This window comes from Hyla sarda, chromosome 4 (assembly GCF_029499605.1).
Source record: "Hyla sarda isolate aHylSar1 chromosome 4, aHylSar1.hap1, whole genome shotgun sequence".
Taxonomy (NCBI): domain Eukaryota; kingdom Metazoa; phylum Chordata; class Amphibia; order Anura; family Hylidae; genus Hyla; species Hyla sarda.
Window position 1 is genome coordinate 5,685,703 of NC_079192.1, and position 72,089 is coordinate 5,757,791.

General features: G+C 43.3%; 1 protein-coding gene across 1 annotated transcript; it reads left to right on the forward strand.

The window, feature by feature from the left end:
* Nucleotides 1-39,544: 39,544 nt before the first annotated feature.
* Nucleotides 39,545-45,497, forward strand: LOC130367156 (olfactory receptor 5G3-like). Its single transcript, XM_056569560.1, has 2 exons — nt 39,545-39,592; nt 44,574-45,497. Exons 1-2 carry the CDS (start codon nt 39,545-39,547, stop codon nt 45,495-45,497), a joined length of 972 nt encoding a protein of 323 aa, XP_056425535.1.
* Nucleotides 45,498-72,089: the final 26,592 nt, after the last annotated feature.

Below are 72,089 nucleotides of genomic sequence, written 5' to 3' on the forward strand. Positions count from 1 at the left end.
TAACACATAATAAAGGGTAAAACACTACATATACACCCCCTTACACTGTCCCCCCCCCCAATAAAAATGTAAAACGTATCGTACGGCAGTGTTTCCAAAACGGAGCCTGCAGCTGTTGCAAATCACCAACTCCCAGTATTTCTGGACAGCCACTGACTGTCCAGGCATGCTGGGAGTTTAGCAACAGCTGGTGGCACCCTGTTTGGGAATCACTGGCGTAGAATACACCTATGTCCACCCCTATGCAATCCCTATGAAGTCCTCAAATGCGCATGGCGCTCTCTCACTTCAGAGCCCTGTCGTATTTCAAGGAAACAGTTTAGAGCGACATATGGGGTATCTCCGTACTCGGGAGCAATTGCACTACAAATTTGGGGGGATTTTTTTCCTTTTACCCCTTATGAAAAGGAAAAATTGGGGTCTACACCAGCCTGTTAGTGTAACTTTTTTTTTTTTTAAACTAACATGCTGGTGTTGTCCCATACTTTATTTTCACAAGCGGTAAAAGCAAAAAAAGACCCCCAAAATTTGTAACACAATTTCTCCTGAGTACAGAAATACCCCATATGTGGGCGTAAAATGTTATGCGGACGCACAACAAGGCTCAGGAGTGAGAGCGCACTATGTACATTTGAGGCCTAAATTGGTGATTTGCACAGGGGTGGCTGATTTTACAGCGGTTCTGACATAAACCCAAAAAACAAATACCCACATGTGACCCCATTTTGGAAACTACACCCCTCACGGAACATAACAAGGGGTATAGTGCGCCTTAACACAGGTGTTTGACAAAATAGTTGGATGGGAAAATGAGAACATTTTTTTTTTCGATAAAATGCTGGTGTTACCCTAAATTTTTCATTTTCACAAGGGAAAATAGGAAAAAAGTCCCCCAAAATTTGTAACCCCATTTCTTCTGAGTAAGAACAAACCCCATATGTGGATGTAAAGTGCTCTGCGGGTGCACTTTAATGCTCAGAAGAGAAGGCGCGCCATTGGGATTTTGAAGAGAAAATTTGTCCGAAATTGAAGGCCACGTGTGTTTACAAAGCCCCCATAGTGCCAGAACAATGGACCCCCCACATGTGACCCCATTTTGGAAAATACACCCCTCACGTAATGTAATAAGGGGTACAGTCAGCATTTACGCCCCACAGGTGTCTGACAGATTTTTGGAACAGTGATTCGTAAACGCACATGGCCCCTGACTACCATTCCAACAAATTCTCTTTCAAAAAGCTCAATGGCGCTCCTCCTCTTCTGAGCATTGTAGTGCGCCAGCAGAGCGCATGGGGTATTTCCATACTCAGAAGAAAGGGAGTTACAAATTTTGGTGGTCATTTTCTCCTATTACCCCTTGTAAAAATGTAAAATTTGGGGAAAACACAGCATTTTTGTGAAAAAATAATTTTTTTTCATTTACACATCCAACTTTCACAAAAAGTCGTGAAATACCTGTGAGGTGTTAAGGCTCACCGTACCCTTGTTACGTTCCTTAAGGGGTGTAGTTTTCAAAATAGTATGTCATGGTTTTTTTTTTTTGCTGTTCTGGCACCCTAGGTGCTTCCTAAATGTGACATGCCCCCCAAACACCATTTCAGCAAAATTTGCTTTCCAAAAGCTAAATGTGACTCCTTCTCTTCTAAGCATTGTAGTTTGCTCGCAGAGCATTTTACGTCCTAACATGGGGTATTTATATACTCAGAAGAGATGGGGTTACAAATTTTGGGGGGCATTTCCTCCCATTACCCTTTGTAAAAATGATAAATTTAGGGAAAAAACTGCACTTTAGTGAAAAAATTTTTTTTTTCATTTACACATCCGACTTTAAGGAAAGGATCTCACCAACTGAGGGTTGTGTGGGCTGGATCCATCATGGAAAGTTCATCTAAGATGGCTTCCTCCTTCATCAGACTGGTCTGGCTCCGCCTCCTTCCTCTTTGCTTGGCTTACTTCAATGGTCTTGCTTCATCCTTGGTGCTTCCTTAATGATGATGCCTTAATGATGCCCTCCTCGTTCTTCATGAATGAGTGAGGTCTCCTTTAATACCATACTTATGGGTGTGTTCTTTACATATGTGGGCGTGATTATACTACGCCTTATATCCATAAATATACTTGTCTCTATATATCTCCTCCTAGTGGGTTGGTTTGAGTACATCTTTAACTTAAGGGTGTATACATTATGTCATGCCTAACTTACATACTGATTGGACATTACTACCTTCACATATATGGTACTGCGGTACTGTTTCAACCTTCACTATTCTTTGAATAGTATAGTGTGTTATGCATACCTCAGCAATTCTATCTAAAGTGTTCAGCTAGTTGCGGCTATAGCTCAACTTTCCTAAAGGTCATGGCATCCATTTTAGGTTTTGCTCTTGTCAGCCATCTTGTATACCCTTGCATAAGTTATATTGTATATTAAACATTTTAAGAATGTGATATGCTTGTTGCCTGACATGGTGATACCACCGCCCCCTGTTCCTCCTGCTTCCTCTGCATGCCAAAATGCCATGCTTTTTACATATTTTTGCGCTTTCACCGTTCACGCAAACCGAATTAGTAAAAGTTCTTAAGTTTGGCAAGCAACACTAACCCTGAAATTCAGGTCATATCCGGGTTTACTGCGATCGGCTCACTCAACACTAGTGATCATGTGTATAGTAATAAGTAACTTTTTGTTAGCAAATAATAAAAGTTACTGATTTCTCCTTAATTCTCCTTCAGTCTTGATCAATTGTCCTGTGTATTTGGTCGCTGATCAACAGAAGGTTTATTTTTATGTTTTATTAGATTCATTTATTTCCCACATGAGACTAGAGAAGAGAAATCTCTACAGACTTGTCTCCTCTTCGGGCCTTGTCTTCTCTTTATATATATGAAGCCGCTCAATGTCTTTTCCTCAATGCTCTCAATGTATAATGTGCCCAAGTGTTCTCTACTTTTATCCTTTTTCATTCTCTACATTCTTCTACTGATCCTCTTTTTGTGAGATGAAAGTTATTTCCATCACTAGGACAATGAACATATCTGAGGTAAGTGTAATGAGAAGCCAGGCCGGTCTGGAGAATCTGCTCCGAAATTCTACAACAATCTACAATATTCAAAGATATAGTAAAAAAAAAAAAAAAGCCACAATGGATTCTGGACATGCTGGAAAATCCATTCATTGTAAATTTTTGTCACAATATGCAGGTTCCATGAGCTAATGACTATAGAGGAGAATCTGATGTCACCGAATAGACAATTCATTAGATCTTCTTATGTGTAATGTGTGTAATATAAGTAATTGTGTGTAATATTAGTTATTGTATGTAATGTGTCTAATACAAGTTATTGTATGTGATGTGTGTAATATCAGTTATTGTATGTAATGTGTAATATAAGTTATTGTATGTAATGTGTGTAATATAAGTAATTGTATGTAATGTGTAATATAAGTTTTTGTATGTAATGTGTGTAATATAAGTTATTGTATGTAATGTGTAATATAAGTTATTGTATGTAATGTGTATAATATGTTATTGTATGTAATGTGTAATATAAGTTATTGTATGTAATGTGTAATATAAGTTATTGTATGTAATGTGTAATATAAGTTATTGTATGTTATGTGTATAATATAAGTTATTGAATGTATTGTGTGTAATATACGTTATTGTATGGAATGTGTAATATAAGTTATTGTCTGTAATGTGTATAATATAAGTTATTGTATGTAATGTGTAATATAAGTTATTGTATGTTATTTGTAATATAAATTATTGTATGTAATGTGTAATATAAGTTATTGTATGTAATGTGTGTAATATAAGTTATTGCGTGTAATCTGTAATATAAGTTATTGTACGTAATGTGTAATATAAGTTATTGTATCTAATGTGTGTAATATAAGTTATTGTATGTAATGTGTAATATAAATTATTGTATATAATGTGTGTAATATAAGTTATTGTATGTAATGTGTATAATATAAGTTATTGTATGTAATGTGTATAATATAAGTTATTGTATGTAATGTGTAATATAAGTTATTTCATGTAATGTGTAATATAAGTTATTGTATGTAATGTGTGTAATATAAGTTATTGTATGTAATGTGTAATATATATTATTGTATGCAATGTATATAATATAAGTTATTGTATGTAATGTGTAATATAAGTTATTGTATGTAATGTGTATTATATAAGTTATTGTATGTAATGTGTAATATAAGCTATTGTATGTAATGTGTAATATAAGTTATCGTATGTAATGTGTAATATAAGTTATTGTATATAATGTGTGTAATATAAGTTATTGTATGTAATGTGTATAATATAAGTTATTGTATGTAATGTGTATAATATAAGTTATTGTATGTAATGTGTAATAAATATTATTGTATGTAATGTATATAATATAAGTTATTGTATGTAATGTGTAATATAAGTTATTGTATGTAATGTGTGTAATATAAGTTATTGTATTGTAATGTGTAATATATATTATTGTATGCAATGTATATAATATAAGTTATTGTATGTAATGTGTAATATAAGTTATTGTATGTAATGTGTGTAATATCAGTTATTGAATGTAATGTGTGTAATATAAGTTATTGTATGTAATGTGTGTAATATAAGCTATTGTATGTAATGTGTAATATAAGTTATCGTATGTAATGGGTAATATAAGTTATTGTATGTAATTTGTGCAATATAAGTTATTGTATGTAATGTGTGTAATATAAGTTATTGTATGTAATGTGTGTAATATAAGTTATTGTATGTAATGTGTGTAATATAAGTTATTGTATGTAATGTGTGTAATATAAGCTATTGTATGTAATGTGTAATATAAGTTATCGTATGTAATGTGTGTAATATAAGTTATTGTATGTAATGTGTGTAATATAAGTTATTGTATGTAATGTGTAATATAAGTTATTGTATGTAATGTGTGTAATATAAGTTATTGTATGTAATGTGTAATATAAGTTATTGTATGTAATGTGTATAATATAAGTTATTGTACGGATCATCTCACATCTCAACTATTACCATCACAGGACAGGAAATAGTCATCAGGAAATTTCATATATGGACAATTTCTTATCAGAGAAAAGAAGCAGTCGATACTTATTTATTTTTACCATCAATAATTAGAGAACTGGATTATCCTGCACATTGTGTCATTGTTGATAGAGATGAATGTACAATCACTAAGGCTAAACTATATTTTATTGGTTAATATTTTTCTTTCTTTGTTATATATTAATTAAAATGTATCATGTTCTACAATTTATCAACTCTTTTTTTTCACTGACATAGTTTTCTTTTTCATAGACAAATTGTGTAGGGGAAAGATTCTGCCTGAAATAATTATGATTAACAATTTTTTTTCCATTTTGACCATTATTTATTTTATTTATTTTACTAGACAACTTGTATAGGGGACTTATTTTGCATTAAATCATAAAAAAAAAAAAAAAATATAAAAAAAAAAATAAAAAACATAATTGATTTTGGGGATTTAGTATATACAGTGTATACATTTAGCGACAAAGTGTCAATCTTTTGTGTGTGTGTGTGTGTGTGAAAAGCTAGTCATCTCAGATCATATAGCTCAGAATATATTTCAAGGTTACTAACCTACAAGAGATTGACAATACAGAATAGAAAGTAAACCATCTTTATTGAATATTGCACAAGACAAAAACAGCCCTCCCATTAACAGTCCTTACCTAGCTGGGACATGTTGAGAGGTTCCTGATGCACCCCACCACCACCTCTACCAGCTAGGTAAGGATTTCTATTTTCCCTATGACATTCACACATAGAGATATTGCACTATTATGCTGTGGTGACTTGTAAATAGGTCATTGATTCCCTGATGTTCCCCATCTGTCTTTTTCTAGGGGTTTGTGTGTTTTATAGGGTGGAATATTTTAATGGGAGGGCTGGCCTTGTCTTGTGCAAAATTCAGTAAAGGTGGTTTACTTTGTATTTTGTAGTGTCAATCATTTGTAGGTTAGTAGTTGAATTTTGATCGACATTTTGGACAGATTTTAGGTTTTTATAACTTTATTTTGTGCATCTTTATGATTATGTTGAAGACAAATTGAAACAGTTTTATTCATTTATTTTTTTTTAACCTTTGCCTAAAAAAGTGCAAAGAGTCAAACAACTTTAATTTTTTCTATGATGCTGCTTTATGTGGCCTTGCTTTTTGGTGATAGTCCTCATTAGTGCTATTTTAGGGATGAACAAAATACAGCATAGATGCGTTTTATTTGAGTTTTTATGTCGTTTTGTTTATCTGGAATGTGTTTAATAAAGCGTTGTATATATATATATATATATATATATATATATTTCCTGATCGTCCTACGGCGGCACACCATGGGTTAACTCTCCTTCTAACCCCAGAACAGAAGAGTTAGTAAGCAGTATGCTAATACAGAAACAAGGTAATTAGGCATAATTAGTAATTTAGACAACTCCTAGCTAGGGTACAAAAGACCCCACAAAACAGGGAACATTCGTATTTAATTTTCTTCTGAAAGAAGACAGAAGAGCCTACAGAACCAAGGCCCCAAACCCTCAGGCTTCTGGGGTCCCTGGGGTGAATTAAGGTTGTGCACTAGGGGCTCCCCTAGTTCTCCGACTACCTCCCCCCCTCCTCCGGTACCTGCCTCCTTGGTTGTGACGAATCGGGCCAGCGCTAGACTTTCCAGGACCGTTGCCCGCCGGTGGGGGTGAGTCTGTGGTCTCCGGTCACCCGGTGATTCACAAGTAAGTGCCGCCATTCTCATCTGTTGAGAGATTCATGCTGGCATCGCGCAGCGCGTCCCACGTGTCTTCCCTGCTAGTCTTCTATGTGGGACGTGCGCGTGCAGGGGGAACTTCCTGTTGCCGAGATGCTGTCAGTGCGCAGCTCACGGCGGTGGTGTGCACTGCGCATGCGCGGTCTCTACAGCGCAAAAAAGAGTAATCCTGCCACTGAGAAGCTGCGCTTAACCTAAGCAGCAGACTTCTCAGTTGGCAGAGGTAAGGAGACTTCAAAGCTTTACCCAAAAGCTCCCTGAGTGCCCCATACAGTGTTCTTAAGTCTAATAAAAGTATTCCCTCCCTTAGATGTCCCAATCTAGGAAGAAAAGGTCCAGAAAATCCTGCCATAGAGAATGTACAAAGTGCAAACAGCCCTTACCTGATGAGTGGCAGGATGACATCTGTTCATTATGCGCTACACCCCCGCACACTTCAGCCCCAGTGGATCCTAAAGCCTTTCTGGGGTAGTTTAGAACGGAGTTGTTCTCCACCTTTTCGGAAGTTAAGGCGTCTATGGGTGTAAAAAAGCACAAAGCATCTTATAAGGAGCAATCTCCCTCCTCATCCTCATTATCTGACTCCAATGATTCAAGCAGCTCTGAGCCGATAGAAGTCAAGGAGGTTGAGATTCCAGAAGACCTTTACCTGTTGGACAAGGATAAGGTGCACACACTGATAGCGGCGACCAAAGAGGTCCTTGAAAGCAGTGAGGATGTCTCTCAAAAATTACAGAGAGACCAGCTATATTTTTTTCCTCTGTCTAATGATAGGTTGCTACCATCACACCCCGTTATTAAAGACTGGTTTCGGAAACACTGGTCAAAACCAGAAAAATATACTGATCCTGGTTCAAGACTACGCACCACTTATAGACTCTCTCTAGCGGCTTATGAAGAATGGGAAAATCCACCCAAAGTGGACCTAGCGGCAGCCCGCTTGACAAAGAAAGCCATCTTTCCATCCGAGGAATCGACCTTACTGTCGGATCCAATGGAGAGAAAGGCAGACCTCCTATGCAAGAAGTCATATGGATCAGCAGCCACAGCAGCTAAGGTAGCAGCGTCATCACTACCAGTCACTAGAGCCCTACGAATCTGGGTGTCAGATCTGGCCCGGGATATTAAGGATGGGGTGTCCCGAAAAGACCTCCTGAAAAGCTTCCCACTGATTAAGTCTGCGACGGAGTTTCTATGTGACGCCCTGCTGGACGTCATGAAGTTCTCTTCTAGGACCTTAGCATTGTCCAATGCGACAAGAAGAGCCCTGTGGATCAAGAACTGGGGGGGAGATATATCTTACAAAAACAGCTTCATGAAGCTCCCTTTTCACCCTTCCTCCTTATTTGGTCCTCAATTAAAGGGCATATTAAAGTCCCTAAGAAAAGACAAGGGAGAATATTTTCCATATGAAGATAAAAGATCTGGTAAATATGGTAATCCAAGTAGAAGGAGTCGGTACTCAAGTCCATTCAGAAAAAGGGGGAATTTTCGTCAGACTGGTGCAAGACGTCAGTACCCCAAGAAGCACGAGTCCGCAGCTTCAAAGAAGAAGCCTTTTCTGCGGAAAGACAAGGACCAATGACTTCAAGCCTTTGCGAATACCTGGTCCCAAACCTCCTCAGATGCCTGGGTGTCAGATACAGTGGAAAACGGATATAACCTAGAACTTCGGTCAATCCCTCCAGACAAGTTTATGGTGAATCGAGCTTCTCCAATAGTCTCGGATTTAATCCATCAATTTCTTCTCAAAAGAGCATTAGAAAAAGTTCCAGTAGCAGAGCACGGAAAGGGGTTCTACTCCCCCATCTTTCCGGTACCCAAGTCCAGCGGCGACTGGAGATTAGTCATAGACTTGTCAGATCTCAACAAATTCTTTGTGTAGAAGCGGTTAAAAATGGAATCGATAAAGTCGGCGGTCCTAGATATCCAAAAAGGGGACTACCGTATATACTCGAGTATAAGCCGACCCGAGTATAAGCCGAGACCCCTAATTTCAACCCAAAATCCCAGGAAAAGTTATTGACTCGAGTATAAGCCTAGGGTGGGAAATACCTCATCCCCCCCTGTCATCATCCAGACCCGTCATTAACATCCTCATCATCCCCTTGTCATCATCCCACACATCCCCCCTTCATCATCCCCTTGTCATCATCCCACACATCCCCTTATCATCCCACACATCCCCCCTTCATCATCCCCTTGTCATCATCCCACACATCCCCTTATCATCCCACACATCCCCCCTTCATCATCCCCTTGTCATCATCCCACACATCCCCCCTTCATCATCCCCTTGTCATCATCCCACACATCCCCTTATCCCACACATCCCCCCTTCATCATCCCCTTGTCATCATCCCACACATCCCCCCTTCATCATCCCCTTGTCATCATCCCACACATCCCCTTATCATCCCACACATCCCCCCTTCATCATCCCCTTGTCATCATCCCACACATCCCCTTATCATCCCACACATCCCCCCTTCATCATCCCCTTGTAATCATCCCCCCCCCCCCCCCTTCATCATCCCCACCCCCCTTCATCATCCCCACACCCCCCCCTTCATCATCCTCTTCTCATCATTCGCCCTCAGTGGTCTTCAACCTGCGGACCTCCAGAGGTTTCAAAACTACAACTCCCAGCAAGCCCGGGCAGCCATCGGCTGTCCGGGCTTGCTGGGAGTTGTAGTTTTGAAACCTCCGGAGGTCCGCAGGTTGAAGACCACTGCGGCCTTCAACATGCGGACCTCCAGAGGTTTCAAAACTACAACTCCCAGCAAGCCCGGGCAGCCATCGGCTGTCCGGGCTTGCTGGGAGTTGTAGTTTTGAAACCTCCGGAGGTCCGCAGGTTGAAGACCACTGCGGCCTTCAACATCATCCAGCCCCCTCTCACCCCCTTTAGTTCTGAGTACTCACCTCCGCTCGGCGCTGGTCCGGTCCTGCAGGGCTGTCCGGTAAGGAGGTGGTCCGGTGAGGAGGTGGTCCGGGCTGCTATCTTCACCGGGGGCGCCTCTTCTCCGCGCTTCCGGCCCGGAATAGAGCCGTTGCCTTGACAACGACGCATCTGCGTCGTTGTCAAGGCAACGTGACTATTCTGAGGCCGGGCCCGAAGCGCTTAGAAGAGGCCCCCCCCGGTGAAGATAGCAGCCCGGACCACCTCCTCACCGGACCACCTCCTTACCGGACAGCCCTGCAGGACCGGACCAGCGCCGAGCGGAGGTGAGTACTCAGAACTAAAGGGGGTGAGAGGGGGCTGGATGATGTTGAAGGCCGCAGTGGTCTTCAACCTGCGGACCTCCGGAGGTTTCAAAACTACAACTCCCAGCAAGCCCGGACAGCCGATGGCTGCCCTGGCTTGCTGGGAGTTGTAGTTTTGAAACCTCTGGAAGTCCGCAGGTTGAAGACCACTGCGGGTGGGGGAGTTCACTCGAGTATAAGCCGAGGGGGGTGTTTTCAGCACGAAAAATCGTGCTGAAAAACTCGGCTTATACTCGAGTATATACGGTATATGGCATCACTGGACCTCCAGGATGCATACCTGCATATTCCAGTCCGACCATCTCACCGCAGGTTTCTTCGCATAGCAGTGAAGAGTCAAGGTCACATCAGGCACCTTCAATTTACCTGTACTCCCTTCGGGATAACGTCAGCACCCAGAGTCTTCATGAAAGTTGTTGTGGTCCTGGTAGCCCATTCTAAGGCTATTGGGCATTCATGTGACACCGTACCTGGACGACTGGCTTATCAAAGCCGGTCGAAACAACTCCTCATCAGCCATCTCCAAGTAGTGATAGAAGTCCTGAACAACCATGGGTTTCTCGTAAACTAAAACAAGTCACACTTAATACCCACTCAGAGAATTACCTTTCTGGGATTTATAGTGGACTCCAGCCGGATGAGGTTGTTTTTATCGGAAGAGAGGTCGACCAACATCTTCCAGAATCTCCAAGCTCTGTTAAGTCTCCAGACATGCACAATTCGTCATGCCATGAAGATACTGGGACTCTTAACATCATCAATAGAGCCTGTCTTGTGGGCGAAGTCACACATCAGGAGTCTCCAGTCACACATCCTGTCCAGGTGGGACAAGTCTCAATCGTCCCTGGATTCTACTATTCATGTTCCGAGGTGACTTAAGAAAGATCTTCTGTGGTGGCTGAATCCTCTCCGTTTCCTCCAGGGCAGAAGTCTGATATGTCCCCAACCGATAGTCCTCACTACGGATGCCTCCGCCTACGGTTGGGGTGCCCATGTCAGAAGCCTGTGGGTGCAAAAAGTCTGGAGAAGGGAAGAAGCAGCGAAATCCTCCAATTTCAAGGAGATGAAAGCAGTCTTCCTGGCACTGAAACACTTCAGAGACACCTTGAAGAACCACCATGTACAAGTTCAGTCAGACAATCTTCCAGCTCTTTTCTATATAAACAAGCAAGGTGGCACCAGGAGCAGAGAACTTCAGAAGTTATGTGCACGAATGATGAGCTGGACAGAAAAGAATCTGTTCTCCATCTCAGCGGTCCACATAAGAGGTGTACAGAACTCCAGGGCCGATTGGCTGAGCAGGAAGAAGATCTTGCCGGGAGAATGGGGTCTCAACCTGAAAGTTTTCCGAATGCTGGTGAAGAAATGGGGACTACCAATGATGGATGTCTTCGCCTCTCAAGAGAACAGGAAACTGCCGCAGTTCTGCTTTCTCTCTCCAGCGGGTCAGCCCTTCGCAGTAGACGGCCTGTCGATAACTTGGAGGGGGATGTTCATCTATGCCTTCCCTCCCCTTCCGTTAATTCCTCGGGTGCTCAGGAAAATCCTCGACGAGCAAGTCCATGCAATAGTGATCATGCCCTTCTGGCCACGACAGGCATGGTTTCAACTGGCCTGGGAAACATCGAAAGGAGACTTCCTCAAGCTCCCTCCAATAGAAGATCTCCTCCTGCAAGGAGGCCTCCTTCACCCAGACCCAGGCAGCCTAGACCTGACGGCATGGAATTTGAACGGCTTGGGTTAGAAGAACAAGGCTTTGCCTCCAGTGTGATCGATACATTGATGGCTTTCAGAAAACCGTCTACGGTTAAAATGTATGCAAGAATATGGCACCTCTATTCAGGTTGGTGTTGTAGGAAACAGCTGAATCCTTCCGAAACGACCACTCTTTTACTCTTCCTTCAAGAAGGATTTGAAAAAGGCCTGAAGCCCAACACCCTAAAGGTGCAGGTTACAGCGATCAATGCGCATCTGAATGGTCTCTTCTCAAGCTCCAGCATCGTCTTCAGATTCTTCAGGGCTCTGAGGAAATTACGACCACCGTATTGTTACCCATTACCATCTTGGGATTTACCGTTGGTCCTAAAAAGACTGTGTAAAGATCCGTTTGAACCTCTACATTCCACATACATGAAATGGCTTTCCCTGAAAACACTTTTTTTTGATTGCAATCACCTCAGCCAGGCGGATTGGAGAACTACAAGCCTTATCATGTTGAGAGCCATACTTGAGAGTCTTACCCAACGTGGTAATCCTCAGAACAATACCAGGGTTTCTTCCCAAAGTTCCATCAGTCCAAAACCTGAACCAGGAGTTGGTCCTACCAGTATTGTTGGAGAAGGATGGTGAAGATCTACACCTCCTAGATGTGAGAAGAGCGGTTCTGATGTACCTAGAGAGGACCTCATCATTTAGATCATCCGAAGCCTTCTTCGTCCTATATCAAGGTGAGAAGAAAGGAAGGAAAGCTAGCAAAGCCTCCTTGGCCAGATGGGTCAGAGACACGATTCGGTGTTGCTACGAGTTTGAAAGGTCAACGTCACCTGTTTGTCTAAGAGCTCACTCAACACGCTCAACGGCAACCTCCTGGGCTGAGAAGTTCCACGTTCCCTTAGACCAAATTTGCCGGGCGGCAACCTGGGCGTCACCGACGACCTTCATGAAGCACTGTCGGCTGGACATCTCTGCCTCTGGGGATCAGCTTTTGGTGCAAGTGTGAATCAAGGAGCTGGTAGTATTTAGTTCCCCCCCTGTTATCTTTAGGTTACCTGGACTGCTTTACAAGTCCCATGGTGTGCCGCCGTAGGACGATCAGGAAGTAGGAAATTTGTTCCTTACCTGAAATTTCCTTTTCCTGGAGTCCATAGGAGGCACAACTTTATCCCTCCCTAAATAAATTTCTTTATTGCTGCATTCTATGGGAGTGTTCCCTGTTTTGTGGGGTCTTTTGTACCCTAGCTAGGAGTTGTCTAAATTACTAATTATGCCTAATTACCTTGTTTCTATATTAGCATACTGCTTACTAACTCTTCTGGGGTTAGAAGGAGAGTTAACCCATGGTGTGCCGCCTATGGACTCCAGGAAAAGGAAATTTCAGGTAAGGAACAAATTTCCTACAAATATATATATATATATATATATATATATATATGTATATATATATATATATATATATATATATATATATATATATATATTGTAAAGACATTAACACTTCTGTTATTCAATTTTTTTTCATCTGTGCCTAAAAGAACACATTTTGGATTAAAATGTTTCATTATTATTTTTATTAAAAATGCAAATATATATATATATATATATATATATATATATATATATATATATATATGTATATATATTTTTTTTTTATCAACTGGTGCCAGAAAGGTAATCAGATTTATCAATTACTTCTATAAAAGAAATCTTACTCTTTCCAATACTTATCAGCTGCTGTATGCTCCACAGGTTCTTCTTTTCTTTTGAATTTATTTTCTGTCTGACCACAGTGCTCTCTGCTGACACCTCTGTCTGTGTCAGGAACTATCCAGAGCAGGAGCAAATCCCCATAAACCTATCCTTCTCTGGACAGTTCCTGACATGGACAGAGGTGTCAGCAGAGATCACTGTGGTCAGATAGAAAAGAAATTGAAAAAGAATAGAACTTCCTCTTTAGTATACAGTACAGCAGCTGATAAGTACTGGATGGATTAAGATTTGAAAATAGAAGTAATTTACACATCTGTTTAACTGTTGATTAATTTTTTTTTCCCATTGGAGTACCTCTTTAAGTCTTACTAGGTACTTTGAGTCCCTTACATAATATCCTTTCAATGTTACAGTAACTTGCAGCCTAATAGACCCTGCTAGAGCATAAGAGGTATGCAGCCATGGAAGACTTGGGGACCTGTGTAAGGCTCCTTTGTAGTGGGCATTAAAGGGGTGACAGAGGGAGTCTCCTTTTTCTGCTTTAACACTTTACTGCAGGATCTAATGGGTTTTATGCCTGTTCAATGAGTTATCTTAGACACAGTCATTGCAGGAAGATGTCAGCTACAATGTAAAGATAAAACAAGCTGCAGCAGCGTCCTTATATTCTCAGGACAGGTGTGGTTAAAGAAAAATAAACATATATCAAAGCAATATGGAACCACTTTATATAATGTGTTTAAACACTTTACTCACCTAACAGATCCTCTAACAATAAAGATTGTCTTAGATCTACAATAAGATTTCCCTATTCTCTGCCAGCAGATGATAGTGCTATACATGTCTATATCTGGTCTCTGCATGTCTATATATGGTCTCTACATGTTTATATCTGGTCTATACATGCTATATCTGGTCTATACGTATCTGTATCTGGTCTATATGTGTCTATATCTGGTCTATACGTGTCTGTATCTGGTCTATACATGTCTGCATCTGGTCTATACGTGTCTATATCTGGTCTATACGTGTCTATATCTGGTCTATACATGCTATATCTGGTCTATACGTGTCTATATCTGGTCTATATGTGTCTATATCTGGTCTATACATGCTATATCTGGTCTATACGTGTCTATATCTGGTCTATATGTGTCTATATCTGGTCTATATGTGTCTATTTCTGTCTTTTAGTGGTTGTGATCTGAACTACAGTCTGTAGAGCATTTTGATTAGATTTCACAAAAATCTATTGAAATAGTTTTGTAGGAAATTCTGTGTCCTTCATGAAAATTTTATTTCGGTAAATGTTAAAGGGGTACTTCGCCTCTAGACATGCCACGCCCCCTCAATGCAAGTCTATGGGAGGGGCAACGTCACACCCCCTCCCATAGACTTGCATTGAGGGGGCGAGGTGTGACATCACGATGGGCGTGGTAGTGATGTCACAAAATGTTCCGAACGCTGGGGTAGGGGAGTACCCTTTTAAATCAATTACTTTATCTCAAATATTCCATATCTTCTACTGTATGATATTGTAAGAATCACTGATAATTGTTTGTAGCTAAAGAAGGTGAATTCTTATCACAATTTTATTCTCCTTGTTTGCTATTTCTACAGGAGAACAATGTGACTGTGGACACCGGGTTTTTCCTTTTAGGATTTCAAAGCAGCCGAACTTCAAATACTTTCCTGTTCTGTCTTCTTCTGGTGATATATTGTGGGACAATATGTGGGAATCTCCTGATCATCACCCTGGTGTCCACCAGCAAGAACCTCCACACACCAATGTACTTCTTCATCTCACAACTGTCCATCAGTGACATCTTGTTGACCTCAGATATTTCCCCCAATATGTTCCGTATTTTACTGTATAATGGGGGGTCAATTACTTTCATATGTTGTATAACTCAGTTTTACATTTTTGCTGCCTCAGAAATATCAGAGTGTTTTCTCCTCGCTGTGATGTCTTATGACAGATATGTGGCCATCTGTAATCCTCTCCGTTACTCCTCTATCATGACAAGTGCCCATTGTATGACATTGGCCGCCATATGTTGGGTCTTTGGTATTTTCTTTGCATTGCCTGAACCCATAACAATATTGATGATGACATTTTGTAGATCAAATATCATTGACCACTTTTTCTGTGATCTTGTCCCATTATTAGAACTTGCCTGCTCCAGTACTTACACTGTTGAGATAGAAATCTATATAATTTGTTTCTTAGCACTGTTCATCCCCATAATAATTATTATCATATCTTATGGTAGTATTATTGTTACCATCTTACGGTTCCAATCCAATATCAGTAGACAGAAAGCTTTCTCCACCTGTAGCTCCCACCTCATTGTAGTATCCATATTCTACTTTACTATATTAAGTGTTTATCTTTTCTCAAAAGGAGGACCAACCGTGAGCCTTGGTAAACTCCTCTCCCTGCTATATACTGTGTTTACTCCACTGATCAACCCCATTATATACAGTCTGAGGAATAAAGACATAAAAAAATGTCTACAGGAAATAATCAATAAATGTGTAATTTTAAAACAATAACTGATAAATGATGTGTATTAAAGGTTCCTCTGCAATCATTGACTTCTGAGGTCTTATATTTGACAGAGTCACAGCTTTTATGGTAAAGAATAGTGTTGAGCGAGCCAAGCCCGGCGAACACGGTTTCGACCCAAACTTTGGGTTTTTCTCAGCTCGACGAACTTTAACATTTCGACTGGGTCAGTTTGTGCAAACTGCAAAAACATGGCATTTTGGTGCCCAGAGGAAGCAGGAGGAGCAGGTGGCATGCCCTCAGGGGGACAAGCATATCACATGATAACTCAGTTATTATATGATTTTCTGGTTTAACTATCAATCAGCTAAAAGGCCAATAGAAAACAGCAATGGGAAGGGAATTTTACACTATAGCCATAACAAGCCACTTGGAGCGTTCAGTATGAGCAGCACAGAGAGAGAGAGAGAGAGAACGAGCAGGTCACGTTACACAGACAGGGAAAAAAAAAGAAAGAGAGAGAAATAGAGATAGGAGGATACTCACTGCATAGCACAGAATAGCGCCTACACTCACATATACAGGGACTAATCTCAGAAAGAGAAGATCTACAGTTTGTAAAAAAGTAGCGGGCTAAAAAGTGTGTGCATGTAAAACATATCAGCCTGAAAAAGACACTGGACGTTTAGTTTCCTGGTTCAATGAAACTTGCATTATATCTTCCAAGTTGTTAATAGGCAAAGTAAAAAGTTTGTGCAAGTGACTCGGATCTATCCTGTAAATAGAGTGTTCGTGAACATCATTGGTTTCATCAAACAAAATCTTTAACAATACCCCAAAAATATGTCTGGTCAAGAAAATGTTGGTCCTAGTTGCTCTGTTTCTACATCTGTCTTTGCAACCCCCCTCCCCCCCACCCTGCTATGCAGATGGATAGCACGAGCCATGAGGAGGAGTTGTGTCATGGTCAGCTTTTGGACCGTGTTGCTGAGGTGGTGGAGGGGGAAGCAGTGGCCGAGCATAGCACTAGGCGGACTGGTGGTGGTAGACATGGTGGGGATACTGAAAGGCATCATGGTGGATGTGCTGAGGGGGAATAAGGAGGCTAAGATCACACATCAGAAGTTCTTACTGAGGGGACATGGCCTGGCTGCCTTATTGAATGGTCACAAGCGCTAACAGAGCTCCTGCTTTCCACAGCTCTATAAAGCGGCTAAAAAGCTTGCACAGACACCTGCTTGCTATCTGTGGTGGTGGAACGGCTCAGTGACCATGAGGGCAAAAAAGGAAAAGTCTGCCGGTCCTGGACCGCTCAGTAAATTATATTTTTTCAGAGCACCGGCCACCTTTCAAGATGGCACCGACGGCTCCTGTGACTCGGAGCCCGCGCTTCACATCTGATCCAGCGATCCATGATTCGGCTCCACAGCAGCTACATGCGAATCGGGACCCGTCTTCTCCACCTGTTGCCACAGGGACTTCTGCCTGCCAGCAGAACCATGAGTTCACATCTACCCCCTGTTACCCCCACTCCTCTAGTCTGCCTCCATCTCCCTCGGGCAGCTCACAGAAGCAGTGGCCTAGATACTCCTCTCCTACTAAGGGCAGCAGTGCTCCTGACTGGGGACTTGATGCCACCTTGCCATTAGATGCTTCTGGGATCCCTGCCGGTGTATGATAAATCCCTTACGGACACTGCGTAAGAGATATGCTGCTGGTCCTGCAATGATTTTTTAGGAGGGACATCCATGCTATAGTCTCTCCTGTATCCACAGCCGTGGAAGAGCTAGGGGGCAGGGTACACCACATTGAGGAGAAGTTCGGTGAATTTGCAGACTCTCACAATACACTTATAGACCTGCAAACTGCAGCGAAGGATGATATAGCGGGACTAAAGGCGAAAGTTGCAGACCTAGAGGACTGCAGCTGCAGGAACAATGTTAAGATCAGAGGTGTCCCTGAATCGGTCCCACCGGCCGACATAATGGACTATGTCCACACACTCCTTCGTACTGTCTTGCCTACCTGCTCCTCCACTGAGTTGGAGGTGGACCGGGACCAGCGGGTTCCCAAGCCCCTACATCTAGACGACTCAGTGCTCCAAAACATCTTAGCTCGCATCCATTTCTTTTCCACGAAGGAACACTTAATGGAACTTTCACAAAAACAATGGCTTGCCTGTGCCATACCACAACCTGTCTCTATACGCTGACCTCTCAGCTACTACACTGCAATTGCGCAGAAATCTCCAGCCGATCACCAGCTCCCTCCGCAAGGTGAAAATGCAATATAAATGGGGGTTCCCTGTACGTCTCCTCGTCTGCAGGGACAACCAGATTTCCATCATCCAGACCCTAGAAGAGGGGAAAGATCTTCCCCACAGATGGAATATTCAGCTGGATCCGTCACAGGGGCCTTCTCAACCCACAGCCCTACTTGGGATACTACCAGGTGAATCTTGTGCTAACATATATGTAGCGCTCATGTCCTTCCAGGTCTGATGCTTCAGCATTATCACTCGCCCTACCTGTGTTCCCTGGCCCGACCACGGTTTATTTTCTTTATTTTTACCTGTAATATTTGTTGTTTACTTTATGTTGAAAGTTTTGCTTATTTGTTTTGGCGGTGGACATGTCTATATGTGTCATCCAAGTGTTGTCGCACTTCCTCTGACCCGAGCTTGCTGGCTGAGAGGCGCTCTGGGTCTTCACTTCCCCTGATATCTAGTCATTTAACTCAATGTTTATTCTACCATCATGGTTATCAAGTTCACTAGTCTTAATGTTAACGGCCTAAACAGCCCTCATATGAGGTCCTTCTGGTAGGCGGGCCTTGTCTCTAGGGGGAGACATTGTGTGCACTCAAGAGATGCATCTAGTAGCAGATGATGCGTTCTGCCTCAAACATCGTGCATATCCGCACATTTTCCACTCACAATTTACCTCTAAAGCTAGGGGAGTCCTCATAGTGATTAAAAATACAGTAGCCTTCGCGGCTTCCAATTCTATTATCGACCCAGGAGGACGCTTTATTCTCCTTACATGCACCATTAATTCCTCTCCATATACCCTCCTGTCTTTATATGCGCCCAATCGGGGCCAGACATGCTTTTTGGGCCATGTCCTTTAACTGGTCTCTAAACATAGATCAGGCCCTGTAATAATGTGCGGGGACTTTAACTTAGTTTCGAACCCGGCTCTTGAAACTACTAACTCCCACCGCATACAGCCTACCTCCCTCGCATCCCCAATGGGACCGCCCAACCTTTACGATGCCTGGAGAATCACACAATCAAATGAGAGAGACTACACTCACCATTTATCTACACACAATACTTACTCGAGGCTGGACATGTTCTGGGTGGATCGGGTCTGTGCACTGAGACCTCCATAGAGACCATCTCCTGGTCGGACCATGCAGCGATCACACTTTCCCTCAGGGAATCGTTCCCCCCTCCTCTCCTGCTTATCTGTGGAGAGCCAGTCATTTTTTGTTATTGCACATGGAGCATACCCAGTCTCTCTGTGAGGAACTTGTTTTTTTCCAACTAAATCACTCTGCAGAGGTGGATCCCACCATGCTCTGGAATTGCCATAAGGCATATATCAGAGGATATTTCATAAAAAATGGAGCTCTCTGTAAACGACAGAGGGAAAATCAGCTCACAGACACCCTACACACCCTGCGGTCCTTGGAAGCGCTCAATAAAACTGCCCCCTCCCCTTCCATTTCAGCCCAGTTACTGAAGGTACGCCAAGACCTTAATAATGTAATGCTTTTCACCTACAAAAAAAATCTTAGCCGGGTTAAAGCCCGATATTATTCTCAAAATGACAAAGCTGGGGCCCTCCTAGCTAACCAGCTAAAAACTATCCATGCCCGGACTCGCATTGCCCAACTCGCCCACCCGGATACGGGTCACACTCTTTACACCCCTAAGGATATTGCCAATGGTTTTCAAGCTTTCTTCTCTTCTCTCTACAACTTATCCCTCTCCACACCTGCTCCCCCTAATCTCCAATCTTCTATCTCATCTTTTCTCTCTGCTCTTCACCTGCCTAGCCTTTCTGACACCCAATGTACTGCCCTAAATGCTCCCATCACGGCTGAGGAAATTAAAAAAGTGATCCTGTCTATCCCCTCTCAAAAGGCTCCAGGCCCAGACAGGTTTATTAATCTTTATTACAAGAAATTCTTAGATGTCCTCTTACCTCATCAACTTGCTTTTTATAACTCTGCCCTCTCTCTAGGGACCTTCCCCAACAATAATCTTCAGGCTCTGATAATCACCCTGCCCAAACCAGGGAAACCAGCAATGGTTCCTCAGAACTACCGTCCAATTTCACTCCTCAACCAGGACCTGAAGATCTTCGCAAAATTGATAGCCACGAGAATCTCTAAGATCCTCCCCAGTTTAACACACCCCGATCAAGCTGGCTCTGTCCCGGGCCGCCAGGCCTCGGACAACACTATGCGACTCTTACATATTTAAGTACATCGGACCCCCGCCTTGGTCCTGGCCCTTGATGCAAAGAAGGTGCTCTGCCACCTTGATTTTGGGGGTGCCATCTTCAATGCCATCACCTCCCTTTACTTTTAACCCTCAGCTAGGGTCTTCACTAATGGCACCCTTTCAGAAGGGTTCTCCATCAGTAATGGCACAAGACAGGGGTGCCCCCTTTCCCTCTGGATTTTTATCCTCTGTTTGGAACCGCTGGCGCAGGCGCTTAGGCTTGGGAATGACATTACTGGTGATCCCATTGCTGGAAAACAACACCTTATTTCTCTGTACGCTGACAACATCATTTTATCCCTTACTAATCCCTCAGCCTCGGTGCTTGCGGTCATGGATTCCATTCATCATATTGGTTCCTTATCCTATTATCATCTTAATGACACTTAAACCCAAGCATTGCCCATGAATCTACCCCCTGCCCTTACCTCATCCCTTCAATCCTCTTACCGCTTACTTTGATTGGCAAACTTCTAACATCACGTATCTAGGCATAAAATTTACATGCCCCCATAAACTTCTCTACCCCTCCAATTACAAACCCTTCTTACAGTCAATTAGCCAGGAAGCGAATAGGTTGTCGCCCATAGACATTTTGTGGACGGGCAGCGTAGCGGCTTTTAAAATGCTTCTCCTCCCCCGCTTTTTGTACCTTTTTCATACCCTTCCGATTTCTCTTCCCTTTTCTTTTTTCTCTAGAGCTCAATCCATCCTATATAAATTCATATGGTCCGGTAATAAGCCCAGATTAGCTGCCCCTCTATTGACTAAGCCCAGGGAACTAGGCGGTTTAGGAGCTCCTGACTTGAAATGCTATTACATCTCTACACTGGTAGGCATGCTGCGGGGGTTGGCACAAGGGAGATCTTACCTCTCCCTGGGTCCACATAGAACATTCTCTAGTATCTCCATTCCTGATTCGGGATGTCCTCCTCCTGCCATACTGGTCCCTTAACCCCCCCCCCCCTTTCTCTAATCCCATAATATCGGCATCCTATAGGGTATAGGGTGTGGTAGACATACCTCTCCATGGTCAACTCCTCTGCCCCTACAGACAGGACTCTTATATCTCTCTCACCAGTCCAGAGTTTGATCCCCTGAGTTTCCCTTGGGAGCTGGATTGCTAAAGGTATCACCCACCTACACCATCTCTACGTCTCCAATACACTTCTCCCCTTCTCTGACCTTCACCCATCTTTCTCCATTCCCAATTCCGACTTTTATAAATATTTACAACTTCGAAACTTCTTACTTCACACTCCACTGTCTAATGTCCCCATTCACAAACCTTCTCTAACATTTTTATCTAGCAACCTGAAATGCCTACGCCCTCTGTACTCTTGTACTTCCCAGGCCACTACCTTCCGTAATTCACATCCCTTCCGTTCCTGGGAGGGTGAGTTGGGCACTGCTATTTCTGAGACTCAATGGACCACGGCCTTTAAACATACCCGGAAGGCCTTCCAGTGTGTCTCCCATATTGAATCGGCCATGAAATCCACCTTACGTTGGTATTACACCGCTGTCCGCTTATCCCGCATTTACCCAAATGCCTCTTTACTCTGCTGGAGGAAATGTGGCCATATGGACACTCTACTGCATGTCCTGTGGGAATGCCCACTAATTATCCAATACTGGGAAAACTGCAAATCTTTGCTGAATGAGGTGTTACGCTCCCAGCGGATGTGGTCCCCACAACAAATATTATTGTTTATTGAGCTGTCCAACATCCCTAGAGCGACCAGAGACCTGGTGTGCATCATTCTAATTGTAGCGAAAACCTCTCACACGAGCTAATGGAAATCACCTGATGTACCAATACTTGAAGAAGTAATTCTTAAAATTAACACGACTTACACATATGAACGCACCATAGCTCTTGGGAATGGCTCCTACTCTAGGTTTCAGAACAGATGGAATCTATGGTTGTCGACTAAATATTTTATTTGTAATGTGCCTTAACTGTTGCCCATCAGTTCCCTCAACCTCCCCCCACCCTCCCACACCCCCTTCCCTCCCCCTCACCCCCCCCCCCTCCTTACCTGTTTCTGACCATAGACCCAGGCTCATCCTCATCTCTCGTCGGCTGTTGACTTGTTAACCCTAATTCTACATATTCTATGCTTGTTAACATCTTCCTTCCAGGGACAACACTCTGTTTCACTGCTGCCGCTCCTGACCATACACTTACGGTCATTTTATCTGCTCGTCATTGGTTCTTATGGTCATTGTATCTGCTCCACGGTTTACTGGTTCTATTGTTTTCTTATCTTTGTTCTTTATTTTCATTTGTATACATACTATTTTTTACCTTGCTAGGGATAATGTTTTCTCTTAATTTTGTGACAATCTTTAACGAGTGATGGGGATGATGAAGAGGAGTTTAGACAGGAGGATGTCAGCATGCCTGTTAGTCTGAGCAGCTCAGGAAAAGGTGACGGTGACACCGGTCCTGGATCTAAAGGCTTGAGGAAAAAATATTTAATAACAGGGGCACAGTCGGGTGGTGATGTACCTAGCTTTTTACAGTATCCTCATGTGTGGAAATTCTCCACTATCATACCAGATGCAGGAAAAAAGGCACAGCACTGTTTCTGCAGAGAGAAAGTAAGGCAAAGACAGGGTCCGAATTTATGAATTATGGCTCTACATCAGCACATGGAAAGGCATCACAAAGCCTGGCCAGAGGTATACCTGGTCCACCAATGCCTGCTGTCTGGTGTTCACAGTTAACACTAACTCACTACCACCTGCTGTCCACCGACTAGTGGCTACAGTTACCAGGAGTCCCCGCTGTTTACAATTATGTGGTGTTGAGGGTTGGCCACTCCATGCAGTTCTCGATGTGCAGCACAATCCATGCTGTGCAGAAGTTGACCACTTCCAGCCAGGCCTGGGCCACCTGGCTGGAAATTTCAATCAATCAAAGCAAGCTTTGAACCTCGTGATATCTGCAGGCTACTACACCTCTTACCAGTCTGCCTCTGGCTGCTGTATACTGGATACTACCAGTCCCACTAGTCCACCATCACCCTTATTGCTGCTGTTACTCCCAGCTAGAGCTGGGCTGCCTGACCAAAAAAAAAAATGTTTAAACCTCTTACTGTCTGCAGACTACTACACCTCTTACCAGTCCGCCTCTTCCTGCTGTACTCTGCTGGATTCTACTAGTCTGCCATCGCCATTGCTGCTGTTACCTCCAGCCAGGCCGGGGCAGCCTGGCAAAATTTTAAAAAAATATATAAATTCTCTGCCTCCTACTGTCTGCAGGCTGCTAAAGCTTTTACCAGTCCATCTCATTCTGCTGTACTCTGGATACTACCAGTTTCACTAGTCGTCCTTCACCCTTGCTGCTTCCACCACTTCCAGCTAGGCCTGGGCCGCCTGGCTAAATTTAACCCCTTAAGGACAAAGGACATACTGAGATGCCCTTGTGTCCCTCTGTCAGGGATGGCTCGAGGTGAGGCTTTCAAATGTGATTGACTGTGCTGCTATACACTGCTAAGTGTCGACATAAGAAAATATACACCAGACAGGTTGCTGGTATGAACTTTCTCTTAGCAAGAAACTCAGCTGTTCCCCAAAAGATTTCAGTTTAATCCAGGAAGTACATTTAGTTTTTACATTGGACAAAGAAGGAGGTTTTGTTATGACGTCAAAATTAGCATGTTACATTTTGATTGGTTGTTTGATTATTGTGTCCGTATATATTAGCATATCTAGCATCCATTAATTTCTTGGCAGAAGTTCCTCTACATGGAAATTCCAGAGTTCTCTGTCAGATATTTTGTCTTTTACTCTTTATCTCGGTTGTATCAGCGTCATGGCAAGGCCTTCATTGTAGTCACGAGCATATTAAAAGCTAATATATATGGGTTAAGGGGTAGGCAACAGATATATTTTTCAAACAGCAATGGCATATTAGTATTAATATATTGATCAGTCATTTGAAACATAAGGGTAATCCCTATCAATTCCCCCCTAAAAGATATTTGTTACTGTACACAACATCTTTCCCTAGAATATATTGCGCCTAATAGTCTCAGGTTCAGGTGGGAAAAAGAAAAAAAACGGGTATGGGATGCTTCCCTGGCTTGAGACGAGAGGTTCGTTGTGAACCCCCCCCCCCCCCTTTGTACCCAGACTGATCCTTCACCTGAGACTCCTATATTAGCCCTACTCTGTTAGGTTTGCACTTGCACCTTTGGCATACAAGATGGTTGTTCTCATGGGAGAATTCTCTCGGTCATGCTTGGGTCTGATGTATCAATTAGGTTCAGATAAGCTGAAATAGTAGGTTCAATATTCATAAACATTGTCCCTGTTTGAAATGTGGCCTCTACAGTGGATATTATTGCTTTCTTTACACAGGGGACTATGTAACATCCAGTTATTATTCTCTGTAGTAGAGATTTGCCGGTATTGTCTTTTCTTCTATTGGCACTCTGTGGTCTATAGTCCCAGTCAGTCCCTGTGTTCCATCCCACTGGTCTCCAATAGTCACATTTGTTCCCCCAGTAGTCATCCGTCACACATATGTACATTGAATTGTCATCCCCGTATATAAGACATTGTTTTGGCACCTCGGGCCAATTCACTATGTCACAGTAGTCAAATTTAAAGGTAGTCACTTGGGCACTGGAAGAGTTATCACATGTGGGATACAACTCTTGGGTCATTGTCAAGTCGGCTCAGTAGTGTGGTGGAGTCGGATTAGGTTGCTGGGTTTGCACTCCACTTATATGAAAAAGGATGTGTATCAGGAGCATGGTGTAGGAACCCTCTTGCGTATCCTTCCAGTATCTCCTTCCAGTTTCACCAAAGTGAAAGTTGTCAGTAAAACCTGATAAGGACCTTCAAATCTAGGTTCCAGCTGCCCCTTCATGTGTCTTTTCATGAGGACAAACTCTGCAGATTGTGATCTCCTGGTTCAGTGTCTGGATCTGGAATGGAAGAATAAAACTGCAACATGCGTTACTTTCAGCTCATTACACAGTGTGATAACAAACTTTACCAAACTATCATTTCCTGCACTGAGGGTACTGAGGGTAGTAACATCCTAGCTTAGGGACCCCCCCCCCCAAGAGTGTCTCATATGGGGTTAGACCTGTTGGCTGTCAGGGTGTGTTTTTAACTGAATACAAAGCTATGTGCAGAACTTCTGGCCATGGAAGGGACAGTTCTTTCCTGGCTTTTAGGATTTTATTCTTGTCCTTTTCTCCATACTGATTCACTGAGTTCAGCTCCCATTTTCTCCCATATACTCTTTCCCTTGTCCAAGGCTTGAATCTGGAACTGTTTCAGTGTCCTGAGTCAGGGGTTTTCCTTTTCATCTTCTGCTTCTTCTGATCCTTTCTTCTGTCTTCTTGTCACCAGGTATACCCCTGATTCCTCTAGAGCAAGGGGCAGTATTGCAGCTTCTTTAGTTGCCTGGTCTGCCAAGAAATTTCCTTTGGCTTCCTCAGAGTTCAATCTTCCATGCACTTTGACTTTGATGATTGCCACTTGTTCAGGCAATTTTAAGGCTTCAATCAGGGTCCTGGCAGCTTCAAAGTTCTTTATAGGGGATCCACTGGCAGTCATGTACCCCCTCAAGGCCCATTTTAATCTGAAGTCCAGCATCATGCCATGCCCATAGGCAGAGTCCGTGTAGATGTCAGCAGTTTGTCCTTCCAAAATGCGGCATGCTTCAGCTAAGGCAATGAGTTCCGCCTCTTGTGCTGAAACACGGGGAGGGAGTAATCTTGCTCACAGAACTTCGAATTGGCTAACCACTGAGTATCCTGTGTGGAAGTTGCCACTTTCATCAGCATATCTTGATGAGTCAGGGTAGAGAGTAAAGGTTGCACTGTCCAATGGTGCTTTTTGGACCGTTGGTAGATGTGATGTCTCTCTTTCCATAACCTCTAAACAATTGTGCTTAGGACCACCGAAGTCTTTATCATTTTGTTGAGTTTCTTTTTCTTCATCCTCCCCCCCCCCCAAGAGAGTAACCAAGGTAGATGGATTCAGGATTGTGCATCATTGAAGAGTAACATTATCTGGGAGTAATAGAGAGCTTTGAAGCCTCACTTGTCTTTGTAGAGAAAGTGGATTTCTTTGGCATTGAATAAACATAGCTTTCAGATCATGTGAAGCGAGGATGAAGATAGAAGGTCCAACAATGATGTCCAAAGTCTTGCCCAAAAGGTCTTTAGCAGCTATCACATTTCAAAGTTAGGTGGGTGCAGTTTGTGCAACAGGATCTAGTCTGCATGAATAGGTTCCCAAAGGTCTCAATTTGTCACCATGTTTTTGTGCAAGGACTCCAGAGGCATGGCCCTTTGTTTCAGAGAGAAACAGATAAAATGGTAGTTCATAGTTCCGCCAAGTGCTGGAGCGGATATGATACGTTCTTTTAGGCGGTTCAAACACCGTATAGCTTCCCATGAAAGTGGTTGCTTCTGAGATATAGTTGGAATGGCATTATTCAGAGGTTGCATCAGTGTTGAGGCATCCGGAATCCATTGTCGGCACTATGTGATCATACCAAGAAAAGCCAGTAGTTGCTTGACAGTTGTGGGTATAGGAATCTCTTGCATGGCTTGCCATGATGGCTTGCTTCCTCTCTTCTGTCAGGTGTTTAACACCTTGAGAGATACAATGTCCTAGGAAGACTACTTTTTGTTGTGCCCATTGAACTTTTTTTAAGGGACACCGTGCAGTTGATTGAGGCAAGGGAAGATAGTAGATCAACTAAAGTGGTGGCACACTCATCTTGCGATGTGGAACAGAGTAGAAGTTCATCCACGTATTGAAGTAAAGTCATATTATGATGGGCTCCTACCCATGGATCGAGACAGGTGGATAAGGCTTGAGGAAAGTGATTGGGGGAGTTCTGAGCTCCTTGTGGCAAGCGGGTCCAGGTGTACTGTCCTCCTTGGTGAGTAAAGGCAAAAAGATATTGGCAGTCTGGATGCAATAGAACGCTGAAGAAAGCATTGGCCAAGTCCAGAACAGTTAAGAACTTGGCATCTGGTGGTAAAGAGCTAAGCAGAGTATGCAGATACTAAGCAGAGTATGCAGATAGGGAACGATGGGAGTATCTAGAATTGTGGCAGCATTAATGGCACAAAGATCATGTGCCATGCGGAACTTCTCAGGTTGTCCTCTTGGGGTCTTCTTCAATGCCAGAACATGTCAGTAGCACAGAGGTTAAGAAATGACAAGCTCAGAATCCTGTCTACTAATGCCCGTTTAGGTAATAAAATCAATGAACTTGGGTCAATAATGGCATGTGAGAATGTAGATTTAGTGGCTGTTACTGAGACATGGTTTAATGAAAGGAATGACTGAGACATATCCATACCAGGGTACTCTTTATACAGAAGAGACTGAGAAGGCAAGAAAGGAGGAGGAGGAGGAGTGGCCCTATATGGGCATAAAATCTAACATAATTCAAGTTAGTGAGGCAACCATAGAGTCAGTTTGGGTTACGTTGCAGTTGGGTAATCATGCAGTAACTCGTGTATGTGTGATATATAGATCACCTGGCCAAGTTGAAGAATCAGATAATCTACTAGTTGAAGAATTATCTAAAATGACAATGAAAGGAGAAGTTATTATTATGGGAGACTTCAATCTTCCGGATACAAACTGGAAAACCAAGATAGCTAGTTCTGCCAGGAGTACAAATATTCTAAATTCCCTACTGGGATTATCTCTACAACAAGTGGTTGAGGAGCCAACCCGGAAGGAGGCCATTTTGGATTTGTTATTCACAAATGGGGATTTGGTGTATGATGTTATTGTTGGCGCAAGCTTGGGATCTAGAGATCACCAATCAGTGTGGTTTAATATAAGAACAGTGAAGGAGTCACACCACACAGAAACAAAATTTTTAGATTTTAGAAAAACAGACTTTTCAAAAATGAGATTAGTCATAAATGACTCCCTATCAGACTGGAACAGATTACATGGAGTCCAGGAGAAATGGGACTACTGAAAAGACGCTTTATTGAAGGCAACAGAAAACTGCATTAGACTTGTCAGTAAAAGCAGAAAAAGGAAGAGACCACTGTGGTACTCATAAAAAGCTAAAAACTAGAATTTAGTAATTATAAAACAACCCAGAGGAATGAAGAAAGGGAAATCTAGAAGACTAGGCAGAAAGAGACCAAGCAAGTTATAAGGACTTCTAAAACGCAGGCAGAAGAAAAACTAGCTCAGTCTGTGAAAAAAGGGGATAATACATTCTTCAGATATATAAATGAAAAAAGGAAATTAAAACAAGGAATAACTAAATTAAAAACAAAGGATGGAAGGTATGTAGAAGAGAATAAGGGGCTAGCCGACTGCCTTAATGAATACTTCTGTTCAGTTTTTACAGATGAAAAAGAAGGAAAAGGACCTCCATTAGAGAGGAAGACTAATGAATTGTTTGATGCATGTGTCTTAACAGAGGAAGAGGTTCTACATTTGCTGTCTAAAGTGAAGACAAATAAGCCTGATGGGATACACCCAAAATTATTAAAAGAGCTTAGTAGTGAGCTAACAAAACCATTAATAGATTTATTTGGTAACAGGAGTCGTCCCGGAAGATTGGAAATTAGCAAATGTCGTGCCCATTCACAAGAAAGGTGGTAGGGAGGAATCAAGCAACTATAGGCCAATAAGTCTGACATCATTAGTGGGGAAATTAATGGAAACCCTACTAAAGGATAGGATTGTGGAACATCTAATATCCCATCGATGGCAAGATAAAAAAACAACATGGGTTTACTTCAGGGAGATCATGTCAAACAAATCTTTTTTGTTTTTTTAGACTGGGTGACTAAAATAATAGATGGCGGAGGGGCAGTAGACATTGCATATCTAGATTTTAGTAAGGCTTTTGACACTGTCCCACATAGAAGACTTATCAATAAACTACAGTCATTGAGATTGGACTCCCATATTGTTGAGTGGATTAGGCAGTGGCTAGGAGTGTCAGACAACAGAGGGTTGTAGTCAATGGAGAATATTCAGAGCAAGGTCTTGTCACCAGTCGGGAGCTCAGGGTTCTGTACTGGGACCAATATTGTTTAATATCTTCATTAATGATATTGCAAAAGTTCTCGATGGTAAGGTATGTCTTCTTGCTGAAGACACAAAGATATGTAACAGGGTTAATGTTCCTAGAGGAATACAACAAATGGAAAAGGATTTAGGAAAACTATAAGAATGGTCAGGACTCTGGACACTGAAATTTAATGTGGATAAGTGCAAGATAATGTACCTGGGGCGTAAAAACCCTCGGGCAGAATATAGAATATTTGACACAGTCCTGGCCTCAGTATCTGAGGAAAGGGATTTAGGAGTAATTATTTTAAAAGACTTAAATGTAGGAAGACAATGTAATAGAGCAGCAGGAAACACTAGCAGAATGCTTGGATGTATAGGGAGAGGTATAAGCAGTAGAGAGATATAAGTGCTCATGGGTGAATAGGGAGTGGTATAAGCAGTAGAAAGAGAGAAGTGCTCATGCCGCTGTACAGAACACTGGTGAGACCTCACTTGGAGTATTGTGCACAGTACTGGAGGCCATATCTCCAAAAGGATATAGATACTCTAGAGAGAGTTCAAAAAAGAGCTACTAAACTAGTACATGGATTGCAGGACAAAGCTTACCAGGAAAGGTTAAAGGAACTTAACTTGTATAGAAGAAAGAAGAGACAGGGGGGATATGATAGAGACTTTCAAAAAGACCTTAACAAATGGAACAGGCAAGATTCCAATATCATCTGGGCCTTTGGACCAGACACGATCAGGAATTTGTTGCAGATAGACATCGGGTATAGTCTTTGTTAGGATGTTCATGACCATCAGTGAAGAGGCTTGCAGGACACAAAGTTCTTCAGGTGTGAGTGGTTGGGGTAATTCAAGTTGCATCCTATCATCCTCATATTTATTGGTGGCTTTGAGTTTCAGGAGTAAATCTCAGATCCAGATTTATAGTAATTTCTATATGAGACATGATTAGCTGGATTCTCTTGAGTCATTCTGTTGTCGGGTCTTCATTGTTGATTCATCCTGGAGTGATTTGGGTGTCCAGAGCGAGGTCCAGATTGTTGTTGGTCCATATTATGTTGGTTTTGTGACATAATTGGCCTCGCAGTGGCTAAATCCATTCAGTAGTTGCAAGGAGGAAGTCTGGTCCTGCAGTTGCACTTACCACATCTGTAGCGGATGATCATTCTGACAGGTGATCTTGGAGGGGGATAATTCAGAACACGGTACCGAGCAGGAACGGTTTGGAACTGAAGGATATAATTCTGAACCGGGTATTAAGCTGTAGCATTAAGCATCATCGGTGCATCTTGACAGATTGACACATCCGAGCTCTTCTTAGTAGGTGCCACTCCAGTTTGTTTTTCAATAGCTTTGAAAATGAGTAAGAGCTGCTTGGTTCAAGTGTCACATATTCAGGCCTAGTGTCCGTAAGCCTTTTCTTTGTAGCATCATGGAGGCCAGTAACAAAGATGCTAATGAAGAGTGTCTTATGGAATTTGCTTCCTAGGTTATAACCTTGATCCTGGAACAAGATTAGATTATATAAATCCTTCCATACTGATGAATTGGTTTGTTGGATTTGCTTGATTCTGTAGAAAAACATTTGCTGTTCCTCTGGGTCAGGGAGTTGGGCTACAAGATTATTTACTTGCACCGAGGTAAACTGAACATATTTATAAAAAGTCTCTGAAAGAAGTTTTTCAGACCCTTTATTTCCACCACTATAGGTAATTGGCACTGGCATTGCGGTGGACTGAATTCACGGAAACTATGCAGGAGATCTCTGGAATCATCAGGCTGTATGGGCAAGAGTTTAGATGGCGTGAATCTGGGTAAGCCATGTTGTAGGTTATCTGAATTATTATGTGGTATTGGGTGTCTACCCAAAAGGTTAGGTTTTTTGAACAAGTTGACAGCATTCACCAGAGCTTGGACTGTTTTGTATGTTTTAGAGATAAGCCTGATTTCTTCCAATGTTGGTATTGGCTTGTGATCCTTAATACTGGACACTATCGCATTGGCACAGAAATTAGGAGGAAATCGAAAGAATCCAGAACTGATGGGTGGAATGGCCAGAGAGGAAATTTCCTTCTCTCCAGCTATTTTAAGAATTTGGTGTATTGTGGACTGAAGCTGCCTAATGCAGGCATCATGTTGGGCAGAGGAATATCTGGGACCAACAACATGTATTATCATGTTGCAATGCAGTGTCCCAAAGCCTGTAATGGCCAGTTGGGAGGTTGAAATGGGCCCTTGTTGTAGTACACTGTGTGCACTAAGGCTGAAGATATGAATTTGCAGGGTTAACTATAGCTTGCACTTGCTGGGTTTCCATGGAACCCATGCCAACCCGGAGTAGGGTGTTATTCCAGATCTTTGTTCCAAGGGCCGGTAGAAAAGATTCAGACATCATACTTGATCTAATGGTTTGGTACATGTTACTGTTGGAGGTATTGGGAGGTACATGAAATTGCACCATGGTAGGTGTGATTGTATTAACAGGAGAAAGTGGTATCTTTCCTGGGGACTGATGATGATGATGATCAGTGATAGGAGACTGATGATGATCATCATTGGTAGGAGACTGGTAATGATGATTATGGGTATAGGCCAGTGATCTGGTCATTAGGTACAAAGTAACCCCCATCCTGAGTCATACCTGGAAAGAGATCAAGTGTTTCAGCACTAGGATGACTGCTAGAGGAAGTTCCGTTTTTAAACCTTCCAGCAACTGGCAAGGCCTGTTTGGGTGTACTGGATGAGGGCTCATTACAGGGAGTAAGTAGATTGGGTAAGCCAAGATGGCTGACAGTAGAGGAAGTGGGTGAGGCAGTACTTCCTGGTCCTCCAAGATGGCTGACAGCACAGGAAGTGGATGGAGCAGCACTTCCTGGTACTCCAAGATGGCTGACAGCACAGGACGTGGATGGAGCAGTACTTCCTGGTACTCCAAGATTGCTTACAGCACAGGAAGTTGGTTGAGCAGCACTTCCTTGTACTCCAAAATAGCTGACAGTAGAGGAATTTGATGCAGTAACATGGCCACCACTAGAAGGAAGTAGAATTGCATATAGTGGGGTGGGTGCATTTTGGGGGGGGGGGGTTCCATTTTTGCAGTATATGGAGGTGCTGTGGCAGTACATGGTGGAGCATTTACAGGCCAGGCTTGGCCACCGGACACACAGTCTTTTACTGAAGGCAGGTTTTGCTGACCACAACAGGGACACAACCAACAGTTAAGATCATCATTATTGAGTGGTGATACATCTCTATTTTTGTAATACAAATACATAATCACATTCCTCTTCTTATCTCTGTATTCCTCCTTCACATATCTTTCTTTAGCAATAGCGAATAAAGCACGGTGCCATGCCTGGGCAGATGCCAGCAAATCATTAGCTTCTAAAATCCCTTTATGCTGTTTAAGAGCCTCAGACCAACATCTTGGTGTAATCTACCCTTTTCAGACAAATTGCATATAGACATTCATTTTCTTCATTTTGTCAAGGTACTTCTTTCCCTCATGGTGCATCACTATGTCACGTGGCTCTTCACACCCAGGGAGGGAGATGGTTGAACTTTTAAATGCAGAGGGCAAACTGTTCATATTTTACTCTAAAAAGTTAACCAGTGCAGGAATTGAACAGTTTCAAAGCTTTTAAAGTCTCAAGTAGAGTGATGGTTGCAAATTACCCTATTAGCAAGATCTCTCAGTGGACTGGCCGTACACAAATTGGTGTCCAGCACTAAACAAAAAGAGTGTGCATTTAGTGTCAACCAAAGTGTCTATGATACTACTATTATCTTCTGCTCTGATACATTACTGATACACCACAAAAGACATGAGAGCCAATTTTTGCTCAAGTACAACCCAAGTTGTCAGAAAGCCATCCTCTGATACAGAAAAAGACACTAGGCTAATACGAACTAAACTCTGATACACAAAAAGACATCACCAGTACAATCTACCAAATTTATTATGGACCTAGAACACAAAAATCTGCAGCACTCTTAACTCCCTTGACCGTATCCACTGAGTAGATCTAAAAATTTTAATTTTAAAAATCTAAAATTTGTATTCTAGCAAAACATTCTCTGTATTCTAGAATGCTTGTTAGGTTTTCCCTGCCGTTCAGAAGGAATCTTATTAAACAGTGAATTTCACATTGCTTTGGAATGCTTAGCCTTGGGACGCTGATAAGCGTTTCACAGTGAGCCAGAGAAAGGGGGGGTTTGTTTACTCGTGGCTGCATAAAAAATGAATGGCAAATTTCTTCCTACTGCCTCTAATCTTAGACTTTAACAGGCCACAGTTAATGACCAATGCGGCTAGAACTCATAAATTAGACCACACAGCGGGAAAATTCCCTGCCGCTAGGGTTTTTTTATAGGTTCGGCAAGGACCATCTGTTGGGCTTCTCAGAGCCGCTCAATGAACACTGATAAGAGCTACAGATTTATAAAGAAATCAGCAGACTTACCGTGTTCTGTAGGGTTGATCAGGCCCTTGTATTGAGCGGCACCAGATTCCCATGGATGGTTAAAGCTGTCGCTCCCCCAGACTTGGTCTTCCCTCGAGTGTGGTCCAGGGAACAGATCGATCTCACCCTCAGTTCAAAAAGGAGTCACGGCACTAACTGTCAGGGATGGCTCTAGGTGAGGCTTTTAAATGTGATTGACTGTGCTGCTATATACTGCTAAGTGTCGACATAAGAAAATATACACCAGACAGGTTGTTGGTATGAACTCTCTCTCAGCAGGAAACTCAGCTGTTCCCCAAAAGAGTTCTGTTTAATCCAGGAAGTACATTAAGTTTTTACATTGGACAAAGAAGGAGGTTTATTTATGACGTCAAAATTAGCATGTGACATTTTGATTGGTTGTTTGATTACTGTGTCTGTATATATTAGCATATCTAGTGTCCATTAATTTCCTCTAATGAGAAATTCCAGAGTTCTCTGTCTGTCAGACATTTTGTCTTTTACTCCTTATCTCGGTTGTATCGGCATCATTGCAAGGCCTTCATCATAGTCACGAGCATATTGCAAGCTAATGTATATGGGTTAAGGGGTAGGTAACAGATATATTTTTCCAGCAGCAATGGCATATTAGTATAAATATATTGATCAGTCATTTGAAACATAAGGGTCATCCCTATCACCTGTACTTAAGGACCAAGGGCATGCCTGTATGCCCTTGGCATTTACGTTCACTGCCGCACACCGGGTGGTGATCGGAACGGATGACTGCCGATATCTATCTATGTCTATCCCAAAAAATAAGGTAGAATAAAAAATAAAGCAGGAAGCGCTCCCTAGTGTGATATCGTAAGGTGTACAGGTAACGCAGAATGTGAATGTGCGCTTACTAAGTCGGGTTGTACTACGTCCAAGTACAACTATGGATAAGAGTGCATAGGGTGTGAAGTTCCAGCAGCCGCTCCACCTTTCACAGATAACAGATCCAGACCAATTTCCTCCAAAATGGGCAGAGTCAGGAAGGCGCTTGAAACCGAGGTGAGGGTAAAACTTCTACTGTATTCCCATAATGCAACGCGTTTCACAGAGGTTCCGCTTCATCAGGCATGAGGACTAGAACATGGTGTGCAGTTTATATAGGGAAAATCCTTAACCCTTTCAAAATCCTTAACCCTTTTAACCCTTTACAATCTACACTTAGACTGATATTATATCATTACAGAAATGGACAGTAAAATCACATACTAAAATCAAACGAAAATATACATATTTCAATAAGATGATAGTTCATACAAAAAAGAATATATATATATATATATATATATATATATATATACATATATTTATAAAATATAAAAGAAATTTATATATAAAAAAGAATATATTATAGCTATAATTTATACAAAAATATATATGATAAAATATACAAAAGAGGGCGAAAAATATTTCTCAATGGGCATTTTCTAATGTTTCAAAAAATAAGGGGGTTTGTTGCTGTCCAATACAGCACCAGTTACCCATGCCCAGCAGGAGTGAGGTACTGGTGCCACCTCACGATCGCCCTGATTGGCCGCCCTGATTGGTTGACTGGGAATAGACTGTGCATGCTGGGAGTTGTAGTTTTGCCACAGCTGGAGGCAGACTGGTGGGGAAACACTGAGTTAGTCTGTTATCTAACAAAGTGTTTCCCCACCAGTGTGCCTCCAGCTGTTGCAAAACAATAACTCCCAGCATGCACCATCTGTGCATTCTGGGAGTTGTAGTTTTGCAACGGCTGGAGGTTTAAAAGTAAAATAAAAAATACTGTGGACATTCAAATGGGCGGGGCTTTACAGTGAGTTTCCCGCTACGAGTTTCAGCTGCTGCAAATTTTCTGTAGCAGCTCCAACTCCCAGCAGGAAACTCACTATAAACCATGTGTATGTACCCTAAAAAACACTACACTAACACTTACACAAAATAAGGAGTAAAACACTATACTGCATATAAAATCCCTTACACTGTCACCCCACCCATAAAAATGTTAAACAAATCGTACAGCACTGTTTCCTAAACGCAGCCTCCAGCTATTAACTGTCCAGGCATGCTGGGAGTTTTGCAACAGCTGGAGGCACTCAGTTTGGGAAACACTGCCATAGTTTTTTTTTCTTTTTTTGTGGAGGAGGCCACCACCATGCTTGCATCTAGGTCTGCCCCTATGCAAAATCCCTAATCCCTTAAATGCACATGTATGTAAAATTGTACAGACCTACATTCCATTGAAAGCAAATGATATTGGATATAAAACAATATTTGGGGATGGTTTTAAATGTTTTTCAAAGTAAGCCTGTTCAGTGGGACAGGTGGTTTGCCCACTTTATTTTGTTCTGGAGGCAAAAAGAAACTCACTTGGCTTAACACTGTAGGCACTTACAAGTGTGGCCATAACAGGTGCATTTGTTGTAAAATCATGAAAAATACAAAGGTGTTTTCATCCTCAGTGATGCGGGAAACATTCAAAATAAAAGAATACATCAATTGTAACACATCCAACATTATTTATTATCACACGTGAAGAGTGTTCAATACAGTATGTAGGTTGCACAAAAAACACTTTGAGGGTGAGGATCAGAAAACATCTTTCTGACATTCCACACTTTCACTCTAGATATGTTCGTATGGCCACCAAACATTGTGTGGAAGTTCATTGGGGGCATGGGGATTTTTCGGTCCTCACTCTACAAGGCATTGAAAGAGTCTCTGTCCCATTGAGAGGAGGTAGGGTTAGACAGAAATTTATGGACAGGAAGATTTTTTGGATCATTAAATTGCATTCCTGGTTTCTGCAAGGACTTAATTTAAAGGGATATTCTGGGCAAAAACATTTTATCCACTATCCAAAGAATAGGGGATAAGATGTTTGATCGCTGGGAACCCCCGCAATCGTCCTGCAGCACCTGCATTCTATGCGGGAGCTGCGTCTGCAGTTTCGGAAACATCTGGGTTTCCGGGACTGGCGACTTGATGCCACACCCCCTCCATTCATGTCTAAGGGAGGAGGCATGACATCTGTCACGCCCCCTCCCATAGACATGAATGGAGAGGGTGTGGCGTGACATCACGTCCCCAGTCCCGGAATTTCCGAAACTGGAGATGCAGCTCCTGCATAGAATGTGGGTGCTGCAGGTAGATCGTGGGGCCCCCCGCGATTAGACATCTTATCCCCTATCCTTTCGATAGGGGATAAAATGTTGTTGCACAGAATACCCCCTTTAAGACAAGGTGTCATGTTAAATTACTAATACGGTCTTTCTTGCTTTCTCCTCGGTGGGTTAAATACAGGTACCTTTTTCAGATAGGGTGAGGTCTACACATATTAGAGTGCACTGGTTTCCATCATGGGAGATTTCATTCTTAAAATATTATAATTATTTTTAATAATTAACATACATTTTTAGATTATCATATGTTTATTATCCCATTTCGGTACATAGTACACTTGTATGTGTAACTATTTACCTATGTTAATGCATAAATATTATATGATTTTTATGCTTTCGTGCATTTTTTGTACTTTTGCAAATATACAGTAAATAAGTATTTGGTATTATCTTGAATGGGTCATTTTTAATGGGGACTACAACTTGTCACTGCATTTCTTGAAATTTATGTATAAAAGCGCACACAAATGTCAATGAGCAAGAAATAGTACATTTCATTTGGCTGCTGTACATATCTGTGATATAATGTCTCATGATGGGACCAGATATATTGTAGATGATTCAACATCTTGCAATATTATTCATTTAGCTGACATATGTTATCCCCAGTTTTTTTTATCATCATGTTCTATGTTATTGTATCCAGCTTCTCATGGTTGGGGAGACATCTTTTGGATAGGGGATAAGTTGTCAGATCGCGGGGGTCCCGCCGCTGCAAGACCCACCTGTTGCGGCTTCTGGAAACGCTGGAGGCTTTGGCTCCTGACCGCGGTGATGTGAGATCCTGATGTCACGACTCCGCCCCTGTGTGATGTCACGCACCGCCCCTCAATGCAAGTCTATGAGAGGGGGCGTGACAACCCTCATGCCCCCTCCCATAGACTTGCATTGAGGGGGCGGGACATGACATCACACAGGGCGGAGTTGTGCTGTCACGTCACCATGGTCGGGAGGCATTAGGATGAGAGCCTCCAATGCTGCCGGAAGCCGCAAAAGGTGGGTCCTGCAGCCGAGATTCTGGAGGTCCCCAGCGGCGGGACCCCCACCATCTGACATCTTATCCCCTATCTTTTCGATAGAGGATAAGATGTCTAGGGGCGGAGTACACCTTTATGGCAGGACCCGAAACAGATGTGTTTGGTCACCTGTGAAGGATCTCCTCCTTTGATCCGCCTCCTCACCCTTTCCATATAATAGATATTTATTTACACTTTGTCTTTGTATGTCTAAAGCTGCACACTGCGGCCGAAATGTGTCACTTTGTACATGTCCGTTGATTTGTAAATAAAGAGCATTGCATCTAGCCTGCGCTGGACTTCTATTTTCATTGTTATGGATTCTAAAAGAGGGATTGGATATCCCTCCCGGGATGCAGAGGAGGCAAGGGGGTGAGCTGAAAACCATTTTTCTTGTGCAATTTCTCCGGAGTACGGAAATACCCCACATGCCGATGTAAAGTGTTCTGCAGACGCACAACAAGGCTCTGGAGTGAGAGAGCACCTTGTACATTTGAGGCCTAAATTGGTGATTTGTATTGGAATGGCTGCAAATACTCACTGCACCCCTTGTTATGTTCCTTGAGGGGTGTAGTTTCCCAAATAGTTGCCATGTGGTGATATCAAATATTATTAATATTTTTTTTTTTCAAAGGAGGGACTTTTATATAGTTAAAAAAACAAAAACAATTATTATTTTACACTTTTTAAGTCCCCATAGGAGATCATTGCATAACATTGAAGAGGGAGACTGGCACCCTACTGATACAGATCGGCATTGATTACAGTGTATAAAAGGTTAATGATGGGTGGCGCTGTGATCGCCAAGGCCCATCATTAGAGGTGAGTGTCCGGCTGTAACTGTTATTCACTGCCTATGAAGCGAGTGCATTTCCTTCCTTGTCATGTAAAAATAGTAAATGTACGCCCTTGGTCCTTTAGTCCTAGATAGCAAGGGGTTACATGTACGTCCAATGTGGTCTGGGGGTTTATATAAAACCTTTTCTTCTCTACAATGACATTGTGTATAACTAAAGTTTGTTGTATATATTCTTATAAATAAAATAATTATCTATGGGAATAATTTATAAATTATTTATCTCTATATTCCTCTATTGACCGGAACCCTATAGACTCATCAGACGATAGCAGAAATATCTCCAGGGGGTTCTTCTACCTGGTCCCTTGTCTTCATCTTGTAGATAAATATCGGCAGGTAATGCTTCACATTCAGGGGTCTGGGGGTCATAGAAGCTGACGCTGCTCCTGTGTAACATTGTCCTCCATCCCCCCAGAGAGAGACCTGAGAGAGATGAGAAGGAAGATGAATCTGAACATGAAGAATAAAGAAATATCTGATGTGAGTAATGATAGATAAATCTTTATGTAAAAAACACCAAAAAACATTCTATAGAAAACTCTATAGGGTCTGAAATGTGTTTATTGTAAAATAGGTAAAAGGTTTTATTTTATTTCATTGACTTAATAAAGATTGTAACCTTAAAAAATAACATGATAATCATTGATATTTTATGTACAGTTTGTGTTGAATGTTCTTGGTGATTTTAGGGCAATATTAGGGCAGTATTTTTTTGAGCATCATTGTGTGAATCCCTTCATATCAATCACAGATGACATTAAACCTAATATTGTGGAGGTCCTCATTGTGGCACCAAAGTGGGTCTGACCATTTTGGCCATCACTCCATAGACCTGTGATGTGTCCTGTGGTGTCTGCCCCAGATCCATGGAGTCCTGTGAGTTGAGAGTTGCGGCCTCCATGGCTGGGTTTTGTATTTTCTGCACATTCCATTGTTTCTTGATCAAATTAAGATTCGGGTATTTTGGATAGTGTTGCTCGCGAATATTCGCAATTCGAATATTATTCGTGAATATCGCATATTCGCGAATTTCGCGAATATAGCGCTATATATTCGTAATTACGAATATTGTTTTTTTTTTTGTTTGTTTTTTTTCTTCACAGTACACATCACAGTGATCATCCCTCTCTGCTTCCAGCTTGTGTGGTGTAAAGAAGGCTCTAACACTACTGTGTGAGACTGGCGTACGGAAATTAGCATATGCTAATTTTCGCATACGCAAATTTTCATGTATGCTAATTTTGTATATGCTAATATCCACATATGTTAATTTTCGCATATGCGAAAATAAAACGAGAATATAACGAATATGCGAATATTCGCGAATATATGACGAATATTCGTCCATATATTCGCGAATATTCGCGAATTCGAATATGGCCTATGCCGCTCAACACTAATTTTGGAGACAACGCCTTAACCCCTTAAGGACTCAGGGTTTTTCCATTTTTTGCATTTTTGTTTTTTTCCTCCTTACCTTTAAAAAATCATAACTCTTTCAACTTTGCACCTAAAAATCCATATTATGGCATATTGTTTGCGCCACCAATTCTACTTTGAAATTATGTCAGTCATTTTACCCAAATATCTACGGCCAAACAGGAAAAAAATCATTGTGAGACAAAATTGAAAAAAAAAAAAAAACATTTTGTAACTTATGGGGGCTTCCGTTTCTACACAGTACATTTTTTGTTAAAATGACATCTCTTTATTTTGTAGTTCCATATGATTAAAATGATCCCCTACTTATATAGGTTTGATTTTGTCGCACTTCTGGAAAAAATCATAACTACATGCAGGAAAATGTATATGTTTAAAATTGTCATCTTCTGACCCCTATAACTTTTTTATTTTTGCGCCTATGTAGTGGTATAGGGCTAATTTTTTGCGCAGTGATCTGAAGTTTTTAGCGGTGTTATTTTTGTATTGATCGGACTTATTGTTCGCTTTTTATTCGTTTTTTCATGATACAAAAAGTGATCAAAAATGCACTATTTTGGTCTTTAGAATTTTTATGCGCGTACGCCATTGACCGTGCGGTTTAATAAATGATATATTTTTATAATTCGGACATTTCCACACTTGGTGATACCACATATGTTTATTTTTTTTTGTTTATGTTTATTTATTTTTAATGGGAAAAGGGGGGTGATTCAAACTTATATTAGGGGAGGTGTTCAATGAACTTCATTCACTTTTTTTTCCACTTTTTTTTTCAATGTTATAGCTCCTATAGGGACCTATAACACTGCACACACTGATCTTTTACATTGATCATTGTTATCCTATAGGGACCTATAACACTGCACACACTGATCTTTTACATTGATCATTGTTATCCCATAGGGGGCTATAACATTGCACAAACTGAACTTTTACATTGATCAATGGTTTCTCATAGCAGACCATTGATCATTGATTCTGCCGCTGGACTGCTCATGCCTGGATCTCTGCTCTGGTGTCACTACTTACCTATCATAAAGAAATAAAACCTCTCTTTTGATCATTTGATGTATTTCCCTCCTCCACCAAACACTCTGTATCCCCTTTACAAAAAAAAAATTCTGGACCCGTTCTATGCAGCTAACCATTAATGTGTATCTAATCTTACTTTCATCTCTGAACTCCTCAAGCTTGGTGTACTCTTGACTAACCCACTTTTTCAATCCCTTACAGTCTGGTCTCTGCACTCGGTAGTTGTGTAGTTCTTTCCAGTCTGACCACAGTGCTCTCTGCTGACATCTATGTTTATGTAAGAAACTGTCCAGAGCAGGAGAGGTTTGCTATGAGGTTTTGCTCCTACTCTGGACAGTTCACGGCAGAGGTGTCAGCAGAGAGCACTGGAGTCAGACAGAAAATAACTACACAACTTCCTGTAGCGCATACAGCAGCTGATACATACTGGAAGAATTAGGATTTTTAAATAGAGGTAATTTACAAACCTGTTTAACTTTCTGGCACCAGTTGATTTCAACACACTTTTTTTTTTACCCTTTAAGATGTCAAATGACCTCCTGATGGCTAAATCTACTTAATCTAATCTCTATTGATTCTCCTGGATATTTCTGTAGGGCTTGACACAGTAGATCACCAACTTCTCCTTAATATTCTTTGTTCTAGAGGCCTTAAAAACTCTGCTCTTTCATTTGTTTCTTCCTACCTCTCTGATTGCTTCTTCAATGTAGCATTCTCCAGCTGTACTTCAGTTTTCTCCATGTTGAGTTTTAGAAATGGGGAGGAGGTGATTTGGCTTGACTCTCAGCGTGGCCGGATGAAGTCCTCAGGAGCTTCAGCTATATCCCTGGCCACTCACCCCATCGTCCCCCCACTTGCTGGTTGTTACTCTCTCACTGTGAGGACGTGATTGAGGGGTTAACAAACTCTCTAGGTTTCTGTTCCCAACCATAGCTATTACAGCCTATCTTCTGCACTGTGGCCACAGACCTCTCTGCGCACTCACATGGCTGTTGCTGATACACCGGATCTAGGCCTTCTGACTGCCTTGGCCATCAGCTGCTTCCTGTTCCGCTCATTGAGGCTCCGTCCTCTTCCTGCATTAAAAACCTTATGGCAGTGGGAACTCCAATCTGAGGGGGAGAGAATTCACACAGAAGAGACTTATGTAATGATTGCATTACCATACTGAGTAAGTGAGTAAGTGCCAGTTTTACCCAACACACTGAGCCTCAGTTTATCACTACCACACCACAGCCTAACATAAAGGCTCATCTTTACCTATAAGCCACAACACAGGGAGCCAACTTGCTCATCTGCCACTTGTATCTCCCTGATTGGCCGAACAGACTTGACTTAGATTGTTCTTCATTGTAGTTACTCACTCCTTTTTCTCCAGGCACTGCCACTAGTTGGCATCAACTTCTCTGGCCTGGGATGCACTGATACTTTGCTTACAAATGCCCTGACTGAAACCTAAGTCCAGATAGCAGCTGGTGGCAGTGGGAAAGCGCTCTAAATGCAGAACATTCTTTTTAGTTCCCTCTTGCATGTTGGCTGGGCCTCTCATGTTGGTGACCACTCTGCATAAACAGAAATCCATAAGACCCCACTTCTTTTACTGGCCTCACTGTCTGTGTCATACAACATACATTTCTCTAAGTCCTCCCTCACAACCTTGGTGATCCAGGAATCGTATTATTTACCTCACTTTGGACACGCAGGAGGTTGACTCTCTTTCCTCTAAACCAATGTGCCAGTTCAGCTTCACCAGAGCTCAACCCTGTTCCCAAAGACACTCCAGAACTCTTCTATGCAACAGCGTTGAGCTTCCGCCTGTGGACCTTTTGGTCCCTTTAGGATTTGGCAGCCAACAAAAAAGTTTTTCTTGGAGTCTTAATGATAACTTGGAGAAAATAAATCCACAATCACTGAATTCAAATTAGCCAATTCCAGAGACCAGATTTTAGCCCTTAAAATGTGTCCCCTGATGGGTCTTTATCTCCCATTAAGCTGTTTATACTCAGCAATTCTGTATTGAGAATAGGCCCTTACTCCTACCCCCAAAACAACAACTGCTTAGCATTTCAGCATCTAACAAAAGTTGATGATTATCTTGCTGGCAAGCCCCAATCTCTATCTTCCCTTTTTTCCTATAGTGTCCCTCCTGGATGTGTAAGACAGGTCAGCATCTAAAATCTGGTAAGTTTCTATCCCTGGTCTACTTACACCTCTAGTTGGTAACCCCTCCTTCTTGACAATGGTCCTTTGGTCTCTGTTGCTGTCCCTCCCTCAAAACCTCTTGAGCAGAGTGAGGGATGTCATGTTGGTTTCTGGCATGAAGTTGCTCACTGAAGTCTCCTACTCTTCTAACATTGCTCCAGGCTTCTTATGGTATTTCCAACTTTATAGCTATATTGCTCACCTTGCATCTTCTGCATCCCTATCGGTAAAACTGACATCACTTGAGGATCTCTGCTTTTTTTCAATGGTACCGGTCCATAATATCTCTATGCTTTGCTCTATAGTATGATGTTCTCTGATAGACCAGGGACTCTAAACCTGATTTTAACATTGCATAGTCCATTTCTGAAATCAAGAGAGAGTAACCTGCTTCATAGAGTAAGATGAATGATCTTGCTTAGGGTGCCCACATTGATACTAAGCTGTGGTAACCCCGTTTGGATTACTACTAGTTTCCCCCCTGCACATATGTTAGCCATGGTGATAAGCTGTAGGTATAATAGAGGTTGTCTTCTGCTTGTGGTAACGCAGTTCAGCCGCAATGTGTACAGGCACCCTCAGAGTTTACTATCTCAATGTTAATTGTAGATTGCCACCATTAGTTACCAGGTAGTATGTGGTCTATGTTTGCAAATAGAAGGATCTTAGCATCAGTTTAGTAGTGTTCAGAAATATTTTTTTTATGGCTTGTAAGAGTGAGAGATATTCTTTCAGTAAAATACAATCAGGCTTATTTTGGTTTATTTTCTTATTCTACTTGCAGAAGAACCTGACTGTGGTCACAGAGTTTTTTCTTCTAGGATTTCAAGGCAGTCAACATTTAAGAAATGTCCTGTTCCTTCTGTTCCTTGTGGTTTACTGTGGGACAATATGTGGGAATCTCCTGATCATCACCCTGGTGTCCACCAGCAAGAACCTCCACACCCCAATGTACTTCTTCATCTGTCATCTGTCCATAAATGACATCTTATTAACCACAAACATTGTCCCCAACATGTTCCACATCCTTCTGAATAATGGGGGGACCATGACTTTTATTGGTTGTATGACTCAGCTTTATTTCTTCTCCACCTCAGAAATATTTGAGTGTCTTCTCCTCGCTGTGATGTCTTATGACAGATATGTGGCCATCTGTAATCCTCTCCGCTATTCCTCTATCATGACAATTGAATACTGTGTAAAGTTGGTTATCATGAGTTGGATATTGTGTTTTAGTGTTTCAATAATTTTTACTATAACACCATCAATGCTGAACTTCTGTGGAAAAAATATTATTGATCATTTTGTCTGTGATACTGTTCCTTTATTGGAAATTGCCTGTTCTGATACCTTTATTGTCCACCTTCAGATATATTTATTAAGCATTCCTATAATTATTGTTCCTACTGTAATAATTATAGTATCTTATGTAAATATTATAGTTAACATCCTAAGGATTTCATCCAGGACTGGTAGACAGAAAGCCTTCTCCACCTGTAGCTCCCACCTCATTGTGGTCTCCATATTCTATGGGACTTTGTTCAGTGTTTATGTTTTTCCACCAAAAGGACAATCCTCTACTGCCAGTAAAATCCTAACATTACTTTACACTGTGTTTACTCCTTTGGTCAACCCCATGATATACAGCTTGAGAAATAAAGACATTCACAAAGCCGTAAGGGATACACATATAGCCAGAAACAAGTAAAGAGACATTTTATAAGCTCTAAGTTGGTGGTTCCTCTTCCTTGCATCTCTATCACAAGTAAATGAACCAAGAAGTTATTAATGGAACAAGCTCCGTTTCGAGATACAGTTAGTAACGTACTAGTAGGGTACAATAGGGTTGGGTTTTGGACCCTCCTCTTTTTAATCTATTATTGGCTTTTAGAGTAAAATTTTTATATTTGTAGGTAATACTGAGTATGTAAGGCAGCCCTTGTGGACAGTAAACTTAACTTTACTGGCCAGTGCCAGGAAGCTGCTGCCAAAGTTAATAAAGTAATCTTGATAACAATATATCTGGCTTTTTTTTGTTAATATTAACACCAAAAAAGGTGTAATGGTCATCTTTAATGGTTTGATTTTAATTTGTTCCATAATCAAAAGCACAGAGCACAGTGGTCAGGCACAGACAGGGTCAGAAACAAGCAAGAGAATCACTGGTAAATACGGGTCAGTCATAGGGAGACAGTATAGTACAATAATGTAATAAATGTAATAAAAAATAATGGGGAAAAACAGGATAGCAGAATCATATACAGCTTAATAGACACTAAGGAGTAGAGAAGAACTAGCTGAGTTCAATGAACTTGGATTTTATCAGAATTTCGGAGTGACCACGGCTCACCAAACTGTCGAACATTGCCAGTTTTGTCTCAAAAGGAAGAAGATTCTGATGATATAACAGTGAGCCAGGGATGATTTCAACAGGCCTGTGGGACTAATCAGCTTAGAAGCAGGTGACAGTGACGCTGCTGCATCTGTAGGCATGAGAACAAAGCCTTCCAGAGAAGGGGCACAGTCAGGTGGTGGCGTACCTGTTTCATTTTGGTATCCTGCCATGTGGAAATGCTGTACTACAGTATCTTACCAGATGCAGGAAACCAGGCACATTGCCATATCTGCAGACAGAAAGTAAGACTCAGCCAGGGTTTGACTTTGGAAATGAAGCCTCTATGTAAACACATGAAGAGGCATCACAAACCCTGGCTACAATCACTAGTCCACCAATGCCTGCTCTTTGGTGGCTACAACTTACATTAGTCCCTGCTTTGCACAATCATGTGGCAGAGAGGATAGGGTACTCTATGCAGTTGGTGTGCACCGCAGTGCCACAGTAGTTACTTGAAGTAATAGCTATGGCCAGGGCCAGCAATATATTTTTCAAAATTTCAAAAAGTGTCTTCTATAGTGTGTACAGATGTTTTGGTTTTAGGGTCCTAATCCTGCTTGCAGCTCTAATTGTTGTGGAAGTCATGCTGACTAAATCACTTGTGGCTTTTAGGATTAGAGTAAAACAAACATGCCCCTCCCCTGATCATTTGCTTTCTTTGTTAGAGTCCCCAAAAGGGCCAGCAACCATTTGAAACTGAAGCAGGAAGTACAGGCTTAAGTTATAGAGCCAAAATATGTTTGCAAAACCCAGAAACACTGGTTAAGTTTTGTACAACTATGAAATAATGTTACCAGATATTTTGGCAGAAATGTCTTGTACCAGCAGTGTATCCCACCAAATTAACAATCAGTAACCGGAAAAGTTAATAACATTTAATAAAACATTAATTAGCTAAACCAAATAAAACAAACATACAAGCATTTATAGAATGGTACATACTCTATGTTTAGTAAACCAACATGGATCTACCTAAGTGATATATAAATATTTAGTTTAGAAATGATACAATCAATATACTTATCCATCCCAGGCTATGGTGATAAGGTGCAGATGTGTAATCCTCCCAAAGTCTTCACAGAAAGTCAAGCGAGACCATTTGTCTATCAAGTTCTCAATAAACTACCACTAATGCCCCATCTGGTGGCTTAGGCTCCACCTACTCTCTTCACATAAAGCTAAAAAACAGGTTCTTTTGCCATGCCTACTGTGGAAGCTACCTAGACTCTGGGGACAGGGAAATGTATACTGAATGGTTTATTAGGGTGTAAAAGCACATCATATTCCATATCCATAACAGACTCAGTCAAACATGGCACCTGGACCCCAGTGCACATCCTCTGTGCACGCTACTTCAAGTCCCACCAGCCTTCCACCTCCTGCTTTATGCTGGGTACTACAGGGCCACCACCTTCTGATGTACACTATCTATTGTAAACTGGTTACTACAAAAACACCACCATTTGCTGTCCCACCAGTCGGCCTCCCCTTTCTCTCTAGAAATGTAACTTCTTTATATTCTAAAGGGTCTTCAATTTCTTCTTGCAACTCCACTAAAGGAAGAATTTTAGGTCATTATTTTACCAATTTAACCCCTTAAGGACGCAGGACGTACTCAAACGGCCCCTTTTCCGAGTCCTTAAGGACTCAGGACGTTTGAGTACGTCCTGTCAAATCCCGGCCCCCCGCCGCTAGCTGGAGGGGAGCCGGTGCCCGATGCCTGCTGAAATCGTTCAGCAGGCATCGGGGCATATCGCCCAGGGGGGTCATTATGCCCCCCCATGTCGGCGATGGCCGCAGATCGCAGGACAATTCAGTCCAGTGATCTGCGGCAGATTCCGGGTCAATCGGGTCTCCAGTGACCCGGTGACCCAGAATTACAGGCTGTTCCGACGGCCCCGAACAGCCAGAGCCTGCAGGGGTGAGGTGGCACTGGTGCCACCTCACGATCGCCCTGATTCGTCGGCCGGTAACCGGCCGACCAATCAGGGCGCCTGCTGCGGGTGTCACTCCCGCAACCCGCTCCGCCCCTCTTCCGGAGGACGTGAGCGGGTGCGGGATGTGCACCCCAGGTGCTGGGGACCCCGATCCCTGGCGTCAATGTTGGGATCGGGGCCTCAAGAGCGACGGCCGCGGCGGCGACGACGAGGGACTGACCTGTCCGGCGAAGATCGTTGGAGGTGAGTGACAGCCTCCTGCTGTTGCTTAGCAACAGCTCCCAGCATGCAAAAAGGGCATGCTGGGAGCTGTAGTTATGCAACAGCAGGAGGCAGACCACCACAACTCCCAGCATGCCCTTATGGGCATGCTGGGACTTGTGGTTTTGCAACAGCTGGAGGCACATTTTTTCTATGGAAAAGTGTACCTTCAGCTGTTGTGTAACTACAACTCCCAGCTTGCACAAACAGCTAAAGTGCATGCTGGGAGTTGTAGTAGTGCATCTGCTGGTTGCATAACTACAACTCCCAGCATGCCCGTTGGCTGTCGGTGACTGCTGGGAGTTGTAGTTTTGCAACAGCTGAAGGCACACTGAGTTATGTAGCAAACCAGTGTGTCTCCAGCTGTTGCATAACTACAGTCCCCAGCATCCCCAGCCAAAGTAGTATGCATCCAGCTGTTGCATAACTACAAGACCCAGCATGCCCTTCCGCTGTCCGTACATGCTGGGGGTTGTAGCTTTTGCAACAGCTGAAGGCACACTGGTTGCAAAACACTGAGTTTGTTACCAAACTCGGTGTTTCACAACCAGTGTGCCTCCAGCTGTTGCAAAACTACAACTCCCAGCATGCACATGCTGGGAGTTGTAGTTTTGCAACAGCTGGATGTTTCTTCCCCCCCCCAATGTGAACTTACAGGGTACACTCACATTGGCGGAGGATTACAGTAAGTATCCGGCTGCAAGTTTGAGCTGCGGCAAATTTTCGGCCGCAGCTCAAACTGCCAGCGAGAAACTACTGTGAACCCCCCGCCCGTGCGACTGTACCCTAAAAACACTACACTACCACACAATAAAAAGTAAAAAACACTACGTATACACATACCCCTATACAGCCCCCCTCCCCTCCCCAATAAAAATGAAAAACATCTGGTACGTCACTGTTTCCAAAACGGAGTGTCCAGCGGTTGCAAAACTACAACTCCCAGCATGCACTGATAGACCGTACATGCTGGAAGTTGTAGTTTTGCAACAGCAGGATGTCCCCCCCCCCCCCAATGTGAACGTACAGGGCACACTCACATGGGCGGAGGATTACAGTAAGTATCCGGCTGCAAGTTTGAGCTGCGGCAAATTTTCTACCGCAGCTCAAACTGCCAGCGAGAAACTACTGTGAACCCCCGCCCGTGCGACTGTACCCTAAAAAAACTACACTACACTAACACACAATAAAATAAAAAATAAAAAAAGTAAAAAACAATACATATACACATACCCCTACACAGCCCCCCTCCCCAATAAAAATGAAAAACGTCTGGTACACCACTGTTTCCAAAACGGAGCCTCCAGCTGTTGCAAAACAACTACTCCCAGTATTGCCAGATAGCCACGGACTGTCTAGGCATGCTGGGAGTTTTACAACAGCTGGAGGCACCCTGTTTGGGAATCACTGGCGTAGAATACCCCTATGTCCACCCCTATGCAAGTTCCTAATTTAGGCTTCAAATGTGCATGGCGCTCTCACTTTGGAGCCCTGTCGTATTTCAAAGCAACAGTTTAGGGCCACATATGGGGTATCGCCGTACTCGGGAGGAATTGTGTTACAAATTTTGGGGGGTATTTTCTGCTTTTACCCTTTTTAAAAATGTTAAATTTTTGGGAAAAGAGGCATTTTAGGTTAAAAAAAATATTTTTTTTTTTACATATGCAAAAGTCGTGAAACACCTGTGGGGTATTAAGGTTCACTTAACCCCTTGTTACGTTCCCCGAGGGGTCTAGTTTCCAAAATGGTATGCCATGTGTTTTTTTTGCTGTTCTTTCACCATAGGGGCTTCCTAAATGCGGCATGCCCCCAGAGCAAAATTTGCTTTCAAAAAGCCAAATGTGACTCCTTCTCTTCTGAGACCTGTAGTGCGCCAGCAGAGCACTTTTCACCCCCATATGGGGTGTTTTATGAATCAGGAGAAATTGGGCTTCAAATTTTGGGGGGTATTTTCTGCTTTAACCCTTTGTAAAAATGTAAATTTTTTTGGGAAACCAAGCATTTTAGGTAAATTTTTTTTAATTACATATGCAAAAGTTGTGAAACACCTGTGGGGTATTAAGGTTCACTTTACCCCTTGTTACGTTCCCCAAGGGGTCTAGTTTCCTAAATGGTATGCCATGTGTTTTTTTTGCTGTCCTGGCACCAAAGGGGCTTCCTAAATGCGGCATGCCCCCAGAGCAAAATTTCCTTCAAAAAAGCCAAATGTGAGTCCTTCTCTTCTGAGACCTGTAGTGCGCCAGCAGAGCACTTTTCACCCCCATATGGGGTGTTTTCTGAATCGGGAGAAATTGGGCTTCAAATTTTGGGGGGTATTTTCTGCTTTAACCCTTTTTAAAAAATTAAATTTTTTTGGGAAACCAAGCATTTTAGGTAAATGTTTTTTTGTTTTTTTTACATATGCAAAAGTTGTGAAACCCCTGTGGGGTATTAAGGTTCACTTTACCCCTTGTTACGTTCCCCAAGGGGTCTAGTTTCCAAAATGGTATGCCATGTGGGGTTTTTTGCTGTCCTGGCACAATAGGGGCTTCCTAAATGCAGCATGCCCCCAGAGCAAAATTTCCTTCAAAAAAGCCAAATGTGAGTCCTTCTCTTCTGAGACCTGTAGTGCGCCAGCAGAGCACTTTTCACCCCCATATGGGGTGTTTTCTGAATCGGGAGAAATTGGGCTTCAAATTTTGGGGGGTATTTTCTGCTATTACCCTTTTTAAAAATGTAAAACTTTTGAGAAACCAAGAATTTTAGGGAAAATTATTATTTTTTTTTTTACATATGCAAAAGTCGTGAATCACCTGTGGGGTATTAAGGTTTACTTTACCCCTTGTTACGTTCCCTGAGGGGTATAGTTTCCAAAATGGTATGCCATGTGTTTTTTTTTGCTGTTCTGGCACCATAGGGGCTTCCTAAATGTGACATGCCCCCCAAAAACCATTTGTCGCTCCTTCCCTTCTGAGCCCTCTACTGCGCCCGCCGAACAATTTACATAAACATATGAGGTATGTGCTTACTCGAGAAAAATTAGGTTTCAAATGCAAGTAAAAATTTTCTCCTTTTTACCCCTTGCAAAAATTCAAAAATTGGGTCTACAAAAACATGCGAGTGTAAAAAATGAAGATTGTGAATTTTCTCCTTCACTTTGCTGCTATTCCTGTGAAACACCTAAAGGGTTAAAACGCTGACTTTTTATAATGGGGTTTTTTATGGGGTATTTCTAATATGAAGACCCTTCAAATCCACTTCAAACCTGAACTGGTCCCTGAAAAAAGCGAGTTTCAAAATTTTGTGAAAAATTGGAAAATTGCTGCTGAACTTTGAAGCCCTCTGGTGTCTTCCAAAAGTAAAAACACGTCAATTTTATGATGCAAACATAAAGTAGACATATTGCATATGTGAATATAAAAAAAATTATTTTGAATATCCATTTTCCTTACAAGCAGAGAGCTTTAAAGTTAGAAAAATGCTAAATTTTCAAATTTTTCATCAAATTTTGGGATTTTTAAACCAAGAAAGGATGCAAGTTACCACAAAATTTTACCACTATGTTAAAGTAGAATAAGTCAAGAAAAAACAATCTCAGAATCAGATTGATAACTAAAAGCATTCCAGAGTTATTAATGTTTAAAGTGACAGTGGTCAGAATTGCAAAAAAAGTCATTAAGGTGAAAAATGGCTCAGTCCTTAAGGGGTTAAAAAATGCTATTTTTTTTTTACCGTCTAGAAAGTGTTCAGTTTTTTATTGCACCTCCCCTAAAGGGAGAATTTGTTTGTTGAGAATGTTTTTTTTATTTTATTTCTTTAAAACACCTTTTTACTGTCTATAGGTTCCTGTTGCAACTCCCAAAAGGAAAAGTTTGATAGATTTTTTTTTAAATTTCCAAAAGCGATTTCTTCAGTTTTTTCACCGTCACCAATTCTGTTGCTACTCTCAAAATGGGATCAATTTTTAAACGCTTCGAAAAAGCCATTGTGTCTTCCTGTACCTCAGGGTGCATTTTAAAACCAACAGAAATTTGCCAACATCCAGGGATACTTTATGCAGCTTTATTCCGCATTATTAAGCATAAAAAAAATCCACAAGGGCATTAAATAAGCTGTTTGTTACCATGGGTTACTGCATGTCACCATAACTGAGCCTCATAATCCCTTTAAAACTACTTGAATGTATTCCGAATAGTGTTATACAGGGCTTTAGTGCTCTTAGGCAGTATTATAAATCTGTTTCGTGGCTTAATGCATTGCTAGTGATGTCGCGAACATAAAATATTCGGTTGGCGAACCGCTAACGTGGACTTCGGCAAAGGTTCGCGAACCGGCGAACCAGGTGAACCGCCATTAACTTCAATGGGAAGGTGAATTTTAAAACCCGCAGGGACTCTTTCTGGCCACAATAGTGATTTCAAAGTTGTTTCAAGGGGACTAACACCTGGACTGTGGCGTGCCGGGGGGGAATCCATGGCAAAACTCCCATGGAAAATTACATAGTTGATGCAGAGTCTGGTTTTAATCCATAAAGGGCATAAATCACCTAACATTCCTAAATGGTTTGGAATAACGTGCTTTAGCCCCTTTTAGGCATCACATAGTTAGATCCCCCTTTAGACAGCACATAGATTCCCCCATATTTGGCAGCACATAGTTAGAGCCTCCCTTTTTGCAACACATAGAGCCCCCTTTAGGCAGCACATAGTTAGATCCCCCCTTTAGGCAGCACATAGATTCCCCCCATATTAGGAAGCACATAGTTAGCGCCCCCCTTGAGGCAGCACATAGTGGGATTTGAACCCAAGGCCCCAGCGCTGCAAGGCAGCAGTGCTAACCTCGGAGCCACCATGCTACCCTTAGCATACATCTAATATCCACGGTTGCTAAAATGGACAGAGATGTCAGCAGAGAGTACCAGAAAAATTAGGCATGTACACGTGCCTGAAAAATTTGGTATTGTTGCAGCTTTAGCAGCAGCCAGAAAAATTGCAGCACCATAACAAGTGCAGCAGCAGAGGCCAGAAAAATTAGGCATGTACACCTGGCTGGAAAATTTGGTATTGTCGCAGCTTTAGCAGCAGCCAGAAAAATTGCAGCACCATAACAAGTGCAGCAGCAGAGGCCATAAAAATTAGGCATGTACACATGGATGAAAAATTGGGTATTGTCGCAGCCGCAGCTGTAGCAGCGGCCACATAAAAATTGCAGCACCATAACAAGTGCAGCAGCAGAGGCCAGAAACATTAGGCATGTACACCTGGCTGGAAAATTTGGTATTGTTTGGTAGCGGTCAGAAAAATTTCTGTTTGTTTCGCCAGGCGGAAAGTGCACTAAAACATTGTGGCTTGAACCCTAGTTGGTAGCGGATAAGTCACGCAAGTCATCCGGCATTCAGAGTTCAAATACAGCAGCGTGTGGACAATTTTTTAGCCCAAGTCAGCTCATCTGATCAGGCCTTGTTCAGTCAAATGTATCGCCCAGTGTCAGTCCCTTTGGGATTCATCCCTCATTCATCTTAAGAAAGGTGAGGTAATCCAGACTTTTTTGACCAAGGTGACTCCTCTTCTCAGTGACAATACCTCCTGCTGCACTGAAGGTCCTTTCTGACAGGACACTTGAAGCGGGACAGGCCAGAAGTTCGAGCATTAATTGGGATAGCTCAGGTCACAGGTCAAGCTGTAATGCGGTAACATGTCAGGCACTTTATGTTTATACCGGGGGTCTAGTAGCGTGGACACCCAGTACAGGTCGTTCTTTTTATACGAGGGTCCCTCAACAGGCACAACAGCATGAAAGACCCCATTTGCACAAGGACGGATGCCAAGCTACTCATGTCCCGTTCCTCGTCCTCAGTGATATCAGGGAAGGTATAATCTTCTTCCCCCAGCAACGTACAACACCACAGGAACCAGATAGGTGACAAGGAGCACCCTAGGATGACTGCTGTGGTTGGTCTTCCTCCTCCTCTTCAAAGCCACATTCCTCCTCTGACTCCTCTTCCTCAAAATCCTCTTCCAGCATTGCCGCAGGTCCAGCAAGCGATGCTGATAAGGCTGTTTCTGGTGGTGATGGTGTCCACAACTCTTCCTCTTCGCGCTCATCTACTGCCTGATCCAGCACTCTTCGCAGGGCACGCTCCAGGAATGAAACAAACGGTAAGATGTCGCTGATGGTGCCTTCGGTGCGACTGACCAGGTTTGTCACCTCCTCAAAAGGACGCATGAGCTTACAGGCATTGCGCATGAGCCTCCACTAACGTGGCAAAAAAATTCCCAGCTCCGCAGATGATGACCTAGCACCCCGGTCATACAAATATTCGTTGATGGCTTTTTCTTGTTGGAGCAGGCGGTCGAACATTAGGAGTGTTGAATTCCAACGTGTCGGGCTGTCTCAAATCAAGCGACTCGTTGGCATGTTGTTTCGCCGCTGGATATCTGACAAGTGCGCCATGGCAGTGTAGGAACGCCTGAAATGGCCACACACCTTCCTGGACTGCTTCAGGACATCCTGTAAGCCTGGGTACTTGAGCATAAAGCATTGTACAATCAGATTACACACATGTGCCATGCACGGCACATGTGTCAACTTGCCCAACCTCAATGCCGCCAACAAATATGTTCCGTTGTCACAAACCACCTGGCCGATCTCCAGTTGGTGCGGAGTAAGCCACTGGTCCACCTGTGCGTTCAGGGCCGACAGGAGCGCTGCTGGTGCGGTGTGACTCTCTGCTTTGAGGCAAGTCAACCCCAAGATGGCGGGACACTGCCGTATGCGGGATGTGGAATAGCACCTGGGGAGCTGGGGGGGGGTGCCGGTGATGTGGAGCAAGACACAGCAGTGGAAGAGGACTTGGCCGAGGATGTTATGGAAGAGGATGGAATAGATGGAGTAGAGGAGGTGGCAGCAGGCCTGCCTCCAAGTCGTGGCGGTGTCACCAACTCCTCTGCAGAGCCACGCAATCCATGCTTGGCAGCCATCACCAGGTTTACCCAATGTGCAGTGTAGGTGATATACCTGCCCTGACCATGCTTTGCAGACAAGGTATCAGTGGTCAGATGGACCCTTGCCCCTACACTGTGTGCCAAACATGCCATAATTTCCTTTTGCACAATGGAGTAAAGGTTGGGGATTGCTTTTTGTGCAAAAATTTTTTGTCCGGGTACCTTCCACTGCGGTGTCCCAATGGCTACAAATTTTTTAAAGGCCTCAGACTCCACCAGCTTGTATGGTAAAAGCTGGCTGGCTAGCAGTTCCGATATGCCAGCTGTCAGACGCTGGGTTAGGGGGTGACTTTGAGACATTGTCTTCTTGCGCTCAAACATGTCCTTGACAGACACCTGACTGTGGGCAGATGAGCAGGAACTGCTCAAGGCGAGAGACGGAGAGGCGAATGGTTGAGAGGGGGCAAGGAGGGCAGCAGTGGTTGACCTGGCTGCAGATGCTGGATCAGGAGGAGGAGGGCGGCTTTGACTTTGTGTGCTGCTTGTACTGACGTGTTGATCCCATAGGCGTTTGTTATGTGACATCATGTGCCTTTGCAAAGCAGTTGTGCTTAGGTGGGTGTTGGACTTCCCACGATTCAGTTTCTTCTGGCACAGGTTGCAAATGGCCTCGCTGTTGTCAGAGGCAGACACACACAAAAAATGCCACACTGCTGAGCTCTGTGATGACTGCATTCTGGTGGTGGCAACAGCATGAGTTGATTGGCGTCCCGTCTGGCTGACCCCGGGTGCCGATGCATGCTGTCTAACTGTGCCACTAGCTCCTTGTGACGACCTCCCCCTGCTTCCAACTCGTCTCCTCCTCCTCTCTGTCTCCCCATCTGAACTTTCCCCCTCTTCTTCTCTTCTAGCGGGCACCCACGTGGCATCCATAGACACATCGTCATCATCAACACCTTCACCGCTATCTGACACCTCAAGAAAGGAAGCAGCAGCGGGTACAACATCATGATCACACTGTACGTCCATGTGTGTAATGCTGCCTGACTGAGACATATCCCTGTTAACTACATCCTCTGGCAATAATGGTTGTGCATCACTCATGTCTTCAAACTGATGTGTAAATAACTCCTCTGATGGATCAAGTAAAGCTGCTGTGGTGCTAGTGTTGGTGGTGGCGGCAGACGGGCAAGTGGTAGCATGAGAGCTGCCCGAAGATAAGCTAGAGGAGGAGAAGGATGGTGCGTCAAGGTTCTGAGCAGAAGCTGTAGTAGATTGGGTGTCTTGTGATAGCCAGTCAACTAAGTCCTCAGAACTTTGGGGGTTCAGGGTATGTGGCCTCTGAACTCTGGCCATTCTAGGGCCAAAGGGAATCCTAGCACCATGACGGCCCCTGCGGGGTAGCCTTCCTCTGCCTGTCATTTTTTTGGTTTAATTTGCACAAGTGTCACACCTAATGTGATTTGCACTAGGGTGACACAATTTGCCCTGCAGGCAAAAAAACTGGCAACTGTGACGTGAACTGACAGTGACGACTGGTATTATTTAACAGCCCAAAACGTTTTTTCTATTTTTTATTTGCACAACTGTCACATCAAATGTGATTTGCACTAGTGTGACAATGAGCAAAAAAGCTTGCCAACGGAGTTCCCCTTTTATGCAGTGGTCCCCAACCAGGGTGCCTCCAGCTGTTGCAAAACACACGGACTGATATATTTCAGCCCTTTGAATACTGTAGTAGTTAGTTGCTTTAAAGATAAAAAGCTTGCCAGCGGAGTTCCCCTTTTAACAGTGGTCCCCAACCAGGGTGCCTCCAGCTGTAGCAAGACACACAGACTGATATCTTTCAGCCCTAAAAGGGCTTTTTTGGGTGCTGTCCTTAAAGCAGATGTTACACTAGTGCTTTAGGAGTAAAGTGGACCCTGAATACACCACCTAGCAGCAACCTAGTTATCGCTTTCCCTATACAGCAGGAGCAGCTTCTCTGACCCTCCACTTCCTAAGCCTGCAGCATGCCGAATGAGGGTAAAATGGCGTCCGTGCAAGAGGTAGGAGGGTCTGGAAGGGAGGGACTGCTGCTGATTGGCTGTTATGTGTCTGCTGACTCTGACTCACAGGGTCAAAATTTACTGCAATGTTAAAGTACAGGGGGCGGATCGAACTTCACATATGTTCGCCCGGCGATGAGAATGCAAACATGCTAACTTCGCCGGGAACTGTTCGCCGGCGAACAATTCGGGACATCTCTAAGCATTTATTGTTCACTACAAAGTAGTTAGACCGCAACCAAACATTTTACAAAAGAGCCTGACAAATCAAACTATTTGAAAGTTGGCTCAGCTCTTCACAGCACTATGGTCCAAATTGGAGGGCTAGAACTTTTTTCACAATGGCAGATAAGCCAATAAAAAATGCAGTCAGTGAAAGAACTAATAGAGGCTTTGTTCTTCCCTTTTTATAGGGGTACTTCACCACTAGAGTTTTCATATGGGATAAGATATCTGATTGTGGGAGTCTCGACATTGGCACCCCCTAGATTTATGTGCAGCACCCGGCATTCTGAATTAACGCTTGGTTCGAGTGGCAGTGGTCAAGACATCACGCCACGCCCCCTCAATGCATGTCTATGGGAAGGGGCATCATGACCCCCTCCTATAGACATGCATTGAAGGGTGTTGTGACATCACAAGGGCCATGGCATGACATCACGAACACTGCCGACAGAACCCTGTGTTCGCTCAGAATATTGGTACTGTGCAGAGATTGTGGGGGTTCCAGTGGCAGGACCACCGCGATCAGACATCTTATTCCCTATCCTTTGGATAGGGGATAAGATGTCTAGCTGCTGAAAACCCCCTTTAAGGTGGAATTGTCAAATTAAAAGCCTATACTATTGTAAATTCCCCATCCACAAGGGGAAATCATTTAGCCTAGGCTGCAGCGAGAAAAAGACTCTTGCTGTTAAACCCCATGTAGATCAGTGGTATCTCCTCTCTTATCCCTTAAACCACAGGGTGTACATGTATCACTCATGGGATATAAAACACGCTAATGAGCTGGACTGATTTTGTACCCAGTGAGTTCCCGACATCAACAATCATGCTAATGTCCATGTTTAACAATTTATATATTGTGATCAATGCCAATGATGGTATCTAAAGGCTGAAGTTACATATTTTGGTACAGCACAGTATGGTAGAAACAATCAGTTAAACTGGTGGCCGGAGGACATGGGCTAATTTTGATATTTTTTCTTCTCGTTTTTTTTTTCTATTATATTTCTCATAGGAAACCATTGATCAATGATTCTGCCACTTGACTGCTCATGCCTTGATCTCAGGCACTTAGCATTCATCCGGCGATCGGGCACCAGGAGGCAGGTAAGGGGACCCTCCTGCTGTCCTAAATCTGTTCGGTATTTTACCGTGGCAGTCCACAACAGCCCGCAGAGCTAGCCGGTGTAGTTTATTTTCACTTTAGATGCGGCGATCAACTATGAACGCCGTGTCTAAAAGGTTAATAGCGCGCAGCACCGCAATCAGTGGTGCGCGCTATTAGCCACAGGTCCCGGACGTTGTTAGAGGCATGGCCCGACCTGCTATGATGCTTTATAGAACAGGAGCAGACTCAGGGTGTACAGGTAGGCCCTTAGTCCTTAACAGGTTCAACATACTAATTTTGGGACACGTAGTTAAATTTTAAGTAGTAAAATTAAATAAAACCTATATAAATTAGGTATCCTTGTAACTGTATGGACATAGACAATAAAGATAAGGTGTCATTTGTACTGAAAAGTGCTCTGTGTGGAATCTGAAGCCCCTAAAATTTACAAAATGCCATTTTATTTATTTATTTTATTTTTTTTCCAATTTTGCCCACAAATATTCTTTTAGACTTTGTGGTGAAATGATTGATGGTATTACAAAGTAAAATTGGTGTCACAAAAAATTAAGTTTTCATATGGGTCTGTAGGTGGAAAATTGAAAGTGTTTTGATTTTAGAAAGTAAAAAGGAAAAAAAAACTAAAGTGCAAAAATGAAAAATGGAGAGGGAATGGGTTAAATATGAGGTGGGGGAAAAAAGTGAAACTGAAAGCTTGCTGCATTATTAACATTAAAGCAACACTGCATAATTAAAGGGTTAAATGATGACGGCTGAAAGCAGGTGGTAACCACTTGGTATGGAGTGGGCATAGCTCTCAAACCTGCTCCAAATGTCTCTAGTGCACATTCTGAGAAAAGAACGTAGAGGGACTTATTCTAACAATAATTTTTGGTTATACCATTAGTTTTAACATTTTTAGTTGTACAGATTAATTATAGATAAGTGGGATTGTGCAGTTCACCCAATGATATTGACACTGGAGAATAAAGGAAGGCCTGAACCCAGAGCTAAGGGGAGCAAACCTAAGTTATATTAAATATAGATATATCCGTCCTCACGGTGTTCACATATATTTGATGTGTAAAGAGGAAAAAAGTGAGTTACAGTGGGGCAAAAACGTATTTAGTCAGCCACCAATTGTGCAAGTTCTCCCACTTAGAAAGATGAGAGAAGCTGTTGAGGTATACCTCAACAATGAGAGACATAATGAGAAAAAGAAATCCATATTGTCTGATTTTTAAAGAATTTATTTGCAAATTATGGGTGAAAATAAGTAATTGGTCAATAACAAAAGTTCCTTTCAGTGCTTTGTCATATACCCTTTGTTGGCAATGACAGAGGTCAAATGTTTTCTGTAAGTCTTCACAAGGTTTCCACACACTGTTGTTGGTATTTTGGCCCATTCCTCCATGCAGATCTCCTCTCGAGCAGTGATGTTTTGGGGCTGTCACTGGGCAACACATGCTTTCAACTCCCTCCAAAGGTTTTCTATGGGGTTGAGATCTGGAAACTGGCTAGACCACTCCAAGACCTTGAAATGCTTCTTACAATGCCACTCCTTCGTTGCCGAGCGGTGTGTTTGGGATCAGTGTCATGCTGAAAGACCGAGCCACATTTCATCTTCAACGCCCTTGCTGATGGAAGGAGGTTTTCACTCAAAATCTCACGATACATGACCACATTCATTCTTTCCTTTACACGGACCTGTGTGTATGACTGTCACGATGCCGGCTGGCAGGTAGTGGATCCTCTGTGCCAGAGAGGGATTGGCGTGGACCGTGCTAGTGGACCGGTTCTAAGCCACTACTGGTTTTCACCAGAGCCCGCCGCAAAGCGGGATGGTCTTGCTGCGGCGGTAGTGACCAGGTCGTATCCACTAGCAACGGCTCACCTCTCTGGCTGCTGAAGATAGGCGCGGTACAAGGGAGTAGGCAAAAGCAAGGTCGGACGTAGCAGAAGGTCGGGGCAGGCAGCAAGGATCGTAGTCAGGGGCAACGGCAGAAGGTCTGGAAACACAGGCAAGGAACACACAAGGAACGCTTTCACTGGCACTAAGGCAACAAGATCCGGCAAGGGAGTGCAGGGGAAGTGAGGTGATATAGGGAAGTGCACAGGTGAACACACTAATTGGGACCACTGCGCCAATCAGCGGCGCAGTGGCCCTTTAAATCGCAGAGACCCGGCGCGCGCGCGCCCTAGGGAGCGGGGCCGCGCGCGCCGGGACAGAACAGACGGAGAGCGAGTCAGGTAGGGGAGCCGGGGTGCGCATCGCGAGCGGGGGCTACCCGCATCGCGAATCGCATCCCGGCTGGCAGCGGAATCGCAGCGCCCCGGGTCAGAGGACGTGACCGGAGCGCTGCCGCGGGGAGAGTGAAGCGAGCGCTCCGGGGAGGAGCGGGGACCCGGAGCGCTCGGCGTAACAGTACCCCCCCCCTTGGGTCTCCCCCTCTTCTTAGAGCCTGAGAACCTGAGGAGCAGACTTTTGTCTAGGATGTTGTCCTCAGGTTCCCAGGATCTCTCTTCAGGACCACAACCCTCCCAGTCCACTAAAAAAAATTTTTCCCTCTGACCTTTTTGGCAGCTAAAATTTCTTTGACCGAGAAGATGTCCGAGGAGCCGGAAACAGGAGTGGGAGGAACAGATTTGGGAGAAAAACGGTTGAGGATGAGTGGTTTGAGAAGAGAGACGTGAAAGGCATTAGGGATACGAAGAGAGGGAGGAAGAAGAAGTTTATAAGAGACAGGATTAATTTGACACAAAATTTTGAAAGGACCAAGATAGCGTGGTCCCAACTTGTAGCTAGGGACACGGAAGCGGACATATTTAGCGGAGAGCCATACCTTGTCTCCAGGGGAAAAAACGGGGGGAGCTCTTCTTTTCTTATCCGCGAACTTCTTCATGCGTGATGAAGCCTGTAAGAGAGAATTTTGGGTCTCTCTCCATATGATGGAAAGGTCACGAGAAATTTCATCCACAGCGGGCAGACCAGAGGGCAAGGGAGTAGGGAGGGGGGGAAGAGGGTGACGGCCGTACACCAGAGGTGAGCCGTACACCACGAAAAATGGGGATTTGGAGGAAGACTCAGAGACCCTGAAGTTATACGAGAATTCGGCCCATGGGAGGAGATCTGCCCAGTCATCCTGGCGGGAGGAAACAAAATGTCGCAAATAATCACCCAAGATCTGGTTAATCCTTTCTACTTGTCCATTGGACTGGGGATGATATGCAGAAGAAAAATTTAATTTAATCTTGAGTTGTTTACAGAGAGCCCTCCAGAATTTAGACACGAATTGGACGCCTCTATCCGAGACAATCTGCGTAGGCAACCCGTGAAGACGAAAAATGTGTACAAAAAATTGTTTAGCCAACTGAGGCGCAGAAGGAAGACCAGGAAGAGGGATGAAATGTGCCATTTTGGAGAATCGATCAACGACCACCCAAATAACAGTGTTGCCACGGGAAGGGGGTAAATCAGTAATAAAATCCATACCAATCAGAGACCAAGGCTGTTCGGGGACAGGCAGAGGATGAAGAAAACCAGCGGGCTTCTGGCGAGGAGTCTTATCCCGGGCACAGATAGTGCAGGCTCGCACAAAGTCCACAACATCCGTCTCCAGAGTCGGCCACCAATAGAAGCGGGAGACGAGTTGCACAGATTTCTTGATACCCGCATGACCTGCGAGATGGGAGGAGTGACCCCATTTGAGGATTCCGAGGCGTTGGCGAGGAGAAACAAAGGTCTTTCCTGGAGGAGTCTGCCTGATGGAGGCAGGAGAAGTGGAGATCAGGCAGTCAGGTGGAATGATGTGTTGCGGAGAGAGTTCAACTTCTGAGGCATCCGAGGAACGAGAGAGAGCATCGGCCCTAATGTTCTTATCGGCAGGACGAAAGTGAATCTCAAAATTAAATCGGGCAAAGAACAGAGACCACCGGGCCTGGCGAGGATTCAGCCGTTGGGCAGACTGGAGGTAGGAGAGGTTCTTGTGGTCGGTGTAGATAATAACAGGAGAACTTGATCCCTCCAGCAGATGCCTCCATTCCTCAAGTGCTAATTTAATGGCTAGAAGCTCTCGATCCCCGATGGAGTAGTTCCTCTCCGCTGGAGAGAAGGTCCTAGAGAAAAAACCACAAGTGACAGCATGCCCGGAAGAATTTTTTTGTAGAAGAACAGCTCCAGCTCCCACTGAGGAGGCATCAACCTCCAATAGGAAGGGTTTGGAAGGGTCAGGTCTGGAGAGGACGGGAGCCGAAGAAAAGGCAGACTTGAGTCGTTTAAAGGCGTCTTCTGCTTGAGGAGGCCAGGACTTGGGATCAGCATTTTTTTTGGTTAAAGCCACGATAGGAGCCACAATGGTAGAAAAATGTGGAATAAATTGCCTGTAATAATTGGCGAACCCCAAAAAGCGTTGGATAGCACGGAGTCCGGAGGGGCGTGGCCAATCTAAGACGGCAGAGAGTTTGTCTGGATCCATCTGTAGTCCCTGGCCAGAGACCAAATATCCTAGAAAAGGAAGAGATTGGCATTCAAACAGACATTTCTCAATTTTGGCATAGAGTTGGTTGTCACGAAGTCTCTGAAGAACCATACGGACATGCTGGCGGTGTTCTTCTAGATTGGCAGAAAAAATTAGGATATCGTCCAGATATACAACAACACAGGAGTATAACAGATCACGAAAAATTTCATTGACAAAGTCTTGGAAGACGGCAGGGGCGTTGCACAGTCCAAAGGGCATGACCAGATACTCAAAGTGTCCATCTCTGGTGTTAAATGCCGTTTTCCACTCGTCCCCCTCTCTGATGCGGATGAGGTTATAGGCGCCTCTTAAGTCCAATTTAGTGAAGATGTGGGCACCTTGGAGGCGATCAAAGAGTTCAGAGATGAGGGGTAAGGGGTAGCGGTTCTTAACCGTGATTTTATTAAGACCGCGGTAGTCAATGCAAGGACGTAGGGAGCCATCTTTTTTGGACACAAAGAAAAATCCGGCTCCGGCAGGAGAGGAGGATTTACGGATAAAGCCCTTTTTAGATTCTCCTGGACGTATTCGGACATGGCAAGAGTCTCTGGGGCAGAGAGAGGATAAATTCTGCCCCGGGGTGGAGTAGTGCCCGGGAGGAGGTCGATAGGGCAATCATAAGGCCTGTGAGGAGGTAGAGTCTCAGCTTGTTTTTTGCAGAAAACATCCGCGAAGTCCATATAGGCCTTAGGGAGACCGGTTACTGGAGGAACCACAGAGTTACGGCAAGGGTTACTGGGAACCGGTTTTAGACAGTTCTTGGAACAAGAGGACCCCCAACTCTTGATCTCCCCAGTGGACCAATCCAGGGTAGGGGAATGAAGTTGAAGCCAGGGAAGTCCAAGGAGAATTTCCGAGGTGCAATTGGGGAGGACCAAAAGTTCAATCCTCTCATGATGAGATCCGATGCTCATAAGAAGGGGCTCCGTGCGGAAACGTATGGTACAGTCCAATCTTTCATTATTTACACAATTGATGTAGAGGGGTCTGGCGAGACTGGTCACCGGGATGTTGAACCTGTTGACGAGAGAGGCCAAAATAAAATTTCCTGCAGATCCAGAGTCCAAGAAGGCCACTGTAGAGAAGGAGAAGGCAGAGGCAGACATCCGCACAGGCACAGTAAGACGTGGAGAAGCAGCGTAGACATCAAGGACTGTCTCACCTTTGTGCGGAGTCAGCGTACGTCTTTCCAGGCGGGGAGGACGGATAGGACAATCTCTCAGGAAGTGTTCGGTACTAGCACAGTACAGGCAGAGGTTCTCCATACGGCGTCGTGTCCTCTCTTGAGGTGTCAGGCGAGACCGGTCGACCTGCATAGCCTCCACGGCGGGAGGCACAGGAACAGATTGCAGGGGACCAGAGGAGAGAGGAGCCGAGGAGAAGAAACGCCTCGTGCGAACAGAGTCCATATCTTGGCGGAGTTCCTGACGCCTTTCGGAAAAACGCATGTCAATGCGAGTGGCTAGGTGAATAAGTTCATGTAGATTAGCAGGAATTTCTCGTGCGGCCAGAACATCTTTAATGTTGCTGGATAGGCCTTTTTTGAAGGTCGCGCAGAGGGCCTCATTATTCCAGGACAATTCTGAAGCAAGAGTACGGAATTGTACGGCATACTCGCCAACGGAAGAATTACCCTGGACCAGGTTCAACAGGGCAGTCTCAGCAGAAGAGGCTCGGGCAGGTTCCTCAAAGACACTTCGGATTTCCGAGAAGAAGGAGTGTACAGAGGCAGTGACGGGGTCATTGCGGTCCCAGAGCGGTGTGGCCCATGACAGGGCTTTTCCGGACAGAAGGCTGACTACGAAAGCCACCTTAGACCTTTCAGTGGGAAACAGGTCCGACATCATCTCCAGATGCAGGGAACATTGGGAAAGAAAGCCACGGCAAAACTTAGAGTCCCCATCAAATTTATCCGGCAAGGATAAGCGTATCCCAGGAGCGGCCACTCGCTGCGGAGGAGGTGCAGGAGCTGGCGGAGGAGATGACTGCTGAAGCTGTGGTAGTAACTGTTGTAGCATAACGGTCAGTTGAGACAGCTGTTGGCCTTGTTGCGCTATCTGTTGTGACTGCTGGGCGACCACCGTGGTGAGGTCAGCGACAACTGGCAGAGGAACTTCAGCGGGATCCATGGCCGGATCTACTGTCACGATGCCGGCTGGCAGGTAGTGGATCCTCTGTGCCAGAGAGGGATTGGCGTGGACCGTGCTAGTGGACTGGTTCTAAGCCACTACTGGTTTTCACCAGAGCCCGCCGCAAAGCGGGATGGTCTTGCTGCGGCGGTAGTGACCAGGTCGTATCCACTAGCAACGGCTCACCTCTCTGGCTGCTGAAGATAGGCGCGGTACAAGGGAGTAGGCAAAAGCAAGGTCGGACGTAGCAGAAGGTCGGGGCAGGCAGCAAGGATCGTAGTCAGGGGCAACGGCAGAAGGTCTGGAAACACAGGCAAGGAACACACAAGGAACGCTTTCACTGGCACTAAGGCAACAAGATCCGGCAAGGGAGTGCAGGGGAAGTGAGGTGATATAGGGAAGTGCACAGGTGAACACACTAATTGGGACCACTGCGCCAATCAGCGGCGCAGTGGCCCTTTAAATCGCAGAGACCCGGCGCGCGCGCGCCCTAGGGAGCGGGGCCGCGCGCGCCGGGACAGAACAGACGGAGAGCGAGTCAGGTAGGGGAGCCGGGGTGCGCATCGCGAGCGGGCGCTACCCGCATCGCGAATCGCATCCCGGCTGGCAGCGGAATCGCAGCGCCCCGGGTCAGAGGACGTGACCGGAGCGCTGCCGCGGGGAGAGTGAAGCGAGCGCTCCGGGGAGGAGCGGGGACCCGGAGCGCTCGGCGTAACAATGACATTCTCCCAATCCTCTTCTGGATCATCCAAATGCTCTCTAGCAAACTTCAGACAGGCCTGGACATGTACTGGCTTAAGCAGGGGGACACGTCTGGCACTGCATGATTTGAGTCCCTGGTGGCATAGTGTGTTACTGATAGTAACCTTTTTTACTTTAGTCCCAGCTCTCTGCAGGTCATTCACTAGGCCCCTGCCGTGTGATTCTGGAATTTTTGCTCACCATTCCTGTGATGCGTGGAGCCCCAGATCGGGGGACTTGATTATCAGTGGTCTTGTTTGTCTTCCATTTTCTAATAATTGCTCCCACATTTGATTTCTTCACACCAAGCTGCTTGCCTATTGCAGATTCAGTCTTCCCAGCCTGGTGCAGGTCTACAATTTTGTTTCTGGTGTCCTTTGACAGCTCTTTGGTTTTGGCCATAGTGGAGTTTGGAGTGTGACTGTTTGAGGTTGTAGACCGGTGTCTCTTATACTGATAACAAGTTCAAACAGGAGCCATTAATACAGGTAACGAGTGGAGGACAGAGGAGAATCTTAAAGAAGAAGTTACAGGTCTGTGAGAGCCAGAAATCTTGCTTGTTTGTAGGTGACCAAATGCTTATTTTATGGAGGAATTTACCAATTAATTCATTAGAAATCCTACAATGTGATTTCCTGTATTCTTTCCCCCATTCTGTCTCTCATAGTTGAGGTCATAACCTATGATGAAAATTACAGCCTCTCTCATCTTTTAAAGTGGGAGAACTTGCACAATTGGTGGCTGGCTAAATATTTTTTTTGCCCCACTGTATGTAAAATCATCTTCCTGCTCCTGCAATGGTGTCCCGCCTCAGTCAGTGATTGGCTGCGTGGCAGTATGATAGATTGGGCCCTGATCTTCTTCCTGGTTTCTGGGATCAATCTGTCATATTTCCACTCAGTCAATCACTTGTTTCAGACCCTAGAAGCAGCAAGAGGATTAAAGAAGAAGCCAGAATCACCAGGGGATTGGTGGGAGGTAAGTTGTGGTTTATTTTCTAATGGCTGCATTCTGGGCTTATAAGGGAAAAAAATATTTTGACCCCTTTTATACCGCTCTAGTGAGCTGATTTATATTAAAACAATGTGAAAATATTATCATATCAGTATGTGTAAAATATGGCAAACTAATCAATGTTTATTAAATCTTAAATGTTAGGTCATGTTATTGTTTGCAAAAAACATTCATACAGAGACTGATGTCACTATTCATCTGGTTCCCAGATTGGTGGCACCCAAAGCATTTCTTGCCCCTAACTCCTTAGGTGAAAATTGGGGAGATGACACATATTTGCACAGTGATGGCCAGTGGCGTGCACACGTTCGTCCATCTGTTCAGGTAAGCCATGATCCCCAGCTGCATGCTCCTTACTTTTCACTGGGATATCCCGCCTTTTGTACACTGTTGTCTATGATTGTATTGGTAGTTTTGGTTGACAGTTGTTTGATTGTATGGTCCATAGAACAATGTCAGAATGATAAGTGCATTGGTTCTGCCCCTCTGTTCATTAGATTATGACGTGCTGTTCCTCCAATGTCAATCAGAATGAGAAGTGTAGTGGGTGTGGAAGTTAGTTACTGCTGGAGGTTTGAACACTGCAGTGGCCGGATGCTTGTCATATGTGGTAAAAATGCACCATCTCCATAGTCAAAACTAGCCCTAACTATATAGATACAACTCTGCTATGAATATAGAGCTTATAGGCTGCTACAAAGAACAGCACGGAACAAAAACATACAATCAAAAAAAAGACAATCTGCAATTTATATAAATCATAATATTCTAGATGATTTAGCAGATCATCCACATATGAAGTGTTTCCTGTATGGCTTTTTTAATGTCTTTATTCTTCAGACTGTATATAATGGGGTTGACCAAAGGAGTAAACACAGTATATAGCAGAGACAGGATTTTACTCATGGCGGGTGTTTGTCCTTTTGTTGTGACACCATAAACACTGTACAAAGTCCCATAGAATATGGAGACCACAATGAGGTGGGAGCTACAGGTGGAGAAGGCTTTCTGTCTACCAGTATTGGATGAGATCTTTAGGATTGCTAAAACTATATAAGTATAAGACATTACAATGATGGTGGTTGGGATGAGGACAGTTGGAATACTTGTTCCATAACTCTCAAACTGAACAATGATGGTGTCAGAGCAGGAAAGTTCAAGTAAGGGAACAAGGTCACAGAACACATGGTCCAAGACATTGTGACTACAAAAGTTTAGCTTTGCTATTGTTATGGTGTAAATTGAAGAAACACAACATCCAGACAACCAACAGATGACGGTCAGTATAACACAATGTCCACTTGTCATGATAGAGGAGTAACGGAGAGGATTACAGATGGCCACATATCTGTCATAAGACATCACAGAGAGGAAAAAACATTCAAATCCTTCTGAGGCACAGAAGAAATAAAACTGAGTCATACAACCAATAAAAGTCATGGTCCCCCCATTATTCAGGAGGATGTGGAGAAGGTTGGGGACAATATCTGTGGATAACAAGATGTCACTGATGGACAGATGTGAGATGAAGAAGTACATTGGGGTGTGGAGGTTCTTGCTGGTGGACACCAGGGTGATGATCAGGAGATTCCCACAAATTATCAGACAATAAACCACAAGGAACAGACAGAACAGGAAAAGTCTTAACCCTCGACTGACCTGAAATCCTAAGAGAAGGAACTCTGTAACCTCCGTCCTGTTGTTCTCCTGTATGTAGATCTAGGCAGTAGGTATAATGTGTTATAAATCCCAAATTCTAAAGAAATGCCTCATCATGAGAAACAAGACTTAAAACATTATAACACAAATATATATATATATATATATATATATATATATATATATATATATATATATCGATGAAACAAAAAGGATGTTGCAGAAATGATGTTTTACTGTATGGGAGTATAAACTGACAGAGGTTTCTCAATATTGGTCTAAACATATTATGTAGAGGGCACTGCTGCATCTTTGTGTACTGCAAAAGCAGAGGTGGAATTTAATAAGCACTGACATGATGAAAAAATAAGATAAGAAATGATATGTCATAACTACAGATCAAAAGTTTTGATCTGTCGGGGTCTGAATGTTCACATCCCGATCGATCACAAGAACGAGCCAGGATAAGCGTTCTCTCCCAGCTCTGTGTCACGTGACCAAGATGGACTCATTATGTAAGTCTATTGGGCCATCCTGGTCTCATATATAAATGCGGGAGAAACAATGTGTGGAGGTATGGATATGTAACAGTCCACAATAGTAGTCAGGTCGGCACTGTAGATCCAGGTTGGTGCCAGGGATGGGGTACATCCCATAGAGGTGAAAAAATTCCGGCACTCTATTATGCTGAATTTTTTTTTTCTTTTTATTCAAGCAAAATGAGCATACATAAACGCAGCATGCGTTCTGGCTATTATAGCCTTGTTCAACTGCATGTAGTTGTTGTTCATGAACAGTCATCTGTTCATCTGAATGAGTTAATAAATATAAGAACAGCCTAAACCTGCCACAATAGCAATCATATAAATGTACATGAAATATCAATGTTTTATCTTCTGATAAATAATTTAAAAATAAATCGGTGCCAGTATTCTGTGAATAACATGGATTATCTGGTAGCAATGGCGCCCGTCTGGGGTGGGAGATATTAGGAGCAGGTGACCAGTTAGTTCCTGAAGTCGATGTTGGTAGCAGGAAAAATGAGCAAATTAATTTAACAGTGAGAGGGGAAAAATTTTAATATGTAGACAACAGGGACAGGACATCTCCAGAATGGCCACTCCTGTGGGTGCTCCTTGTATGCAGTAGTTAGTACCTACCAAGCAGGCTATGAATACATGTGAAGACCAGAGGCTAACCAATTGTTTTTTGCTACCCCAGAGTAGATCTACTGTACAGCAAATTGCTGAAAACATTTCTGAGAACCATGATAGAAAGGTGTCAGATCACACAGAACATTGCAGCTTGCTTTGTATGGGGAGTGTAGCAGTAGACCAGTCAGAGGGCCCATGCTGATCCTATGAGCATGTAAACATAAGAGCTAGATGGATCAGAGGGAGGAAGGTGGTCTGGTTTCTGATCAGTTATGGTTTCCTTCATATCATTTGAACCATAAAGCACTATGGGAAGAAGACAATGGGATGCTATGGACTATATTCTGCTGAACAACCTTGAGTCTTGGCCTTGCGTGGATGCTACTGTAACACCCTATCTAAACATTATACAGATGAAGTACAGTATTTTACCTTCATGGTAGTGTGATCTCTAATGGCAGTGGCCACTTTCAGCAGTATAATGCCCCCAGCCTTACCGTAGAGCTTTTTCAGGAATGAGGAACATGAGAAAAAGATTGAGATGAGGAACTCCAGATTCCCCAGATCTTAATCTGATCGATCATCTATGCTAGAGGAAAGAGTGTAATCCATGAAAGCCTCTATATGAACTGCTACTGATATCTATCTATCTAAAATATCACCGGACACCTTCACAGATCTATAGAGCCCTGACCTCCTGGTGGGTTAGATCTGTTTCCCAGTGTGAGAGGCCTACACAATACTAGGTGGATTTATGCTAATGTCGGATTTGTGTAGATTGGTTATAATATTGTTGACATTCCCAGTCACCTAGAAGAAGTCTTTCTCATGTAATGTTAAATGAATATCACTTACCTCAGATATTTCTTTATTCTTCATTTTCAGATGAATATCTCTTCTCATCTCTCTCAGGTCTCTGGGGGGATGGAGGACAATGTTACATAGGAGCGGCATCAGCTTCTATGACCCCCAGACCCCTGAATGTGAAGCATTACCTGCCGATATTTATCTACAAGATGAAGACAAGGGACCAGGTAGAAGAACCCCCTGGAGATATCTCTGCTACCATCTGATGAGTCTACAGGGTTCTGCTCAATGGAGAAATAAAGAAATAATTGTGTAATTCATGAACAGATGAACAATTGCAATTACTTATTTTTAGAAATATAGGAAACAAAAAGTTTAAGATGACAATATAAAGATAAGAATGTTTCATTCTCCATCTCATGGAGATAGTTCCAAGCAGAGAAACCTCCTCTATGACATATGCAGTACATCAATTCCGAGCTGTGGGGTGCAGGTCTTTAATATATGTGTGATGTGTTAGCCACTACCGCACTAGGCCTTGCCGAAAACCTTCTTGGGTCTGGGTGTGAAGTTCTTGTACAACTTCCCTCCTCCTCAGAAAGCTGAAGTTCTGCTTCACTACATACTGTAGCAAATCTTAGAGATCCTGATTTGCTTGTGTCACTTGTTCATAACTTTTCTTGGTTACAGTAACAACTGCTTGATATGATCGTTAGAGATGAGCGAATTGAATCTGACAAATCCAAATTTGATTCAGAACGAATGCGAATATCACCGCAATTCTATTGCACGAATCGCTTGATTAAACTCCATTTAGCATGGTCCAGGCTCCTGGGCATCTAAAATGGCAGATCCACATGTGAGGACATGGGGCAAGGAATCCAGGGAAGGCGGGAACAAGGGTAGGTGGGATGACCCTGAATCATATGCAGGATGCAGCCTATCAGCAGCCAGTCACCCCTGTGATGTCACAGCCCTATATAATCGGCAACCATATTGCGGCCAGGCACTTCATCCTTACACTGTAGAGAGATAGATAGGGATAGACACCCTATTTTCTGACTTTCTGTTACACAGAAAAGTTTTTCCTGCAGCGATTTACCTCCTAGTCAAGTCAGCGTTCTGTTGGACAGAGAATAGTTTGTTTGTCACAAAAAAGCATCTTAAGGACCTAGATACTGTGAAAGGACAGCAAAAGGTACTGACTGGCTGGTGTTGTACACCTACTTTTTTAAGTGTACTGTAGCGCGTTTTTCTGCCCTCATATGTGCATGCCACAAACGTACATCTAAATGTTATACCATTTTGTTCCTGATAAAGTCTTAACCCCTTAAGGACTTAGCCCTTTTTCACCTTAAGGACTCGGACGTTTTTTGCAA

What these genes read in the sequence shown, in the direction of transcription:
- LOC130367156 (XM_056569560.1), top strand. Translation starts at nt 39,545, where the DNA reads ATGAGAAGGAAGATGAATCTGAACATGAAGAATAAAGAAATATCTGAT. An exon ending in AGAATAAAGAAATATCTGAT is followed by an intron (nt 39,593 to 44,573) that starts GTGAGTAATGAT and finishes TTCTACTTGCAG; the next exon opens with AAGAACCTGACTGTGGTCAC.